Genomic DNA, 71,654 nt, shown 5'->3' on the forward strand with positions numbered 1-71,654 from the left:
TGAGAGTCTGTTGAGTGTTTGTTTTATCTAAAAGGACAACTCAAAATTAAGTATGATCAAATATATTTTCTACTATTTATTACATTATTTTCTACAGTAAAGTGTCTGAAGTTTGCTTCTTTAGTTTTGCACTAAAGCTACAAGGCTAATGTAGTTAAGTCGTAGAAATGTTTTTGGGTGACAGAGGCTTCTATTACTTGCATTATTGCTACTATTACTAAAGAACCAACTTTGCCCACCAAATATGTCTTGGCTGACTGACTACATTTGGGGTATATTTGGACAGGGGAGGGGCGATAATTAGGATAACAACACATCCACAAAGTGACTGGGCTTTTATCCTGAGGTCATTTTTAAATTCTTGGTGTTTTGATTTCAGGGGTTTATTTTGTTAGAGGGCAGAATTGCAAATGTTGAAAAAGTTCTGTTTGAGAATTTTTATTTTTCTGAGACAAACCAATCTGTTGCCGGGTGTCCATTCAAACAATTTGCAAATGATATGCACACTTATGAAATTTTGGCTGGAAGAAAAGCAAACTAAGTCACATTTACAGCTAAGAAACTTGTATTGTTTGCAGGTCAGAGATGCCGGGCAGGACAAGCAATGACCCACCTAATGAGGGCTGAAATCTCCATGCCACCCTGAAGACATCCACCTCGCATCTGGCAACACCCCAGACAATTCTGGGAACACGCTGTGCAGAGCAATTTTGGAAACAAGCTTTGGATTAGGAAATTTCAGAATGCCGAAGGCGACCTTCCAAAAGCTATGCACCACCATCGGACCATCTGGAGGAATCACGGAATCATGTTATGGAATCAGGACTTATAGCTTGATATGTCATCATTTATTCGAAAAACTTTTTTCCATCACTCTTTTTCGCATTCTGGCGTTGATGATATTCTAACTTTCTCACCTTGTCTTAGTGTAAAACTTTTTTGGAATATTTTTCGAATTTCATTTTTTCAAAATTCACAAAAAACTGGTAGATGGAAAACCTGCTTGTGTAGTACTGAATTAGAGCTCAACACAATCAAGACAGTATTAACACATCAAAAAATGAATCACGCTCTTAATTAAAAATCAGAAAATAAGAGTACTGTTACACCCCTACCAAGTACGCAAGGATTCAGACTGTGAAAGTATGTTTACATGATTGTTATCCTTTCATTTAACAGAATATTAAAAGTGTACACCAAATCTTTCCATCGGATAGAATTCCATTCTGATTAAGCTCAACTGGAAAACTATATCCTGATTTAGGTGAGTACATGAAAGCTTTTTATTCCGATCAACCGACTCGTCACATTATTGGATGTAAACATAGCCACTGAGGTATTGTTACGTGCTTACAGCGAACACTGTGGCTAATGCTACGTGCTGTATCTTCTCACAGTCTGTCATTAAAAACCATTGCTACACCAACTGCTGAGTCCACATCCTCCCCATAGACCACAGGCAGGGGGGACATTCGCTCTACTTCCTGCTTCAAGACCTGGTTACGAGACAAAGCACTCCCACTACCCATAATCCTTTTCACTCCTGCAGCCAACAGCATCTGAGGGGGCATCATGGTGGCAAGGTTAGCTAAAATCCCTTTGCAAATGCCGCGAGTCACATGACCCAGTGAGAGGTTGGTGGGGGAGATGTTTGAGACCAGGCTGAGGCTGGTGGGGTCGTGCCTCTCGCCCAGCAGGGTCGGGGTCACGCACAGGTCAGTGCTGGGTTGGGTCAGGGCACACTGGACCAGTGTGGAGTACACTTTGGACTCGCTCAGCTCCACTCCTGCAAAATGAAAGTAAGAGATGCCAAAAGACAAAAGAAGGTAAAGCAGTATATTTGGTAAGAACAATCTGATTAGCAAATTAAATGTGTGTTGTTAAAAATAAAGGTTCCCTAATGGCTCCTGGCTTGGATGTAAAGCCTGATATACAGTCAGGTCCATAAGTATTTGGACAGTGACCAATCAAGATGGGATTTAATGTAGACTTTCAGCTTTAAGTCAAGGGGTTTAACAAAAATATTGCATTAACCGTTTAAGAATTACACCCATTTATTTACATAGTTCTTCCATTTTCACAGGCTTAAAGGTAATTGTATAGTTGACGGATGAGCAGTTTCATGGCCAGCTGAAGACTGTTCCCTTATTTTGACAAATCAAGGGGATAAAAGGTCTGGAGTTGATTCCAAGTGTTGAATATGCATTTAGTAGCTGTTCATGGGAACTCTCAATATGTGGTTCATAGAGGTGTCGATGCAAGTGAAGGGGGCCGTCATTAGACTGAAAAAATAAAACAAACCTATCAGAGAGATAACAGAAACTTTGGGAGTGGCCCAATCAACATTTGGTACATTCTTAAAAAGAAAAAGGATTCCACTGTCAAACTCAGCAACACCAAAAGGCCTAGAAGACCACAAAAGACTAAAGTGGACGACTGCAGAATTCTTTCTGTGGTGAAGAAAAATAACTTCACAACATCAAGTGAAATCAAGGACATTCTAGAGGAGGTTGGCGTATCATTGTCATGGCCTACAATCAAGAGACGCCTTCATGAATGTAAATACAGAGGGTTTACCTCAAGATGGAAACCGCTGGTAACATTCAAGAACAGAAAGGCCAGATTAGACTGCTAGAAAACATCTAAAAAAAGTCTGTTCAGTTCTGGAACAACATTCTTTAGATAGATGAAACCAATATTAAGGTGTACCAGAATGATGTGAAGAGAAGAGTATGGAGACAGAAAGGAAGGGCTTCTGAGCTGAAGCATACCACATCATCTGTAAAACATGGTGGAGGTAGTGTTATGGCATGGGCATGCATGGCTGCCAATGTAACTGGGTCACTGGTGTTTACTGATGGTGTGACTGCTGACTGAAGTAGCAGGATGAACTGTGAAATGTATAGAGCTATACTTTCTGCTCAGATTCAGTCCAATGCTGCAAAACTGATAGGACAGCGCATCACAGTACAGATGGATAACGCCCCAAAACATATCACTTCTTAAGGCAAAGAAGTGGAATGTTCTGAAATGTCACCTGACCTTAATACATTTGAACACGCTTTTCACTTACTGAAGACAAAACTCAAGGCAAAAAGACCCACAAACAAGCTTCAACTGAAGACACCTAGAGTAAAGGCCTGGCAAAGCATCTCAAGGGAGGACACTCAGCATTTAGTGATGTCCATGAATGCCAGACTTCAGGCAGTCATTGACTGGAAAGGATTTGCATCCAAGTATTAAAATAATCCTTGCATTCATAAGTATGTTAGTTTGTCCAATAACTATTTAGCCTGTGAAAATGAAGGGACTATGTAAAAATGGCTATAATTCCTAAATGGTTAATGTAATTTTTTTGTTAAACCCAATTGAAGCAGAACATCTACTCTGATTGCTTCATTTCAGACCCATTGGTGGCGTACAGAAGCAAAATTACAAAAATGGTGTCACTGTCCAAATATTTATGGACCAGAATGTACTGTCTATACCACTATACTGTTATATTAACATAAAGTGATACTACATGCTATATAAGCTTGTCAGATATAACTGATTGTACACTGGACATAAATGCTAAGCAAAACCCCCAAATGACAGCAAAGGTCCAGCCGAATGGTTTAGCTGACACTAGTGTTGTAGGTCTCGAGTCGGTTCTCAAGACCACAAATTAGCGGTCTCGGTCTGGTCTTGTTCTTAATGTCGATCTTGTCTCAGGTTAAGATGGACTTGGAAATTGCTCGAGACCACCGACTGCAATGTCTCTGTCTCAGATAACTGGAAACAGAATTGTTTTGATCATTACTGAATATCAACAAAACCTTCAAACAAAATAAAAGTCATTTGTCCACATGAGGGGATGCTAAACTTTTGCAACTCACGGGTCACACAAACGACCACAAAAGCTTCCGCGGTCCACATAAACATTACATCGATTCAAACATTTTTTCTGACTCATCTCAAGACCTCTGAGCAAACAGCACAGAGCGGTAGTCGCCTGTTTTCAGTTCTCACGCACTGCTGTGTTTTTGTGGATGCTACTCACTGCTGTATTTTCTTCGTTTTGGTTTATGCTTGGTTTTCTCTGTTTTCTCAGTCTAAAATATGGTGGCTGCTACATTTGTGACCTCTTCACAAAGTTAGTTTATGAAGTATGCAAAACAACATCTAGACAAGCCGGAGGCATTTTGGAAACAAGTGCTGTGATCTGATGAAGTAAAGATTAAACTCTTTTTTGGGAAGCTTAAAAAGATCAATTTGATTTCCTGTTGACTCAAAATTAGAACATAAATTTACCAAATTCTTTCATCCAAGAAGTCAGCATTCCTACAAACGTTGCCATGACGTTGCCTCCGTTGAGTGAAGCAGCCACTGCCAGGTAGGTGTTGTGGAAGTAAGGGAAGTACGCGATGGGGGAAACAGGGTCTGGTGCTGTTGGAGGAGTGAAGTCAGCTGGCATGGCAAACGTCAGCTGAGCTGAAGTGCTCAGGTTTAGTACTGTAAATGACATATGAAGAGTTACAGTGATAAAAAAGCTCTTATAAAGAGTTTATTGCTACAGGAATTTCTCACAGAAAGACTGCTGATTTAGGGTCAATTTTGTTAAAGGAAAACTCAATTTTCCTCCTTTTTTGAAACACAGTTTGACCTAGTATGTAAATAAGTCAGTGGACAAAATTAGTTGCATGCATTATCTCTTTTCTATCTGCATCATGCCTTATGCAGTATCTCTTCCCATGGTTACACATCAAATTGCCTTAATGACTGCGCCAGTGTCAGGTAAGGATTACAGCAGTCTCCTCTTCCACTATGTATGAGCAGAATGTAACACTGGCTGTTTACATGCAAAGATTTTTGCCAATCCGATTGAATACATCACGATTACAGATTAAAACTGAGGTGTTTATATGTTCACTCTACTCAACAATCTGATGGAAAATCTCCACTTACATGTACACTACAAGTAATCTGATCCAAAATGATGCGCATGCGTAGAGTACCACTTAGAGTTACCATGACAGCGAGCATCACGTGAGTGACATGAGTTTTCAGCTGGCATGCTTGTGTTTTTAATTGCTTTAAAATTATGGCGAACGCACATGTGCAGAACATACTTAAACCTTCCGATTGGGAATATAATCGGATACAAGCATTTACATGGCTATTATTCTTCTATTTAACGGATTATTTACAGGATTACCCACCTCGTTCAATCAGATAGAAATTGTATTCCGAATGGCCTCAACCAGACTAGTCTATTCCGATTGCGTTGTGTTTACATGGACATATTCTATTCCGATTGAACTATAAATCGGATTATTAACGGATTACTAGGCTGCATGTAAACGTGGCTACTGACACTCCCACATTCCAGGATATCAACTGTAGGGTGTCTGTATGTGACTGGTTCAACGGACATGACTGAACACTAGCAGAAACAACAATCTGTAACATCAGATCAATTGCAGGACCTCTGAAATGTGCACTCTGTTTGTAGAAGAGTGGGCCAAACTCAAGAGAGGTATAATCCTTACCTCACAGGACTGACACTGTTATTAAAGGGGAATTCTACCAATTTTGAAAAATTCTGCATTATTAAACTGTTAAGATGTCATCAGGGTAGTTTAATGTGAAATACTCTGTTTTAGAGAAACTTACCAAGTCAGAATTGTTTACCATGGTAGTCATAGGAACCAGATGTCCAAAAAGTTTAACACCTCTAAAAGCTTCAGCACAGAACATTTTGTATGCAATGGATATGAATACAATGCCTGATGTCTGAGGTGTTGTTTTACTGTACATTTGAGATAAGATCTGTTCTTTATGGTGGAGAGGTACATCCAGGGCGTTGTGAGGTAAAGTAGTTCTCAAAGAATAGATTTAGATTCATCACTATTTCTCCCTTATCAACTTGGACATGTGTAGGGCTACTGGTTGCTTTGGATAGTAAATAAATTGGCTATTTTTACAGTGTAGACATTTTGGCCTCTGGTTCCCATCACCACCACTGTACAGATAATTTAAATCAGTCAGTTTTCTCTACAATTAACTATTTCACATCAAACCACTCTGAATGACTTTGTATACCTCTTAACAACTGAATTACGCAGAAAATGTGTAAAATCAGTGTAATTTTCCTTTAAGACAAGGAGACGTATAACCAAGTATTAGAAAAGGAATGATTCGTGCAACTAATTTTTGGTCTGGTGAGCTTATCAAAATGTGTCAGTCCATATATGGAAACTAAGCTCTGTTTTGAATGGATTGTTTTTGTGATGTCACAAAAACCAACGCTGTTACATATTATCTGCTTACTGCTTACAGGATTATTCAAACACATTACAGATGATCCTAGATCAGATACTGGCGCTTGATGCCCATGTTCTCAACTATACCTGCATCAGCCTTGTCCCTCATACAGGAGTAGACACTGCACTGGAAGTCTCCCAGGGCCGCTCCAACAGGAGTGTCAGCAGGGATTCCATGCCATTCTGAGCAGGTCCGTCCAGCTATAGATCCAGATTCCACAGGCACAGGCAACAAGTGCACAGGGAAGCCAGCACCTTTCAGTCTAATATTAAAAGATCAGACACAGATCAGAATCATCCTGCCTATAAAACATCTGTTCAGTATCAGTATGTACTTGAATGTTACACAAATTTAGCTATAATTAGTCAGGGTGTAACAATTTTAAGTAATTTCTTAAAAATCGAAGAAATTTGAAACGGAATCAGTATTGCACCAATTGAGTGTCTCATTTACTATCTTCCATGGAAGTCATGAAACATGAAAAAACAAAAAAACTCAAACAGCAACTAATATAGTTCATTCTCAGTGCACATATTTTGCTTTTGTCACATGTTTCATTTGATAGAAGAGCTGTATAAGGTTTTAGATGAAGCAGTTCAGGTTTCTGTATTTTTAAAAGCTCATTTGCACTGATTTAGAAGATTATGGGGCAAATCTACTAACATTTTGTGTCATCACAACCCTTTTTTAAATTAACAATGACTTTCCTGTATAGGTGCTATGGGCCTTCAGTGAACCATAGTAAGATCAAATTGGTGGTCGCTGCTGTTTTTCCTTTTTTTTTTTTTGCTTCACTGCATATCATAGCACAGAATACTCGTCGGAGATCATTGTACATATACACTATACATATATATTATTAGAGAAGATTATTACCAGCCACTCTTTTTTAACAGCCATGATTTTTGCTCAGAAATGGCCTTCGAACTACATGGAAACCCATCTCCACCAGGTGAAAAAGTTGCCTATTGTTTTTTCCCTCATTTCTGGCAACAGTAAGTCAAATTCTGGCTTATGTCTGAACCTTTGATATTTTGAATTATTATGACTCATTTTTTCAATATTTTGACCTAGTTTGTTGAAATAATGACCTATTTTAATCACGAAAGCAGACCAATTCAAACTACTGACAAAAACAAGGCATTATTTTGGGATGAAAAGACACACTGCTACTAGAAAGAGAGGAAAAAAATAAATTATAATAATTATAAATTATGATGAACGATTTTTTTCCTTTCTGGCAGAAACAGGCTTCCACATAAAAAGAACGAAAGCAAAACAGGATTTATACTGCGCTGGTCAAATGTTAATTACGAAGTTGAGCCTGTATTAAAAGTTATTATTAGATTAAACTGGCCACGCCCACCAGCACAAAAACTGTCAGTAGACCATTAGCAAGTACCATTTCTTTGTAAATTTGCCCCAGTATTAAAAAAGGATATGAGTTTGCAATTTTTTGCTTTGAAATAAAATTGTATTTTTCTGAGCCAAACCAGTCTGTGTAGTTTACATGTTCGCATGCAAGTTTGAACACCCCTGGTCAAATTATGTTCTCTTGATTTTCTAAGTGAAAAGATGTTAACACATTCTCCACAGTGAACACACCCCTGCACACTTTAATACACAATTACTGTTTATTTGCTGAATTTAACAAACTGAAACAAAGATAATACATAAAATCTGTCCTGTGCGAAAGTTATATTTTACATATTAAACTTGGCAGATTTTGCACAAACAGTGCTGTATAATTTGGAAGACGCCATATTTAAGTCTGTAGGGGATGTGTTAACTCATGTTCACTTTGACAATTCACCAAACTTTCACATACAATCATAATCAGAGCCCTGTAGAATCAAGACAGTCAAACATAAAATTGATTCAAAAATAGAATCTTATTTAAAACAAAATGTATCAAATGTATCACACCCCTAATAATCTGGTGAACAGCACAAGAGTGTAATGATGAGCACCATTTGATGACGCTGTACTTGTTTATCTCTACAGCATATGTGTCTCATATATAATAACAATGTTTATTGCAAAATAATGCAATTGCAGTCTTACATCTCCAAGTTCCATTGGTTGTTGGGGGTGTTGAAGTAGCCCCAGCTAGCAGCGTTCTGCCCAGTCATGATGCAGCCCTCGGAGCCGCACAGCATGGAGACCACATAATCCTGGATGGTCCCAGCCACGCTGAACTCTGAAAGGAACGCTGGCCTGTATTGAGAAGATGTAAATCATCCAGTCCAAAGACATGCAGTCAGGCCAATTGGAGATGCTAAATTGCCCCTAGGTGTGAATCTGTGTGAATGTCTGTGTGTCTGCCCTGTGATGGGCTGGCGACCTGTCCAGGGTGTTTCCTGCCTCCTGCCCAGTGACCGCTGGGATAGGCTCCAGCATCCTATTACTGCTTTCATAGTACTATTACTGCTTTCATCTGACTTCAAATCACTCCTGACAATGAGGCGAAACAGTACAGAGTATCTCACCTGTGCTTGGTGTACCAGAAGATGGAGGCGCAGCCAAATCCAGTGGCCACAATCAGGTGAGACTCCGGTTTGGGTAGTGACGAGAGGAAGTCACTGCTGCAGCGTCCATCCTGCCACGTGACCAGACGACTCACATCTTGAGGTATGAATGTGTGACTTGCATCACTGCTGGACCATTTGCAACCTAATGGAGCAACAGAAGACAATACAATGAACACCTGAGTAGATTTATCCATAGAAATGCTGTCTACGTGAAGTGTGTATAGACACTATGTCCAAAAGTATCCAGACGCCCCTTCTATTTAGTGAATTCCTCTACTTTAAGGTGCACCCATTGCTAACACAGGTGTTCAACTGCTCAAACACAGCTTATGTAATTTCTATAGAAAAGCATCAACCAATAGAATTGGATGCTTTGGTTCAGACACACATGAGCCATGAGCCAAAGGTCATCATGGCCAATGCCAAGTACTGGCTAGTGTAGGAATGGGAATTCTAGGCACCTCAAGATTGATACTGATTTGGGGATGAAGTTTTAAAATGATCCTCAATGCATCCTGATTTTTTTATTTTTATATTTATGAACAAGTAGTGTTTACTATGATTCAGACACAGCAGTGCTCCTGGGGTTTTTAAACACTGTGTCCACTCACAGTCCACTCTATTAGACACTCCTACCTTGTTGGTCCACCTTGTAGATGCAGAGTCAGAGACAGTAGCTCATCTGTTGCTGCACAGTTTGTGTTGGTCATCCTCTAGTGCTTCATCAGTGGTCACAGGACGCTGCCCACAGGATGCTGTTGACTGGATATTTTTGGTTGGTGGACTATTCTCAGTCCAGCAGTGACACTGAGGTGTTTAAAAATCCAGCAGCACTGCTGTGTCTGATCCACTCAGACCAGCGCAACACACACTAACACACCACCACCACGTCAGTGTTACTGCAGTGCTGAGAATGATCCACCACCTAAATAGTACCTGCTCTGTGAGGGTCCATGCGGGTCCTGAACACTGAAGAACAGGGTAAAAGGGGGCTAACAAAGTATGCAGAGAAACAGATGGACTACAGTCTGTAACTGTGGAACTACAAAGTGCACCTATATAGTAAGTGGAGCTGATAAAATGGACAATGAGTATAAATACAAGTAGATGCTTTTAATGTTATGGATGATCAGTGTTATACCCTTGATTTCATTTCAGAAGAAACCTTGTTTGAGCAGTGGCCTACAAACTTTTGGACATATAGTTTATACTGACTTAGCACCTGTTTTAGACTTCCAGAACACGACCCCATGCATCTGTCCCGACACCCCAATACATATGACCTTATTCAGCTTCTCCTTGGGAAGGGCAGCCACGCACCGGTCAAGAGTGGAGATTATTCGTGCAGGGTCCTGCTCCTTGGCCTGAGTGGGAGAGTTTGGGTCATTTTCAACACGAATTCGGAAAGAATAATAAAACCTTTGTCATAGCGGCAGCTGAAACGTACGTGTTCAACCTCTTCGTTGTTGACATCCGAGTTGGTGGGGAAAGCGCAGCTGTCCGTTACGCTCTTTGACTGCGAATCCAGCAGCACCACCTTGATGGAGGTGGTTCCCAGATCCATGCCCAAAACATACTGAGCAGCCATGGCTGTTTATGCTACTGAACTTATCTTTCAAAATACTCGAGTCAAAAATGATATAATGCCCGCATTGATATCATGTGTTATTATTTTTTTCCAGGCAGTGTTTTGCTAAAATATGACTGAGGACGTTAAAAACCTGGGTTAGCCACATCACTAACTAGCTTCCAAAGTCCGCGTTCTGCGTGAATTGAGCCTTTGAGGCTGCCGTAGTGACGTAATTAAAAACAACCGGCAAGTTAAATTTGTAGTTTTACCGGAGAACTGGTTTTACTTTTATTCGTGTTTAACTTATTTTAAAATGTCGTTTCACCTTTTATTGTCTTCTTTTTGCTATTGTTATTGTTATTGTTTTAACATATTGATTTCATGCTTTATCCGATTTTATTCATTTTACTCCCTCTCGTTTTAATTGTATTTTATTGCTGTGATCCAACTATATTTCATGTTTAAAAAATGTTTTATTATTATTATTATTATTATTATTATTATTATTATTGCTACTGTTTTCACATATTGATTTTATTCTTTATTCGATTTTATTAATTTTACCCCATCTCGTTTTAATTGCATTTTACTTCTGTGACGCAACTACAGCTTTAATAAAGCTGTATTACTACTAAAGCTTTATTATTATTATTATTATTATTATTATTATTATTATTATTATCATTGTTGTTTTGCCTATTATTTAAGTTATTTTAATATAAAATGCATAAGAAATTCTCAATAAATAAAAGTATGCTTTATAACCACATATTTTTAGTAGATAAAATAGACTATTTGGTTTTGAAGGAGACTTTTATTGATTAACCATTTCCCAGTAGGCACTGCGAGGGAGCATGGTTGCAGAAGAGTGACGTGCACGGCGTTTTGTGTGGGAAATATATTCCGCAAAAACACTAAATTCTTGAATTAATTACTGTTACCGACGACCAGAGGTGCGATGGAAATAATGGTGGTGTAGCTTTGTAGTTGGAACGATTATTTACGTGGCGTTTTCCCTGAAGCAGCGCTCAGTGTCGGTAAGTCCGAGCGAGCTAACCGACATTAGCCGAACTGCATGAAGCTGAGCTGAACGTCGGCAGTAGTTCGTATTGTTTGCGTTTAAAAGGCTGAAAGTCGCTATTAAAGTGTCTGATTCTGTGTCCTTTCCTCCTCGTAGCGGTAAAGCAGGGTCGTTCTCGCTGCTGGGGAAGGATGGCCACTCTGGCAGCTAAACGCGAGGGACCGCAGTTCATCAGCGAGGTGGCAGTGAGGGGCAACGCGGCGGTGCTGGAGTACTGCCGGACCTCGGTGTCCGCTCTGTCCGGGGCCACCGCGGGCATCCTCGGTCTCACTGGCTTGTACGGTTTCATCTTCTATTTCCTGGCTTCCTTCCTCTTGTCGGTGCTTCTCATCCTCAAAGCTGGTCGACGGTGGAACAAATGCTTCAAGTCGCGACGGCTGCTGTTCACCGGAGGCCTCGTCGGGGGCCTCTTCACCTACGTTTTGTTCTGGACTTTCCTGTACGGCATGGTGCACGTGTACTGAAAAAGGAGAGGACTCTGCAGTCCGCGGGCTATCGGGGTCGAGCAGCTATGTTGTAGTGCAGTGGTTTCCAAACCTGCCCTGCACATTTTAGTGTTTTCCTTATTTTTCTCACACCTAAACCAACTAATCAGCACATTCACAAGCCCTTCCCGAGAGTAAAAGGGTGTATTTGAACAAGAAAACACAAAAAATAGGCAGGCCAAGGCTGCGTCCAGAACCACATACTACAGGTTCCCTATCCCAGTCCTGGGGACCCCACACTATGCACATTTTTGTGCTTTCCCCCATCTAGCACACCTGATACAACTTTTTAATGAAATGACAATAGTTCCTTTTGTGATGGGTTAGGTGTGTTCCCAGGACTGACTTTGGGAACCCTTGGCATACTGTAATGTCTGAATAGTAGATCACTAGTACTAATGAATTCACTAGTATAATACACAGTGTAGTAGTATGTGGTTTTGGCTGCAGCCGAGGATCAGGGGTGGGAATCTGTAGGATAGCTTTAACAAAATATAGATTTGCATTTGTGCATAGATTGAGACCGTGCTAAACGTAAGAATGTGTTAGCTACTAAATGTATAGGCATAATTTAATCTAAAGTGTTTTTTTTCCCTGTTGATATCCAGAGGGTAGTCTACTCTGTGCTCCTCTGCTGGTATCTGATTGCACTGAACTTTTCTGAAATGCTGCCCAATCCTGAACTGCCTCAGTACCTGGGCTTGGAGGCCAAGGGGTGAAGCTCGCAGCCCTGAACCAAGTCCTTTCCCCAGTGGAAACTGCAAGAGCTGTGTAGGTCTGTTTGGAGTTTAGCATACTGGTTGAGGGAACTGACAAACTTTGTCAGTTTTGTGAGCGACAGATCTGTCATGTTCTCATTCCACCGAGGGGAAATAATGCACCATGTAAGACCTTCTGAATTATATAACTACAGATAGTGTGTCCGAGTATTTCTAAGGTTTCTTCTACAATAAATTAATCCCTCAACACGGTTGGTGTACATGTTTCCTTTTGCATTCTGGTGTTTTCTCTATCTATCTGTCTATCTATCTATTTATAATTATTTATATTCAAAGATATATGTTGCAAGTGCTGTTTTATATATTTTGCACAATACTTATTCTCCATCTGGCAAAATATGTAAGTTCACATTGCAAATGCAGTGACCTCCAACAACTGCTTATTGGAGCGGGCCCCAGTTTACGTGTTTTCAGATGGTTAGACTGTGAAGAGATGTACAATTCGTGAACACAGCTAAATGACATGGAATCTGATTCAACTATTCTGAGGAAAGCCAACTAAATGGATGTATTAATTTAGTTTGCAGACACAGTACATTTTAGCCTCAAGTGATGCACGTTGAACTTGAACAGCATGAGCTTTAATTTGCAACCTTGACCTTTAAATATTGCTCATGTACACTATGTCCAAAAGTATCCAGACACCCCTCCAACCACCAGTGCATTTATAGTTGAACTGTTGACACAGGCATTCAATTGGCAACGCCTTAATCCTCAAAGAAAAGCAAAGACCAATGAGATGCTATAGAGCACCTGCACATGAGGTCTCCACGCCCAATGCCAAGCTTCTGCTAGAGGGATATGAAGCCCCCCAGCATTGGGCTGGGGAGCAGTGGAACTGCGTTCTCTGGAGTGATGGAGCTCCATCTAATACCTTTGGGATGAGTTGGTGTGTCCAGAACATGAGTACCTGACCTCACTAATGCTCTTGTGGATGAATGCAATCAAATCCTTCAGCACTGTTCCAACAAAGGAAGAACGAACTCTGTTAAAAACTTTGACTTAAGAAGAAACACTAGATGAGCAGGTGTGTAGAAACCTTGGGACTTTTTTTTAGTGCATTTCACATCACATATTGCACAATCATGAACTGGTTTTTCAGTTTTCAGTCAGCACAATGTATGTGTAAAGCAACAGGTTTAAAGTTTGTCCCTTCAGTTGCTATTAATATTTCCTCTGAATTGTCCATCAACGTTGATGGTGCCTGTGGACACAAAGCCTTAAACAGACAGACTCTGGTACGAGTGCATCTTGGGCAAAGCTTCAAGTAATACATGATGTCCATGTAGAAATAACTTACTTCTGTCCACTCCCTCACTTTCCAGTCACAAATACAGAAAACTCTTGGTTCAGGGTGTCTGCAGGCCCTTAATAAGTCATTTGTGTCACATTACGTTTTATAAATTAAATATGATCAAATTTGAAAATATGATTTTAGGATGCATTTGACAACAATAATACTGGGTCACAGGGGTGTGCATTAAATAATGTTACCTGCTACTGAGCTAGCATACGCATATATCTGTTCATATAGGTGTGAATTACTTTGAAGACTGCTTTGATACTTCGTTTATGTCACTGCAAAATTTGGTCTTAAATGACGTGAAATGGCATTAAAAACAATCAAACAAAAAAAAGGCCCATATTCTACATTCTTGTATACATTTTTTTTAAACCCTCCTTATAACTTCAGTGCACATGGGCGGAGCTAAAATGCTGTAGGCTGAATAGGCACATCTGTGTAAATGGTTGGTTCACCACTTCACGAATAAACAATTCAAAATGGACTGTTTTTGTAGTTTAGTTTCCATATATGGACTGGATTGGGGGATGTTATGTTTTTTAAAATTAACAATATACATGTTTATGTCAATGTTTATATACTACATCAAACTATTTAAAAAAGTGAGGATTTTTCAGTTTTCCATAATATGGGCCCTTTAGAAAGTATCAAATTGAACTGCCTGCAGACAACCTGTTGGTTCCCAATGGTTCTGAAAGCTGACTGACAGGTGAGCTCAATCAAACGTCTTTCCTTCATTTCCTGCTATAAAGACAATCCTGAGGGTGGTGGCGACCGTCTCTTTGCTTTGTCCCTTCATTTCAAAGGGCTGCACGGTATTCTGGAAGACGAGACTGGAGACATGGCCTTTCTCTCAGGACTGCGGTGGAGTATGACCGTGGGCTGTGGTCTTCTTTCAAGACTATGAGGTTTCAGTGAAGAATCTGCGGCCACAGGCTGCTTTGCCGGACTGTGAGCCGATGGGGACGACGCCGGCGTGAGTGGTTGTTTCTCCGCAGCCGTCTTGTCTTCTTTCCTGTGGTGTCCATCCTGGGCGTGCCGGTGGTGTCTGCCATGCTTCATGTCTCTGGGCCTTCGCTCCCTCTTTCTACAGCAGGTGACATAAGAACATGTGACTGAACGGGTGGATGCCATTTACGCTTTACAGTCCCCCTCAAAAATACCTTTAAGTGAGTCTTACCCAATAGGCTCGAATTTCCTCTCTCTGTAGAAAGAGCTCGTGCTCATCATGTAGAGCAGGATCATGTCACAGACGAACACGCCCTAGTGAGAAATACAGAATTAACAGAACAGTATAGCACGTACAAGCTCTTCTGTCAAGCTGCCTCCATTCCTATTGTTGTTCTATACCACGTTTCACTAAAGGTGAGATATTCTAAAGCAACGGAAAGTAGTGAGACACTTTTAACACAGTTTCTGTTGTTTACAAAATAGTGTGAGGCAGGTGGGAAAACAGCAGGTGGCACTGGCTGCAATTCTCTTGCTGATGGTGAAGAATGATAAAATAGTGCCCTCTTGTGGTAAAAGCTTTAGTCAGCTTATTGACTTCTGTAACTGCTTGGGTACCAGTGGGTAACTAGGATCTTATGGATCTAGCGCTAAAACAATCACATGAAAACTACCTACACAAATTTTGCTAGTGTTAATAACTATATGAATTTCTAACATCAACATATGTTTATCCCATCAGATAAACAGTACTTAAAGCTTTAATCTCCAGCTCCATGTTTGCTTTAGATCTGAAAAACTCTACAGGTGATTCTGTCCACCCTTCCACTGTGTGAAGACAACTCAACACTATGAGTCTGAAAGGATGTGCAGCTGTCAAGAAGACATTACTGAGAAAATATACAGAAAAAATGACACTGAAAAATGAGTGACTTGTACTTCATGGCCATTTTAACTAGAAATTAAATAAATGAAGGGCGGCCTTTGATTAGTTACTGTATGTCTTCAGGTTTAGTGTCTGTCTCAATTGATCATGTATATGGTTTCATCAGTTACCAAGGGCATCTCTTTCAGAAATTATTAACTGCCTCTTTAGTTCATCATAATATGCCAGCTGTTCTGTCAGAAAATGACCAGAGAAATGGTTTCTGTAAAGTGCCAGACAAAAAAGTGAAAAGCAAATATTGTTATATTATAATGGAACAATTTACCAGTCAATGACATGAAGTCACACTTACAGCGCCCATTAAGGCAAGTCCAGATCCAATGTTCACCACCGTGGGAATAATATTAAACTTCCCTGCCTGGAAAGTAAACAAATAAGATAAGCAAGGACTGGAATAATATATTAATAGCATCATGGCTCATGAATAGCAGTAGCCTGCCTTACTTGCCCATTGACCATTATATCAAAACGAATGCCGTAGACTTTATACAGAGAGCGATACGTCTGTCCATCTGCATCTCTGTAATATCGAGCAAATCTGCAAGACAAACAGCTGTGATCAATCAAAGGTGAACTGTCAATGTATAGATATGAATATTTCAGGTATTCTGTACTTTTATTTGGAAGAGAAAACATCATTATTTAGACAAAAACCTGCTCGTCGTACCAAGTGTTTTGTGAAATATATCCAAAGTACTAATAAGTAGCTGTTTTGTGTTAAAGGGGAATTCCAGCCTAAAACTAAAGTTAAATATGTTATTTGTCATGTCATGCAGTGTTCTGTGTCTCTCAGCTTCAGCAGTTTCACAGAATTTACAATTTTATATTGTTTTCATGTTGTCTCACTACAAATCCCAGCATGCATTACGCAAATAAAGCATATAACTATTGTGAATTCGTATGGCGTCAATCATTCTTGACTTCCAGCCTCGCCACTGGCCTATAGGCTAATAAATACCACCAACCCAGCATTAGTGTAACTTATAACTCAGTCGTCGAACAAAATCATAAAGAAAACAATGATTCGATCTTTATTCAGCACAAAATGGACACCAGAGACGAGTTTTTACCTTTTCAGCAAGCCAAACTGAGGTGCAGTATCTAGATAGACAGGTTAGCTCCCTTGCTAATTTTATAATTTAGCTTGTTGTCCCCTCATCTGATGAGTTATTTCCACTGTTGGAGTAATATGTTCTTTGTAGTAATGATTTGAAGATGGTTACCACAGTTATACGTCTGCATTCACCAACTAATGAAAAAGCAAACTTTTAGAACAGCCCGTCCCCCAAAAATGCACCCTAAAGCAGTTTTCAAAAGGCCTTCCTACTGTCAAGATACATCATCGAAAAGTGGGTTTTCTAATCGTTAAACTTGAAAATGTCGCTTTAGAGACTTCTGCAGCACCACAGTAAGACACGAGTAGGCATGTTTACAACAGATGTAATAATGGTTACATTTTTCATTTGGCTGTTGTGTCCCTTGAACACAGCTAGGGTTGCAGTGATACGGGACTTGCGGGCCAATACCAACATACAACAAAGCTTTTCATGTCTATCTGCAAGTGCTGATGCTGATGCCGGTAGATAAACATTTCTAAAAAGTAAGAAATTGAGACTAGATCCACCTGGATTAGCATTACAGAGAAATGTAACATTTATTTTTATAGGGTTACAAATACAGTAAAATGAATCAATAACATTTTAGCGCAGTAACCAAGTGTCCCTGCTCTTCTGGAGTACAATACATATCAGTCATCAGCTTGGGGCTTAGGCTCCGGCTTCTCATGCTACACAGCGTTGGGTAACCTAAGGCTAGCTGTTGTGTTGCATGTCCCTGTGTGTCCTTGCTCGAAATATTATGCTGTGGGTTGACGAACAAATGAATTAAACTAAGCGACGGAGAAGTAAATGGGGTGAATAGCCACATCGTTTGCTATTTAAGTGAACTTGTAATGTGAACAAATGGTAGTTAATGCTGCATTCCCTGTTTCAACTTAAGTAGCTTTTTTTCCCACCCATCGGCCAGCTTACGGTGTTTTACTTTCACTTTCTCAAACTGGATGTAGCTTATGAGACAACTTTGAAATGAATTATGAATTATGATTAGTTTGGGGTTCAGAAAGTAACGTAGATGTAAAGTAATAAATTGTGAGACTACTTTTTCCAGGAAGTAATAAGTTAGAGTTTGAGATAAGTAGTCATTTGTAATGGAATATTTTTTGAATAACTGGTCAGTGATGGGTCAGCTTCTTGTATTGGTGCATAACCGTGGTTTTGTATTCTTGAAGCAGATCGTGTGTCTAGCTAAAAACTGTGAAAGGCTAATTTTGAACTATATATTTCTGAGCTTGTTAACTTCCCTGTGGGGTGTGTTTGTGTATTGCTTCCTGAAGCCCTCATACTGGCTTGACTGTATAAATGCACATACTGCTACAGGCTTTATACCAGTAATACTAAACCTAGAGGTGTGGGGTCTGGGGTTTCAGGGGTGTTAGGTACTGACAACTGTGGCCCCCTCACTTTTAAAATGGCTGCTACAACCCTGGCATTATTTACAAAAAGTTGCAGAGGAGACAGTGTGCAGCCTGGCGGTCCGGCAAACCTAGGCTTGCCCAGTCTTGTTTAGCGAATATCTGACAATATTGAAACGATTCCTATATCACTGTGCATCCATGACTACTAAGCTCTCACTTGAAATTGAAAAGTAACTACAAAAAACAAATATTACTTTTAAAAAGGACGGCAAAGTCAAACTTCTGATGTTTGTTATTCAATTCTCTAAACGAGACAAGCTTACACTGGCAAGTTAAGCACACCTGAAGTTGTATCCCGAGGTGATAGAATTGGTTGAGTGTTTGGAAGTGTCCAGGCGAGTGAAACTGTACTCAGGGTTGCATTTGGAGTAATCTTTGTCTAAATCACAGTTCCAGTCAATCACCACTCCAATAGACCCACCCTGTGCAAGTGTGAGACAAAGAAAGACAAGAAAAACAAAACAACTTAGCTTATGGCTCTACACATGAAGTTTCTGCTGATCTGCTTCATTATTTCTTTTTCTCCATACATTGTTAAAGAGCAAGACCACTTCATGGAAGTGGCATTAGAGTGAAACTAATGTAAATTGACTGTAATGGCCTGTATACTGCTCAAGAGTTCCTCTGTGGACATAACACAGGCCAAGTAATAAATGAGCAAGAGGAACTCATAATGAAATCAATTCCATACTAATCGAACCTCGTATCCTCCCTCAAAGCCTCTCCCATCCTCTGCTTTGGTGGGAAGTTCACTGCTGTGATGCTTTATCTCCATTTGTTCAAAGCTGTGGCACATTGACATCTAATGACATTTTAAACACATTAAAACTGTACAACGACATCAGGGATACTTGCCTTGACAGCCATTTCTTGGAAATTGTGACCAGTCCAGTGTACCATGTCTCCAACGCGGAAGATGGGACAGTAGGGGTGGTGGTCCTTGTCGTAGTAACACGTCTTTAGATATGATTTGTTGGCGGTGGATAGAACATTGGATCTTAAGGGGGAAAGAGGAAAAACAGTAAGTGTCACATTTCTGCTAGAGAAAGGATTCAAGACTATGTCCGAAACCATGCCCTAGTCTTTATACAGTAAAGTGCACTGATTTGGAAGTCTGCCATTATGTAATTGTGTCTGAAAGCATAAAGGTGTACTCTAGCAGATACAGAATACCCACAGTGCACTGTCTGGTTTAAAGATTCACCACCAAGATTCAACAGCATAATGTTAGCAAATGATACTGTTTTCCATGAATCATAAATTCTAACCATAATAGGGTTCTACACAATACGCCCAAAAGTATCCAGACACCCTGTCTAGTAAAGTGACTAGCAGACGCATCCATTGCTGACACAGGCACTTAATTGCACTCACACATTGAAAAGCATTTCCCAATAAAATGGGACGCTCTGGAGCAGCCACACCTGAGCCCATTCCATGCTAAGCATCGACTAGAGGGATGTAAACTGGAGTGGAGCATTCTGGGATGAGTTGGACTGATGTTTGTGATCCAGAACTAATCTTCCACACTCAGTACCTGACCTCACTAATGCTCTTGTGGCTGAATGCAATCAAATCCTCACAGCAATGTTCTGACATCTTCCCAGAAGAGTAGAGAGACTCTTAACAATGCCTTAAAATGCATTAAACAGTAACAGTAAACAGCACATTTTTAGATCATGAATTGATTATAAAAGAACAGGAATACCCTATAAAAGGCATATTTATATCATACACAGTGGTTGCACCAAATTAATTTTGGTCACGGTCACACCACATGCGGTTTTCAAATTCAATAAATTTAGTAGACACAACACTGACCACCTAAACAAAAGAGGTCTTCATCCCACCAACATTCATAATAAAAGATATAATCAAAACAGATGCAATTTCATTGGTTTTTGAGGTCACATTACATGACATCCATAACTGGCAACTCCACAGCCGTACTTAAGTAGATGTTTTTTTTCCTAATTGAGTCTTACAAACCTTTCAAATATTTCAAATATTTCTAAAGATGCTTGGCATTTTGGTGTATGATGTCATATCCTGACATTGAAGTCTCAAAATGGTCTTTTCTTGATGGTCGCACCAGATGATATTTAAAAAAGTTAACAACTATGGACAATTATGTTAGTATATCATGATAAAACTTCAAATACAAAATGCTTTGCTCAGAAAGGCAAAACACTTCTGAAGGCATGCCAAATAGGGCAAAATAAAAATATGAAAAAGTTTTCAGTAATTTCAAACAAGTTTTCAAAATTGCACTAATGGTTAGAGGGTCGCACCACATGATATTTTGACTCTTTCACTTAGTGAAAAATGAATAATACACAAAAAAGGTTTGGAAAAGATAAAGTGGTTATGTATGAGAGATGTAGTAGATGTGCTTGATGTCTGTTTTAACATATGATTTTATTAGTTTTTTAAAAAAGGCAAAAAAAGATCAAAAGATCCGTGTCATGCCATTGACCCATATTGTTCTCCTTTTTTCCAATTTAGGAAATAGTGATTAAGGTACCATTTCAAACACTTGTAGACTATTCCTCCCCAGGGGGCTGTATTAGCAGCTCCTGGCTAAGTGGTTAACTCAGCAGTAGTGGGACAAAATGTCAGCCCCGTTATCCCAGCTGTTCACGCTGACCTTCTTCTACATGAGTGCTGGGATTTGAAACAGCAGCACTTTGGACACTAGCAGAGCTCTCTGATCACTGCCTACTGCTGTCTTAATAAGCGCATACATCACAAGATTATTGTGATTATTACAGATTTGCAATATGCTAATTATTGCGATGTGACATACAGTGCAAAATTGTGATTTATTACTTTGACTCTATGGTAAAACTTTTTTTCTGTAAAATTTACCCTTCATCTCAATTTTTCTCTTTACTGTAGAAAAAAAGAAGTGTGAAAACAATGGAAATCTTTTAGTCCGCCAATAGGCTCTATAATCATTAAAAGTATTAATAATTGTTTATTAGATTGGTCCTAATGATGCCCCAGCCGTCCGCGAGTGGGACTCCAAGAGAGCATAATTGGGCTCTCTCTGGGTGGTTAAGCTGGTCCACACCCACCTAACTCAGCATGATGCTGGCTAACACGTGCGTCCATTATCAGATGTGACAAAACTGGCAGTTAGTGTTCTCCTCCAAGCGTGTTGAGCTGTACAGTGACACTGCATTTGCAGCATGTCTCAGAGGAAGCACATCCTAATCATCACCATCCCAGACCTAGCTAGTGAGTGGGAACTGGCCACAAGTAAATTGTGGTGTCAAATTGAATGCATTAATAACTAATAATAACTTCACCCTTCTTAATGCTAATGTTAACCCTACTTTGACCCTTTGAACCATCCATAGTTCCAGCCTGAAGCCCAGTTGCCATGACTAACTAAGACTGTAGGCCTCTTGTTCAAATCCATCTTTTAAATGGCATGTTTCATTGATGCTCTCTTGATAAAACCAAAGTTATTTCCAGCTACTGCGATGCTGTGAATTTATCACCAAAGTACTTTGAGTCTGATGTATTATTTACAAGCAAAACACAACTCTGATGTTGCCATACCAGTAATATCAGTAACGTCAGCACTTATCAATATTTTATCATTTTTTTCCACTGCTAGTCATTATGTAAAGTAATTCAAACTGAAAAATATGAACCTGACTGGAGGTGTCATGTAGGCTGCTATTTGAGAGGAGGCAAGGACAGCATTCAGAGAAGAACACAATTGTTTAAATGACAAGAAGAATGCAGGATTGACAGGACAAGAGGCCATGAAAGCTGAGTGTGAACAGTAAAGCAATCTTAGTCCTTGCTATGCTGGCTCTTGTAGGCCGTTCCACAGTGACACCTGTCCGGTAGTGCACCAAGAGTTGCTGTCATAGCGTCCCAAACAACAGAAGAGCAGCCTTGGTGATCCCATAACTGACGCTGTGTGTATAAATAGAGCGGGGTAAAGGCGAGACATACAGAGCGGTCTTATCTGCAGAGTCATCTGAGTCCAAACATAGCACTGTGTTTCCAGAAATCCCCTCTTTGACAAGAGCCCTTCATATACATACACACTTCACTGCTGTTGGAACAAAACTTTGTATCTCCAAAATGTTAATTTTACAGGAGAAGGAAAAAACATACTTTACTTTTAATGTAAGTCAATGGAACCAGAATTTTCTCAAAGTCATTTTAGGCCATTTCTTTTGGTCCATTTATCATAAACTTGACACACAATGTATAGAGCAACAGGCATTTTCAAATTATGTCAAAAACTGAAAAACGGCAAAAATGGACATACAAGGTTTTGTTCAGACAGCAGCGACTTCCTTACACTGAGAGGCTAAACCTGCGTTTCTTTTGAAACTGAGGGTACTGATAGGGAGTCGCACCACCCCCATACACCCCCTGTGCTGCAATAACTGCCTCTACTCTACTTTTTTGAAATAGTGCTACTGGGATTTGATTCCATTCGGCCACAAGAGCATTCAGGCACTGATGTAGGGCCGATTAGGTCTGGATTGCAAATGGTGCTCCAGTTAATCCCAGACCTCAACTGTTCCAAAGAATGTGATTCTGCTTCTCCAGGGCTCAGCGGCAGGGAGCTTGATGCAACTCCGGCTGATGCTTATCATTCGCACATATTGGTGCAGCCACTCCAGAACTCCATATTCTTTCATTTATTTCTTATATTTCAGGCTTTTCACCATATAAACAATCACATGTGACTAACTGTTAGCTTATAGTTGTAAGCAAATGTTTGGGTCCCTGGCCAAATCACATATTTTCTTACTTTGTGAAGTGAAAGGTAAACACAACCTTTTTAAAAAATAACTATAATATAATATTTTTCTCTGCAAATTCTGCAAGTTATTTTATTTGATGAATATAAAAACAGAAAAAGTTTGGACATCCAGTCAGTACCTTATTTGGCAGACACTTCTAGTTCTAGGCTTGAAGGCACAGCATGTTTAACCCCTGAAAATCCCAGGCTTATTATTCAGTAACTACAGGGTAACTACTCTTTCAGCGCAAACCTGCTGAGCTAATCTTAGGTTATAGACATGTGTGACAAAACTTTGGGCCTGCTGGTAGGCCCTGGCCATGTTAGGGGTTAAGATCTACTCACAAATTTTCAAAGATTAAGTCAGGGGATGGGGGGGGGGCATGCCGAAAGCTTCAACTTGCAATTTTCGAAGTAGTTAATAGTTGATTTTGAGGTGTGTTTTGGATCATTGTCCTGCTGTAGATGCCAGACACTTTGCAGCTCCAGTTTCCAGTTTGACTGACTGTCACAAATACTTCCAGAAATTGCTGATATTCAGTGAAATCCATTCTTCTATCTATCTGCAGTGTTCACTGTGCCACTGGAAATTCCAAGTTGGAAGCACTTTGGTATCTTTTTATAGCCTTCACTGCATTGTAGGCATCAATTATTGTTATTTTCAGATTCTCAGCCAGCTGCTAAGATAAACCCATAGTTGTTGAGTGTTAAGCCCATGGTTATTAGATGAGTCAAAGAATTTATTACACTTTGGAATTGTCGTCAGCTGAATATTCCCAATGACAGTTCATGACCTGCTTAACCAGTCCTGAGAAGTCAGTTGAGGCCTAACGAGTTAAGTTTTGAGACTTCACAACTGGACGGATGACCACATTTCCACTACTATCGCTACTTTACTAATTACTATATGTTCAAAACATGTTTACAAAAACCAGCTTACCCACATTTCTTTTGAAACTGAGGGTACTGATAGGGAGTTGCACCACCCCCATACACCCCCTGTAACTATAACTGCCTCTACTCTACTTTTTTTGAAATAGTGCTACTGGGATTTGATTCCATTCGGCCACAAGAGCATTCAGGCACTGATGTAGGGCCGATTAGATCTGGACTGCAAATGGTGCTCCAGTTAATCCCAGACCTCAACTGTTCCAAAGAATGTGATTCTGCTTCTCCAGGGCTCAGCGGCAGGGAGCTTGATGCAACTCCGGCTGATGCTTATCATTCGCACATATTGGTGCAGCCACTCCAGAACTCCATATTCTTTCATTTATTTCTTATATTTCAGGCTTTTCACCATATAAACAATCACGTGTGACTAACTGTTAGCTTATAGTTGTAAGCAAATGTTTGGGTCCCTGGCCAAATCACATATTTTCTTACTTTGTGAAGTGAAAGGTAAACACAACCTTTTTAAAAAATAACTATAATATAATATTTTTCTCTGCAAATTCTGCAAGTTATTTTATTTGATGAATATAAAAACAGAAAAAGTTTGGACATCCAGTCAGTACCTTATTTAGCAGACACTTCTAGTTCTAGTCTTGAAGGCATAGCATGTTTAACCCCTGAAAATCCCAGGCTTATTATTCAGTAACTACAGGGTAACTACTCTTTCAGCGCAAACCTGCTGAGCTAATCTTAGGTTATAGACATGTGTGACAAAACTTTGGGCCTGCTGGTAGGCCCTGGCCATGTTAGGGGTTAAGATCTACCCACAAATTTTCAAAGATTAAGTCAGGGGATAGGAGTGGCCATGCCGAAAGCTTCAACTTGCATTTTTTGAAGTAGTTAATGGTGGTTTTTGAGGTGTGTTTTGGATCATTGTCCTGCTGTAGATGCCAGACACTTTTCAGCTCCGGTTTCTTGACTGTCACAAATACTTCCAGAAAGTGCTGATATTCAGTGAAATCCATTCTTCCATCTATCTGTGCAGTGTTTTCTGTGCCACTGGAAATTCCAAGTTGGAAGCACTTTGGTATCTTTTTATAGCCTTCACTGCATTGTAGGCATCAATTAGCGTTATTTTCAGATTCTCAGCCAGCTGCTAGGATAAGCCCATAGTTGTTGAGTGTTGAGACCATGGCTATTTGATGAGTCAAAGAATTTATAACACTTTGGAATTGTCATCAGCTGAATATTCCCAATGACAGTTCATGACCTGCCTAACCAGTCCTGAGAAGTCAATTGAGGCCTAACGAGTTTTGAGACTTCACAACTGGACGGATGACCACATTTTTACTACTAGTACTACTTTACTAATTACTACTTTATTTATTTTTTAAGTTCAAATAGAAAGTAAACATACATTAATATCAATACTTTGTGTTTACATCTTTTTACTTCAAAAAAACAACTAAATATGTAATTATTAGAAATTCAAATTAATTTCTTACTGGTGAAAGCTGAATTATTACCACATAGAAATTTTACATTTCAAATATAATTCATACAAGTAAAACGTACATGATTCATTAAAATTACCTGTAAAAAAACATTAACTCTTGCTAGTAAGAACTGAACTCTAACATATTAAAATATATGTTAGAATTTAATTTTTTGCTTGTTAAACATATTTTGTTACTATTAATAACTTTTGTTCACTTGTTCAAATAGAAATTATAGGAAATTGTTGATTCAAAACAGCTTTTCTATAGGCATTGTTTCATCCTCCTAATATATAAATATATGGAATTTCTAATACTGAAATATATGGGATTTCTATGAGTATGTTGGTGCAAAACTAATGCTGGAGCACATGGACATATTTTCAAGTCTAATTACACTCAGATGTCATTCCATGTTTTACTTGAAATGTGTAACAAATATTAAAATATATATATTTACCTTGTATGTTTTACAGCTAATCTTTAAGTAAAGAGCCGTGACATAGAGCTGCAGCTATATTACATTTCTATCAGCTAACTGAAACCTGTTTTTGGTCCCACCCATTCTAAGTCAAACAGTGATTGGTTGATTCCTCTGTCACTTCCTAATGAATATGGTAATCTATCATGTACAGCCTTCAGTTCAGCTCCTGAAGTCCTAACCAATGGAAGAGCTAGCTTAGCTTGTATCTACCTATATACCACAGAGAAAAAATCTGATTGGACAATATCCCATTGGGCGTTTCGAGAATGTAACCCTTTTGAAATATGAGAATTACTACAAAACATGGGGGGTTTAGATACAACAAGCATGAATACTTTCTTAATTTTCTTATCGTACTGCTCAGATATGTGAAACATGGCTGCACAAGCTTTGTGTGATCTAAGAGCACAGGATATGTTCTGCCCACACACATTCACCCCTGCCTACTCAACACATGTGTCAGTGTGACTTACTTGGAGAATTCAAACTTTGGAAATCTTATGAAGTTCTTGATGTATATGGTGAAGTTTTTTGCTTCTCCCAGCAAGGGCTCCCTAAATGATGAAAACACAAGCTTCAGACACTTTTCAGAGGACTTTCCCGTATCAGGCTGTATGACGTCAGGTGCTGAGGGAATGTAAGCCGAGCTCCTTGCATAAATAATGAAGAAGGGCAGGTCATGTGACAGTTTAACGTGCTGATTGCTTACGAGGGTGTGTGACTGCGTTCGACAGGACACCAGCCGTGAATCTCACACGTAGCCGTCTCGTTCATACATCGCCCCGTCTTCACACCTGAGCCAGAACACAAGGGAAAAGATTGGTTTATTACTGAAATACACACAAATGTAGTGCCATTCAAAAGTTTGGAATCACTTGTTTTGTGAATAATTTTGTCAATTTATATACAACGCTCACTTGCATATACATTTAAATAGTACAACATAGGCAACAAAAGGTATTTTCAATAGTTGTATTCAATATTTCAAGAATCTTGAGAACAAGAAGGCTTAAAATGATTAACATTTTGTATTGATCTATTTACAGTCATCTTTATAACTTGCCTGGGGATTTGGAAATTTGATGCATTCTGGATGTAAATTTTATTATAACTTCATTTTCAATGTAGCACAACTTTCTCAGTTTTTCAACGATTGAAAAACAAATGAATTAACACATCTGAAAACCTTAATTAAGGCTTTTATCAAACAATATACAGTACTCAGAAAGCAACCATTCATTTATTTAATTTACAGTCAAAACAGCCATAAAGTACAAGTTATTCATTTTTCAGTGTCAGGAAAAAAGCAGCAAACAGGAAATTCAGCAGAACCTTCCTTTATTAATACTAACACTAATATTACTAATAATATTAATAAAAATTAAAATTATTATTACACTGCGATGGACTGGTGACCTGTCCAGGGTGTATCCTGCCTTCCGCCCAATGACAGCTGGGATAGGCTCCAGCACCCCACCGTGACCCAGAAGGATAAGCGGTTTAGAGGATGTGTATGTGTGTGTGTGTGTGTGTGTGTGTGTTATTATTACAGACTTTATTCTTTTCATAAGACCTGATTTGAGTTTTTTAAGATATCTAAAGAGATATTTTTCCACACCTCTAAAGTTCAGTCTTAGAACTGAGTTGCATTTCCTGCTTCTCATGAACCGAGAGTAATCCTCCCGATTCAACAGTCCTTAAAACTTTACTCTACATCTCAGAAGTCCAACTTCAGCATCCTAGTGTGAAGTTCCTTTTCTCAGTAACAGCTTCATGACAGCTACTGATCCTTTCATACTCATACCATGGAATTAAATTGGCAAAAAGTGGCAGTAAGGTGCTCAAAAGTAAATTAAATACTGATTTAAATTAAATAAATTAAAGGCTGGTCCCTAACGGTTGAACAGTACTATAATCATTTCCAGGTCTGGCCTTAGAAACATTCATCTTTTTAAAAATAGTAAAAATGGTAAATGATCAGATCCCTCAGATTGAATCTCCTACCACTGCAATTCACAGCATATACCAATAAACAGGTGTTGACAGGAGAGGACTGTATTAATGTTTGGTGCCATTTAGTGTTGTGAGAGTAAATCCAGAGGGCATTTTGCTCCATTGTACCTTACCAGTATCATATTACAATAATTCTATACATGTATCTGCAACGCAAATGGATTCATATTACAGAAAACATCTATGCTACACTTTTGAAGGATAAAATATTTCAATTTAAAACTTAACATTATAGACTTCCCAAAACATTTGGTTTCCCAGACATGGATTAGGCCTAGTCTGGGACTACATTTTCCTTTCAATGGAGAATCTCCATGTTGTGTAGTCTAGGACATGTGTCCGGCTCCAGTCCTCGAGGGCCGAAACACTGCAGACTTTTTAAACACACCTTATTTAGCTTATCAGCTATTTAGCAAGGCTTTCATGAACTGGATTCAGAGCGTTAGATGAGGGTAAACGCTAATCTCTGCAGTACTTTGGTCTGGAAGTTTCCCAGTTTGACATGCCCGGAGCTGTCCAGGAAATCAACCCATAAGATTTAAGGAGATTTAAGCCAAGACATGTTTGGTGTCCAAACATTGCTTCTTTAGTTTAGAACAGAAGCTGCTAGTCTAACAGCTGACAAACAGTGGATGTCAGTAGACATTTCCTGTAAATACATGCCCAAAACCTCTCGCAACTCGCTCAAACCACATCCAGGTCTTAATTCAGGACTTGCAGAGAACTCAATGTGATTTAGAACACAATGTGATTCTTTATGAACTGAAAAAACAAAAAACCTCTCCATGTCGAAGGGGTAAAGGGGCAGCCATTTAGGATAACCAGAGTCACTTCTTTCTCAAGCATAATTTGGTATCATTCCGTGCAGGATGACCAAAGACAGGCCAAAAGAATTCACAACACAGATGCTCTATAGAGTGGAGAAGCTGATCAGGTGTAATCAACACATTTTCTGCGCAAATGAGCCTCAACCGTGTATTTGAACATTAAAATACTCATGAAGAAAGGTGTCAGTTTGATGCTGGAGCCACCAGTGACTCACTGGACGCAGCTCTTAGGTACATATGGCATGACAGTAGGCGAGCACAATGGAGATGGACAAAAATAAACAACGCTTACCTCAAAATAACAGAATTGTATCGGAAAACTGGACGTTACACAGACGATAAAATAGTCCTAGAATGTATTTTTACTAAATCTTTTTTTTTCACAAGCTTATGTAACTTGTAATTTGAAGTATATGAGGATTCTGGCATGTATTTGTGGAGACAGTTTTGGTGACTATTTACTTCCAGTGTTTGTTAGCACTGTTAGCCTAGCAGTCCTAGTTCTAAACTAAAAAAAAGCAAAACTTGAAACTAAATATGTCTTAGCTGATTAAATGAATTTGGGGTAAGTGGAAAATCATGTAATTGTGATTTTTCACCTAACGATTCCATTAAAAACAGTGCCTTAAGCATTACAGAGGTGACATGAATCTGAGGCCGGTACGATGGGCCTGAAAGAGGTTAAGCCACATTCTGCTCACTGTTTCTGTGGGTGTGATTTCCAGCCATGATGCTCTACTGCAGGTTATGTGGGCTGTTAGGAGCCAATTTACTCTTGTCATTTCATGCATCTCATGTCCAGATATGATTTATCTACATTCTACACATACATTTCATTAACACATGCGTCTTGGTTACGCAGTTTAAATTCCAAAGAATCCTCTTCTGAAATTCTGGTTTAAAAAAGATGGTTCTTCAGGGGTTCTTTAGTAAAGGCAATGGGTCTATTTAGAACCATAACCATTTCATGTTTAAATGGTTCTTTGCATGGTGAAACGGCTCTTCGGATTGATGGAGAATGAATGGAAAATGTATTAGTTTCAATAGAGAACCTTTTTGAAAAGGGTTCTATATAGCACCAAAAAGGCTTTTTCTTTTACTGTTGCAAGCTTGACAAGGTAATGATAACACATGGGTCTTTAGTACGATCAAATTATTATAAAGTTCAGAAAGTTTTATTATTATTCATTTTAACAGTTGCAATCCTGAAATCAGGAGTGCTGCAGCACCCTCAGCCCCCCACGTCCCGCTGAGGGACATTAGGAGCATAGATATACATATCTAGATGCTGCGTTGGGTCCAGCCAGGCACGTCAACGGTGCCGCCATTCTGAGGCGGTCAACATCGCTGCTGGACTGCATTCAGTATCATTACAGAGCAGCATTATATAATGGAGGAAACACCTGAGAGCCACGCTCATGTTTGTGTGACGCGTGTTGTTTGTGTGATGTTTATGTGTAGATATGGCCGTGTGGTTGGTGATGCACAGAGAACCTGTTAGTGTGATTGTTTTTCCTCTGATTTTATACTAAGCTTATTTTATTTATTTGTCTGTTCAGGGGGTCTTAACTTGATGTAGTACTTATGTACAATGATGGTTAAAGCCTTGTAGCTCGGTAAATTATAGCATTCTTTAATCCGTGTAGATATTCATAACAGATTAACGTCTTACACAAACCTGAAGTTCTCAGGCACTATTTATGGTGGAACAGGACAATTTGAAGGAGAAGCTGGCGAATGAGAAGCGACTTCAGCCTCGTAAAAAGTCGAACATTGAAAGACTTTTTACAAGAAACTCACAGAAGAGTTTCCTGACTGTGGAGCGAGAAAAATGGCTATAGCTGAGCTAAAGGTTAAAGCAGAGCAAAGTGAGTCTGCATTTTCATTTATATTTTTAGCCTGTACTGGCACATCAGCACAAACTGAGACTTATTTACAGCCAAGATGGTAAAATGGACATAACATGTTGTGGCTCCCAAGGTGGTTTCATTTTCGTTGAAAGGACAAAATGGCTCTTCTTAACATTTCGGTTGCAACCCCTGAGCTAAGCCTACTAGTAAGGGGTGATCAGCGCTTGCCTGTTTGCTCGAACTATCTGGGGCTCAGTCAGGACTGCACGTTGTCACCAGCCCGGTTAACGGCCGCGTTCTGTGGTTCAGATTTTGCGCGGATTTACTGAAGTCTGTAGCAAAATTGTAGCAAAAATTATCACTATAGCTACACAAAAATTTGTAGGCGCTACAAAAAGTAGTGCGCTACTTAGCTACTCCCTCATCCCTGTGAGCAACCTAGATTAATCTGTGCCTTAGGATTATAATAAAACAAATTTGGTGAAAATCGGTTGAGTAATAAGGAAGTTATGGCCGATTTAATCCTGAGGCGATCATGTAGCAACTGTGACAGGGCTAAGATAACAGAACCATGTTTTCAGTTAACAGGCTTTCTGTTCTTTCCTAAGTAGCCTGCAGGATAAAGCACTGAAAGTATTGTACAGTTATTGCCAATTATTGCCAATGATCAGTTCTGGATCACTCCAATCCCAAAGGTACTGACTGAATGGAGCTCCATCACCACAGCCAAATTAAAATCCTGTGGTTCTCCTGTGCATTAGCGCTATAGTGCTGTATCCCTACAAAGCCACTGGTAATAACCTAAGATCATTTGAAAAGGTCTTGGTTTTGCTGAAGACTCGTTCTATCAATTCTTCACAAAGTGTCTAAACTGTACTAGAGTTAATTCCTCCGCTAAGGCTTTGTCGAAATTGGTCAGGCAGACCAATGACAGGGTGAGAAGATCACTTTAAGATGCCAAAATTATCTATGTTTTACTCACACAGACATCAGACTTACACAATGACCAAGCTTTGTGGATATTTATGGCTGGCTGTCAGGCTGACTGTTGTGGTATGCGAATTTATTTAATGCTAACTGAATCATTTAAAACTGAGCACTTTTTAGCAACCTTTTTTTCACTAGTACAGTAGATCGGCCATGTCCATCACTCCAGAGAAAGCAGTTTCACTGCTCCACAGCCCTAGGCTCGGGAGGCTTTATACCCCTATAGCCGACACTTGGCATTGGGCATAGTGAACTCAGGCTCATGAGTGGCTACTCCAGAGCATCCCATTCCTTTTCTCAATGCCGGCGTATTCACTTAAGCCAATCTTACCTAACGAACTGTCGGTGATCCATTCAGATCTGCCATGTACATGTCCATGTTGCTCATAGTAAATAGATCAGCAGGTGGAATTGAGCTTTCTGTGTGCTACTGTTTCCTATCACTGTATAAAAGAAGCTCCATGCTGCCTTTTTTGTTGGATGTACTGTTATACAGCAAGCAAGAAAGCAAGAAACAGAGCAAGAAGCTACAACATTCATTCAGAATGCAATTCACACTGCTGTGGGAATGGGTATTATTGATTTGCTTCATCAGAGTAGCAAAAAAAAGGCCACTAAAGTGTGAAGTATATTCCAAATTTATGGCTCTGTTAACTTATCGCCGCTGTCGGAGCAAAACCTTGTATCTCCATTTTTGTCGTTTTTTAGTTTTTGGCATAATTTGAAAATGCCCTTCACACTGTGTGTGAATTTCATGATGAATGGACCAAAACAAAATGACTTGGAAAGAAGTCTGGTTCCATTGACTTATACTGAAAGTACAGTATGTTTTTTCCTTCTCCTGTAAAGTTATCATTTTCAAGATACGAGGTTTTGTTCCGAGAGCAGCGTTGTGTTCTTTACATATGAAAATAAAGATGACAACAGCAGTGGGAATCATGTGAATACAGGAGAAGAGTATGTACAAATCAGAAATATGCTTTAAAGTGGTTAACGAACCATCTCTTGAAAGGTTCAACAGGAAACCAAAGGTGGTTCTTGTATAGCATCACTCCACAGAACGTCACCTGTCACCTTTACTTTTAAGGGTTAAGTTTCTTTAGTTTCTTTGTTTCACTTTTGGTCTGAGTAGGTCAAAAGCAAGCATCCATTTACTGTAAATCACATGATAAACAGAACTGTGTGTGGGTTTTCTCCAAACTTCCATTCAGACATTTTCCTTACCGTGACCTGCTGTGACTGTTTCTCCCTCCGTACAATCAGCACTGCTTGAACAAAGACCGTCTGGTACCTTTGGACTCTGAAATCATTCGGATGAACAAGACAATAACCACAAAGTAGATCATGTGCACTGCAATGGACCTCAAAATAGCTGAAATGTCATCAGCCAGAAATAAAATCGTCCTACAAATTTATAATGCTGGTGGTTAGTCTTCTTTTCTCTCCGACTACTTCATTCAGTACACCTGATCTCAGTGTCGCAGTGTTACTGCTGGACTGAGAATAGTCCACCAGCCAAAAATATCCAGCCAACAGTGTCCTGTGACCACTGATGAAGGACTAAAGGGTGACTAACACAAACTGTGCAGCAGCAGATGAGCTGCTGTCTCTGACTTTACATCTATAAGAAGGACCAACACAGTAGGAGTGTCTAATAGAGTGGACAGCGAGTGGACACAGTGTTTAAAAACTCCAGCAGCACTGCTGTGTCTGATCCACTCACACCAGCGTAACACACACTAACACACCACCACCGTCAGTGTTATTGCAGTGCTGAGAATGATCCACCACCCGAATAATACCTGCTCTGTGGTGGTCCCGTGGGGGTCCTGACGATTGAAGAACAGGATAAAAGGGGGCTAACAAAGTATGCAGAGGAACAGATGGACTACTATGGTAAGTGGAGCTGATAAAATGGACAGTGAGTGTAGATACAAGGAGGTGCACTTAATGAAGTGGCTGGTCAGTGTATACTTCACATTATACTTGGAGATTCTATAGTGAAAAAAGCTCACACAGCATCCATCTTTCCAAGTAATGAAAGTAATCCTTGCCTTTATACTTAAAGAGGAATCCACCTGATCTTTAAAAATCTCTGCATAATTAAATGATTAACATGTAAACAAAGTCATTCAGAGACAGACAGAGTCAGAATTGTTTACAGTGGTGCTGATAGGAACCAGACGTCTGAGGTGTTTAACGCTTCTAAAAGTTATCACTGTTTTATCTTTATTAACATACATATAACAACTCAGAAGATGTGTAGGTTCACTAGTGGTTTTGGAGAGTAAATACACACACACACAAACACACACACACACACACACATCTTCTAAACTGCTTATACTTCTGGGTTGCGGCGGGTGCTGGAGCCTATCCGAGCTGTCATTGGACAGAAGGCAGGATACACCCTGGACAGGTCGCCAGTCCATCACAGGGCAGACAGACGGAGTAAATAAATTGGCTATATTTGTGCTGTAGATATTGTGATCCCTGGTTCCTATCAGCACCAATGTAAAGAAATCAGACTATGTAAGTTTCTCTACAATTAACCATTTCACATCAAACCACTCTGAATGACTCTGTTTACATCTCAGTGACTGGATCGTGCAGAAATGTTTAAATATCTGTGAAATTCAGTTTTGAGCTTCTATTAAGCATGTGTCAGTATAAAGTAACTTTTTGCATTGTTAGTATATTTACCTCCGCGCAGAAGCCCAGCCTTTGGTTCGGAGTCTCGAGGTAATTGGTCACTATAAAGAAGACTCTATCCCCCTTGAAAAGCAAATGAATATGGAGATATAAGTTTAAAAAATGACCAAGCAATGCAAGGCTAACTATATAATGGGAAACTTGAAAATTACCATCATCTTTCACACGTATTAACCTCATGAAAAAAATATGACTTTACTCTGCTTAACGCCTTCACCAGTATTTATCCTGAATGATATTTTAGACTTTTAGTTTCAAACAAACATTAACCTTGTGGTCATGAAATATTCCCTTACACATTTAATTAAATAGTTATATTACTTTGGCAAACGCCTCTGAACCTGCAGTAGCCTGCAGCTTTAGATTCCTCAGCTTGTTCATTAGAGACTTTTAAAATAAATCTGATTGTCAGTGCCTGCCAGAAGTTAAGTGAATATTGTCCATTAAAAATAAAGCCTCAGCAACAGCGTGCGAGATACGTCCTGGCTTCCAATTCAAGGACGAATTTGCTAGTCGATTACAAAGACACTCCACATCATATCATCATATTGTAACACTTTCAATTATTACAGTTTCTCATCTCATTTACAAACCTCAATTTCAATAATAAAAAAAGCTGTGATTAGTAAACTCCGTTTGATCTGTATTAACTTAGAAACAGTTTAAAAAACAAGTTTTACCTTATGAACATTTTTTTGTAACTATATCTTTATTCCATATTTGAAGCTGGAGCATGTTTATTACTGTGTTCCATTGCCTTTTTTTTTCTTTTAACAATGCATAATAATCAAATAGGGACTGTAGACACCAACTGATCCAGTTTTGAAAGTGGATTTTTTGCCATTCTTCCACTGCACAACCATGTGGGTCCCTCTTAGTAATATTTTGTGCTTCATAATGCGGCACACGTTTTCATTTCATTATCAGCCCAGTCCAGTGTCTGCATTCTCTGATTATGCAGCCCTGCTGCTGTAACGAGTGCAGAATGTTTTTTCCTGTTGTCATGCTGAAATAAGCATAGATGTCCCTGAAAAAGACTATTTTATTGTGTTCTATTGTATTCTAGATATCATTATAATTATTAATTATAGATAATTCATCCACATGCCCTACTGTGGCCTAACATCTGGTGGATACGAATGTTGCTGAATGACATTAACAGCGTGTGTCAATGGTAAGGTTTACAAAACTTTGGAAACCTCAAAGCACCCAATGCTTTAGTGTGTGTTTTTAGAGACAACTGCCTGTGAAACGTGCACCCGAACACACACACACACACACACAGTGCTACCTTGTGGTTAGCACACTAGTACATGATGTATGTGTGAAAATACAAAATAAGACAAAAGCGCCATATGTATACTATCTTGACCAGATGTAATGAGTAATATTATTGCTGGTGGAATGTACATTTGGTGCCATCCTTAAAGAAATACTCCAGAGTTTTGCAACCTAGTCTGTATCTGTTGCATCTGTAGCATATGGTCTATTACCAATTACCATGCTTTTTTAATGCTATGCATGGATATTGACTGCTCCTGTATTCCTTTAATTATTCTATCATTATTCTCAAAATGTATAAAAGAGGCCCTATCTGGTTAAAATCCATCACCTTCAGTTGTTTTTAGACTTTTGTCTCAGTCTGAGTTTTCACACAAGCATCCTGTTATAGTGTGCTAACCACAAGGTTGTAGGGTGTGTGTGTTCACCTTGTACCAAGCGCAAAGAAAGTTCACCTAGTGCCTGTGGAAAGAAAGTCTGCAGTCATCTTTAAAATCACACACAGAAAAGACCAAACAATGTTTATGTGTATCCCAGTTAGCTTTATGCTAACATACTATGAGAATCCCATATGGACGCTAATTATTCCCTTATTTTTTTATAGTATTTTGACATTTATGGCCTGAAATGAAGGTCCAGCTCTTATAGTCAAGGTTCCTCAGTGTAAATTGGTGTTTGTCTGCTGAAATTTATTGGAAGGAACAATCTCTGTACATCTCCTCGGCTCAGGAATTGCACTCACCTGAGAAGGTATAACGTAGTCTTCTGCGCCCCATACCTGGAGGCCTAGATCTGTGCTGTTGGTGAGGGCAACACCTTTAAGCTTAGTGAACACAGAGCTCTGGATGGCCTCTTCTCTCTCTTGGTAACCTTTCTTCCATAAGAAGACCCACCTAAAGAAGAAACCCAACAATGCTGCAGATTAAAGGAAAAAGAAAGGTCTACACAAGAGGTTCTCAATCTTTTCTACCTCAAAGTCCACCTATTTGTCGCTAGAAAGCACAAAGGCCAAAAAACAAAAAAATATTTTTTTTTCAACACAGCAATTTTCTGGTGCCACAACATGCCATGTGTATCCCTAAGCATTAAATATCAACAGATTAGGCAAACATAGGCCTGTTTTATACCTGAAATCAGGCAGAAAGGTGGCAAATTAAGCTTAATTAAAGTAGATGATTGATACTTCGGGGAAGTTGCTTTGTGCACCACTGTTGCATGACCTGTATTAATATTGTTTACTGTTTGAGACCATTTTACATTTCTTTCTTATTGGTAAGTATCATTATTATTATTACCATTAGTACCATCACTGGCCCACTATGGACCAGACCACTTGCTCCACCTCAGTATTGGCCCCAGGACCACCAGAGTGTGGGTGGCCCAGTGAAACCCTGGTCTACACTGCTTATGTAATGCAACACTACTGCATATCATAAGAAAAGTATAGTGTGAATGGTTTTAGATGCAGAAGTTATTAGTAATGTAGCTTCAACGATTTTCTCTATTGTACAATATTTCCGCTTTCACTGTAGGATGGCATGAGAGATCAGAAATTCCCAGAAAATCATTTGCGCACATCTGAATGAATTTGAATGAAGTGATGTTTCAGCCAAAAAAATGAATTTACATAATTCCCCCCTCATCAAGGTACCTGATCAACACAAGCCTGGTGTGTGAAATGTGGTTCTTTCTTCACTGGATCTAGCTGAAGGCTAATGTTGCTAACAAGTAATGGAAGCTTATAGACGCCAGCTAGCTTTGTGAAAACTTCACAAAACTCATCACACACTTACCTCAAACCACACTGAGCTTTAAAATACTCTCAAACAGACTTGCTTATGTGGATTCCGACACTGTCACATCTATAAACATAGACAAAAGTGCAGCGCCTAGCTAACAACAGTACTTGAAGCCTGAACTTTGTCTGTAGTTTTGGAATTCTGAGAAAATAGTGTAAATTTGGCCGTAGCATCACTTTAAAAGTTTTCAATGTCGCTACGAAGTGTAAGGACACGGGAATGATGAGTGTGACTCAGCTGGCATCTGTACAGTGATGTAATGAGCACTAGTGTAATAAAGTAGAGAAAGGCTGGTGCCACATTCTAATAAATCTCTGCAGCAGTAAATGGACCACAAGGACACAAGTGTAAAAAGTGTGAATAACCACCAGCAGTTAGATTACTCCTTAGATTTGGTCAATGTGATGTGTCCTTTTATCCATCCATATACGTTTTGTAATTGAATACTAAAAATACAGTTCCATATAGAGTCTTATGCAACAGTTTGGGTGGCCTTGTTCATATTACATGTCTTGTTCAATTTCTAAGTGACAATAAGTAACAATTCCTCTATAGAGAATACACTGAAATATCACTCTTTTTTGCAAATATTAGTGTAGAATTTCTATTTATTTATTTAAAGTTTAATGTTTGCACAGGCAGGTAGCGAGCGATACAGCAAAGCACAGGCCATTTTACATGCTATGTGCTTCAGCACTCAGCAGCCCCATTCTGTGAGTTTTTGTGGTCTACCATTTTGTGACCACGCTGTTACTGCTTCTAGACGCTTCCATTTTACATTAATAGCACTTACAGTTGACCAGGGCAGATTTGTGGCAAAGGTGGCAATCTATGAAAGTGCTATGTTTAAAGTCACAGTACAACCCATTCCACTGCAAATGTTTGTCTATGGAGATTGCATGGTTATGTGCTTGATTTTATACACCCGTTAGTAATGGGTGTGGCTGAAACACCTGAACTTAATATGGGAGGCCCATATACTTTTGGCCATCTAGTTTGTACACATATATATATATATATATATATATATATAGTAATGTTGTATAGTACTTTTACTGGTAAAAACACACATATACATTTTCCTCTTGTTTCAGTGCTTGATTGTGAATCTTGCAGTTCTGAGTCGTTTGTCAAGTTCTTGCGTCTTCCTACTGTTTGACCCTGCCATCTGTGATAAAGACTTAAAGAAATGCCCTAAAAATGGTAAAGACTGCACAATGCTTATTACTCCTCCTGTGGACCAGCATTTGGGCCAGTCCACCTCAGAATGGCTCTCTCCAGTTTTGGCTTCACCCTAGAGCCTTGTGTAAGATGGGTCTTCAAGGGTTCTTCAGTAAAGAAAATGGTTCTACATAAAACCATGAACACTCCAAGAACAGTCTGTATGGTGAAATGGTTCTTCAGACTGATGGAGAATGTGCTATAGATGGTTTTATATAGAACCTTTTTGAAACGGGTTCTACATAGCACCAAAAAGGGTTCTTCTGTTGTTAGAATGTCAAGGTTGTAACAACAGAAAAACCCTTTTTGGTGCTATGCCGAGCCATTTTCTTTACAAAAGAACCCTTGAAGAACCATCTTTTTTAAATGTGTAGCCATGCGTACCTGTGGCGGACATCCTCATTTGTATGTATGTAATCCCTTGATTTCAGTGTACATTTTGTAAAATATCTGTTGTTTCTTGTTTCAGTCCTTGATATTTTTCTTTCTTCATCATATATTATAAGAATATCCGTATGCCAGAATGTTATTTAACCCTGGCCTCTGATGACTATGAGTTTGGGACTGCCTCTAATAAAGACCACTCTTCATTTGCATCCTGCCAATGCCTCACCCCGGTTACAGGCACGGAGAAAATAGGACTCCTAAGACCTGGTAGACACCAAAACTATCACTATCAGATAAACAGCACTTGAAGCTTTCATCTTAGAGACAGAGGAGAAAATCAAGCTCCACTCTTTCTTCAGATCAGAAAAAATCCACAGGTGTTTCTGTCCATCCTTCGACTGTGAGAAGAGAACTCAGCACTGTGAGTGTGAAAGGATGTGTAGCTGTTAACAAGCCCCCACTAAGAAAAGTAAAACTGTACTAGAACACTGAAACTGGACGCCTGAGATGTGGAATGAGGTTTTATGGACTGATGAGTCCCTACATTTGTTATTGGGATTACTTGGAAAAAAAAGAATGGAGGCTGTAATAAAGGCAAAGAGTGAAGACAAGAAATTTAGTATTGGTACATTTAGTGCATCCATCCAGTATTTAAAGTTTTTAATGTTTTCTGTTAAACTTTTTCTTGTTGCTGTCCAAAAAATCATAATTTCATAGATATAAACCCACACATTGCAGGTATGTCATTGTTATACATTTTGCCATGTGTAATGTTAGATATGTTGCAATGTAACACATTATACATAAAGACAGAGCAGGAGCGAGACCACCTTTTCATTCAGGTTTCTTGATTAAGTTACAAACTTATGTTGTGACATTTTTTCCTGCAAACTTTAGAGTGCAATGTCTATTTATTTGCTTGATCCTAACTTATACAGAAAAAAATAAAACATAAAATATGAAATGTGCCATACCTTTTGCAGTAGCCACATTTTAGCTTTATTTTTCTCAAGCATGTTCAGCTCAGCGTATAAACAGTAACTGTGTATTAAAATGTTCAGAAGGGTGTTCTCTGTAGAGGATGTGTTCACTTGCTTTCACTTAGAAAAGATCACAACATTTGAGCAGGGGTGCCCAAATTTTTGCATACAACTGTAACATCAAAATCTTCAGTGTTCAGTTTCAGTGTTTATTTTTACAGCTTACATTCGTTTGAGACTTGCTTTCCGTTTTTCAAAGGAATCTGCAGAAATATTTTTCCACAGCTTTGAAGTTCAGTCTTAGAAGTTGGTTGCATTTTCTCTTGATCTGTATATTACAAATGTATACCCTACATTACATATTATATTACCCTATATTACACTATATTATGCACTGAGTAAAGAGAAATATAAACGTTTTACATTTTTTTCTAAAGTTAATAGACAAATAGCCAAATCGAACGCAAATGTGCACAGTGCATCAAAGTGCTTTGGCTTGTATTTCCATGTTGTAGTCACAGCTTAATCTTAAAGGGGAACCCAGAATCATTCAGAGTAGTTTGTTGTGAAATGTTTCATTGTAGAGAAACTCTTTACAGTGGTGCTGATAGGAACCGGAGGTCGCCATGTCTACAACACAAATACAGCCATTTTATCCACTATCCAAAACCACCAGTGAACCTAGACGTCTTCTGAGTTTGTATCTGTAATGTTGATGATGATTTCTTTTTTTGCCTCACAACGTCCTACATGTATCCCTCCACCAAGAATGGATTGAAGTAGATTTTAAGCCCAGACTTTATCACAAAACTATCGTAAAACAAAGTGTCAGTCATCAGGTGGCATATCTCTAACCTTTAATGTAGTAACTTTCTATGAGGGAGCTTTAGAGGTGGTCGTCTGGTTCCTATCACCACCACTGTGAACAACTCGGACTCTGCAAGTTTCTCCAGAACAGAGCATTTTACACCAAACCGCTCTAAATGACTTTGTTGACATCTTAACCATTTAATTATGTAAGATTTTGGGGAAAATCGATGGAGTTCCCCTTTAACACCCAGTGCCTCAGGCAGACCCGCAGCCTGGGCTCCTTCAGGGGCTTCACGGAGCAGCTGCCTAACCCTGGTCTGCAAATAGCCGTACACGGTTATGGGCGGCAGGACGAGCAATGTAGAAGAAACTGGCCTATTAAAACAGCAGCAGGCATTACACCGTGTTTAGGGTCTACTTGTTGAGAAAGCAGCAGGAGGACTTACCCAATCAGGTATCCAATCACTCCCAGCTGGAAGAGCCTGAAAAGCACCCCTACTCTCTTGTTCTTGGCGATCACAAACTTCTCGGTCTTGTAATCGAGAAGGGAGTAGAAGAAGCTGCCCCAGCTCTGTGCCATTCCCGCGGCTGCACTGTGGCCGGTCACCTCTAGCGAGCATTGGATGTCATGAGCTCGCCTCAGTGCGCGTGCAGGCGGTGAAATAGGAAACACGTTTCTTTTTTCCGTCCCCCTCAGCTTTATATCTGCGGCTTTTTCAGAAAATGCTGTGTTTTTTTTATCTCAGTGACACGATCTGTTCTTGGAAATGCCGAGAAGAAGCGCGAAGATTAAATCAGCTTCTTATTCGCCAGCTTTTTTTTTTTCGAATTTACCGTTCCACCTTAAATGGTGCAGCAGTTACGTTGGTGCTACAGCATTTAAGGTGGAACGGAAAAATTCGAATTCGAAAAAGAAAGAAGCTAACTTTAAGGCTAATTATGAATAAGAAACTAACTTTAGCCTCGTTGGAGACGTTTAGATGATAACCCCCCCAGCCCACCCCAACTGAGTCGAGGGGCTATAGTTGAGTATGTACACCTGATCTGAGAGAAGAAAACAGAATGAAGGCAAAGATACAGCTTGGATTATATTGCTCTTATCAGATAACACGTCTGAGGAGAGTCAAGTGCATGAGATAAAAATACACACAGATATTTGACGCCTTCCTCCTCTGGATGACTATATAGCATAAAATGCTTTAATGTGGTGACACAGGCTTGCTATGTAAATCAGATTTTAATGCAAATTGCACCTGCAAATTGTAGATGTACATCTCTGTGCTTCTGTTTTAGCAGGGAAGTTTTGTGTGAGGGCCTAGAAACGGGGTGATCATGGTGTCATTATAAAAGACCTTGCCTTTGGGTGGAAAGATTTCATGCAACATGGTGAAGGTGAACATGAAGACATGAAGGTGAAGAAGCTTCCTAATGTTCCTAAAGCTACAGAACCATAGCAAAGACATTAGCATCTCTGTCAGCATAGTTGGTTCAATAATATGCAAGTAGAAAGTTCACAGAACCGCAGCTTATCGTCTCCGGACAGGTGAGCCATGCAAGATTTCATAACACGCTCTTAGAATAATGATAAGGAAGGTGAGAAGCCAGTGGTCACTCCAAAAGAGTTGCAGGATGATCTGAAAAGCAGGAACAAGTTACACTGAGAACAATAAGCAATGAGCTGCACCACGATCATCATTTCTGTTTCTACACCCCATGCAAAACTCCTCTGCTGAAAAAGAAGCACACAAGCATTTAGACAAATCAGAACTCTTTTAGAAGAATGTACTCTGGTCAGACGAAATAAAAGGAGAACCCTTTGGCAATAATTCAGCTCATCATGTTAGAAGAAAGAAGAACTGCGCATAATTTCTCAAGTACAAACCATACCAACAGTGAAGTATGAAGGTGGGAGCATCATGATATGCCCAAGGCCCAATCCTATTTCATCCCTTGCACCTACCACTTGGCCTTACCCCTCCGTATTGCAGGTTAACGCCTATGGGTAGGATGTTCCGATTTTTGTTGGGATAGAGAGGTAGGGCGAAGTGTTAGGGCTACATGGCCCTCCAAATGGACGTTTTTTAGAAGCACACTCCTGTGTTATGAGAAAAAAAAGAAAAACCAGCAAGATGGCTGTGAAAGCGACCAAAGAAATGCACAAATGTGAGTATTTTCTCTGTTAAGAAAATACGAAAACTATTGTATTATCTCAGTTTAATGTCATTTCAAGCTATTATGGTCCTTTTCTTCATAACAAGCATAAAAAATCGCTCGTAGCATGTCGATGTCTCTGTAGCCAGATAGCTAAATTTCCTGTTCCACCTTAAATAGTCCAGCAGTTCTGACACCTGAAGTGCCAGAATGCTCCATTTAAGGTAGAACAGGAAAATTCGAACAAGAAGCTGGCGAATAGCTGACTTCAGCTTTATATCACTGAAAAATTAGGGGTGGGCGATAATAAATAATTTTGCATCCCCCCTCTTTAAAAGCATATGATTCCCATAATTTAACTAAAGCCCAGCAGTGAGGAGCTGAACTTTACCCTCCTCTGCTGTCACTGCAGACTGGCAGGGTCGCCTACAGAGCAGCGCTAGTAGCTGTTAATGAAGTAATGTTCTTTTTATTTGAGGGTTGTTCCATTTCGTAGGGGAAGAGTTCAACCACTACCCTTTGTAACTCAGTTCCAAGGGGCAAGGTGACACTCGAAAATAAGGGGTAGGGGTAAAAATAAGAAATGGGATTGGGCCCAAGACTGGTAAGACTGCCAAGAGGAAAGTGCCTGAACTGAACCACAGTGGTGCAAAGAGCTAATTACTTCTTACTGTAGACTTCTCGAAGCTGTGACTGCCAACAACAGCTTTTCAACAAAGTGATCATTTTATTAATTTGTGGTGTTGATGACTTTTTTAATCTATCAGTGATTTTTTATACACGTCTTTGTTCATGCTTCTGAATATATACGGAAGTATGAAAGTATATTAAATAACAAAAACAAGAGTGTCTGAATACTTCTTTCCCCTCACTGTAGCTACCGTTAGACATTGCCTCAAATTCTCAACTTGTTTCATTATAGATGCAGTGCTGTTGTGATAATATTTATTTTTCAGTGAATATTAATTAAAAATGTTTTGTGTTCTGTCAAGGTAGGGGGAAATTATCAATGTTGAATAAAAATGAAAATTTAACCACCTTTTGAACACAGCTCCCTTTAAACAACATCACTTCCCATGTCATTTATACACACACATTACGTAAGCTGCTTGTCCTTCTCGGTTGTGGGGACTGCTGGAGCCTATCCTAGCGGGTCATTGGGCAGAAAGCAGGAATCACCCTGGACAGGTTGTCAGGCCATCACAGGACAGACACACTGACATATACATTCACTCACACATTCACACCTAGGAGCAATTTAGCGTCTCCAGTTGGCCTGACTGCATGTCGTTGGACTGTGGGAGGAAACCGACGCAGACACGGAGAACATGCAAACTCCACACAGAAAGGATCCTGGTTGCATCGAAACTAGGTCCTTTTTGCTGTGAGGCAATATAACGTCATATAAAATGACATTATTTTTATCAGTGAGTAAGGTATGATGGGGGAAAGCTGAAATCAAGAACACAGACAAATTTTTATATGGGTGTTACAGGAACGCAGGAAGTGGGGGTGCTGAGGGAACTGCAGCACCTCCTGATTTCAAGACTGAAACTGTTAAAAATAGTAATAATAATAATAATAATAATAATAATAATAGTTATGATAATAACACGGTTCTTACATATTTTTTAACAATTTGATCGTAGTAAAGACCCACATGTGCTTGTTTTAGAGTGGAGTTTGTATTTTTATATTTTAAATAAAATACAAACTGCTGCAGTCGTACACTGTTTAAGTGAATGCTGTATTTTCATTACAGTGAACTGACAGCTGTTAGCTGCTTTAGGGCTGCGTCGCTAGAACACACACTGCTTGAGGTGCAAAAAGAAAAGCTATGCAGAGTTATAGGCCAGTTCTAAGCCCCAACCCAGCCTAATATTGCTTTTTAAACTTAAAAAATAAATTAGAAAAAAAACAACCACGTAAATCAATTTGCATGACACCATTGGTTACGTCACATATATGCTACTTAAAATTTCAGCACACCCATCTTCAAACACCTTACCACAACCCTGGGGTGTTACATGAGCAGTGGGCAGCGCTGTTATATGGGCGTGGGCAGGCCTGGTTTCGATTTCCCAGTCAGGTCGAACAGGGTGCCTTCTGTGTGGAGTTTCCATGTTCTCCCTGTGTCTGCGTCACTTTCCTTCCACAGTCCAACGACGTGCAGTCAGGCCAATTAGACACGCTAAACTGCCCCTTGGTATGAATGTGTATGTCTGTCTGTCTGCCCTGTGATGGAATGGCCTTCCACCAATGAGCCTGGGATAGACTCCAGCAGCCCCCTCACCTCAACAGGATAAGTGGCTTAGATGGGTGAGTGGGTTAATGTGGAAACAGTTATATACTTGAGCTTGTTATTATTATTTTTTTTTTTTTCACAATGTTTGGGATGGAAAAGTGCCTGCATCCCTAAAAATGTATAAAATCTGTCAGAGACTGAAGCACTGATTTTGTTAATTACACTTTCCCTCCTTTTTAAACTGGCTTTAGGAATTTTCTGATCTTAGACATATAGTTTTAATTTTTTAAAAATGGTGGTGGTGGGTTGCGGTGGATTTTGGGAAAATGATGTAACCTTTAACAACTGCAGTGTTGTTACATTTTAACAATGCATTAATTCATACCAGAAACAGGGAAGGGATGCCTGCTTCTACTTAGCAAAGGACTCGAGCATTCTCACTGGAGCATATACATATATATATATATAAATATATATATACATATACACCGACTGGCCACTTCAGCAGATCAAGTTTTTAAACACTGTGTCTACTTACTGTCCACTCTATTACACAGAACTACCTTGTTGGTCCTGCAATGACACTGAGCTGTCTTGAGTTTCAGTTGAGATCTCAATACAGTCACACATTGTATTCAGATTTGCTGAGATAATCAAAGAGAAAAATTGAGCCATAAAAATGTTCTCTGGGCTGACAATTACCTGATGAGCTGAATCAGGTGTTTGGGGGTGAACATAGTTAAAAATGTGCGTGGCAGGGGGTCCGGAAGACTGGAGTTGGGCCCATTCATTATAATGCAAGAAAAGGGGGCATCAGTAATGTGAATAATAGTGCTAAAGTACTGTGGACATTGACACCCGTTGTTTACAACAAACAACAATATTTACTTGGAAGAGTTTGCTTCAAAACAAAGAGTAAGGCTGTCAATAGGAGAAATAGGAAGCGTATACTACCACCACGTCAGTGTCACTGCAGTGCTGAGAATGATCCACCACCCAAATAGTACCTGCTCTGTGAGGGTCCATGGGGGTCCTGACCACTGAAGAACAGGGTAAAAGGGGGCTAACAAAGTACACAGAGAAACAGATGTACTACAGTCTGTAATTGTAAGCGAAGCTGATAAAATGGACAAAAAGTGTAGATACAAGGAGGTGAACTGAATGAAGTGGCTGGTCAGTGTATATACATATGTTATTTTATAAAAGGTTTTCATGTGGTATGTATAATAAATAATATGTTTAAGCTATATTTAAGAAAAACACTTACTAGCAGGTTTTTGCCTCTTATCCACAGCAACGAATGTGGCACTCTTATGAATAAATGCTTTAGACTGATGTGACCATCATTGCTGCATTTTTAAAAAAATTTTTTTTTTTAAAAAGTAAAAATGTAATAGCATATTTCTACTGTAAAAAGCTGTGTTATTTGTAAATACAAAAAGCTAAATGTCATCCCTAGGAGACAAGGTTAGTGTTATTAGCAACAGATGTAGCACATAATAACATATTATGAAAGTATTTTAGCACAGATATATTCCAACTTCGAAAAATCGAGTTGTTTCCACCCTAAAATACAACAACCAGCCAGGATTCAATACACAGAACACAGTTTAAGGGGAATTCCACCCAATTTTTCAAAATGTCTACATAACCTTGTGGCTTAGATGTAAGCAATTTAAGTAAGTCATTCAGAGCAGTTTCATGTGAAACTGTTCAGTATAGAGAAATTTACAGACTCTGATTTCTTTACAGTAGTGCTGATGGAATTAGGGGTCACAATGTCTATAACACAAATATAGCCATTTTACTTACTATCCAGTGAGCCTAGTCTTCTGAGTTTTCTTTGGGGACTATTTTGCAGTAGAACAACGTGCATGTACCTCCACCATGAATAGATCAAAATAAATGTATTACGTTTTAAACCAAAACTTTATTACAAAACTACTGTAAAACAATGTCTCTGACATCAGACTGAGTATTCATACCCATTTCATCTAATAACTTAATAAGTATAATAATAAGTGAGGGAGCTTTTAGAGGTGGACGTCTGGTTCCTATCACCACCACTGTGAACAATTCTGGCCCGGTTTCTCTAGACCGAAGCATTTCACACCAAAACCACTCTGAATGACTTTGCTTACATCTTAACAATTCAGTTATGTATGAATTCTGAAAAAATCGGTGGAGGACCCCTTTTAAGTTTTCCATGAATGCTTGACTGAACAAAGGAATAATGCTCATGAAACGTCACACTGTGAGGAGGCATTAAAGAGGATAATGTCAGCTGACAGGACCCAAAATCTCGAGTTCGTACAGTTATCTAGAACATGTTGAGCTGTTTAACAGGAATTCTGCTGTACATTTGGCACCTTCTGAAAGACGTGAAGTCAGCGACGCTTTCCACAGCGAAGTGTTGAAGCGTTGATTTCAAAATAAAAGTTTATGTTCCACTTTACTTGAACAGCTCCCTGCAGATCTTCAGATGTTAAAATTATTACTGACTATTAACAGCATTACTGTCAATTAGGACCAGATTTAGACTTAAATAAAAATTCAAGTTGAATTTAATAGATATTTATTTGCATGCAAGTCAAATACTAAAATTACATAAACAGGCAATCTAAATAAAGTTACTAAAATCTAAACTGAGAAACTACAGAAAGCAAAATTCTAAGGTGTAATTGTATTGAATAAAAATACTGGAACTCCAGTTAATACAGTATTTTATATATTCACTTAAATAATGCATTCAGGTTAAGTAAAATCAACACTGTTGTAGCTGTTAGTCCACAAGTGCAAATTAAAAAGCAATCCACAGACCTTCCTCTATTAAAGTCTCAAAAACATTTGCATCACAAATTAAAATATCTGACATTCAATATGGATTTGTGTACATTACCTACCTTGTCGCCAGGCTCTGAAACATCTCACCATTTCCAGTTCATGGTGATCATGTTTGATGCTACCGAAGACTTGCACAGATAAAGAATATGGAAAACATTCTTTTTTAATGGAGAACTAAGGAACATTTAATTTTATTACACCATACACAATAATCACATTTCATTATGAGGGATGGGTTTGTGCTCTGAAGTAATAATGCTCAAAATCCATAAAATCTGTTCTCCAACACTGAACTGTCCCACATGGTTATAGGTGTTTGAATTTCAATATATGCTCTAGTTTTAGTAGCAATTGTAGTATGTGGGCTTTTAACCCCCAAACGTTCAGAACCTCCTACATGCTTACTTCTCATCTCCACATTAGGATTAGCAAGACTGAGTACTTCATGTTTATCAGTTTAGTATGTTTTTGAGCTACTGGTGTCAATCAGTAATACCTCTTTTTGGTCATTACTAAAAACATTTAGGTTTCTATTTTTAACTCTTATGCATCACCACTATGAGCAGTACAGAGAAAGCCTGTAATTATCTAAATTCACTGTCACAATGTGATCACATGATTATAATTAGAACCATCCCTGCTGATGTAATAAAAACACATGAGATTCAATTAATGCTTCTGTATGCTTTATTATGCCATTATGGTTGAACATAAAAAAAGTGGAAAAAGGTTTGGAAACTTAAAAAAGAGGGGTATAGGGAAAGTCAAAGAATTGGTAATGGGGTTGGCTAAAGCAAGGGCAACAGGACATTTACTGTCCGCCCCTGAGACGCAGCACAAGGTGGAGGGTGGACTCCTTCTGAATGTTGTAGTCGGACAGGGTGCGGCCATCTTCCAGCTGCTTGCCGGCAAAGATCAGCCTCTGCTGGTCAGGGGGAATGCCTTCTTTGTCCTGGATCTTGGCCTTCACGTTCTCAATGGTGTCGCTTGGCTCAACCTCAAGGGTGATGGTCTTGCCAGTGAGGGTCTTCACGAAGATCTGCATGCCGCCCCTCAGACGCAGCACCAGGTGGAGGGTGGACTCCTTCTGGATGTTGTAGTCGGACAGAGTGCGGCCATCTTCCAGCTGCTTGCCGGCAAAGATCAGCCTCTGCTGGTCAGGGGGAATGCCTTCTTTGTCCTGGATCTTGGCCTTCACGTTCTCAATGGTGTCGCTTGGCTCAACCTCAAGGGTGATGGTCTTGCCAGTGAGGGTCTTCACGAAGATCTGCATGCCGCCCCTCAGACGCAGCACCAGGTGGAGGGTGGACTCCTTCTGGATGTTGTAGTCGGACAGAGTGCGGCCATCTTCCAGCTGCTTGCCGGCAAAGATCAGCCTCTGCTGGTCAGGGGGAATGCCTTCTTTGTCCTGGATCTTGGCCTTCACGTTCTCAATGGTGTCGCTTGGCTCAACCTCAAGGGTGATGGTCTTGCCAGTGAGGGTCTTCACGAAGATCTGCATGCCGCCTCTGAGACGCAGCACCAAGTGGAGGGTGGACTCCTTCTGGATGTTGTAGTCGGACAGAGTGCGGCCATCTTCCAGCTGCTTGCCGGCGAAGATCAGCCTCTGCTGGTCAGGGGGAATACCTTCTTTGTCCTGGATCTTGGCCTTCACGTTCTCAATGGTGTCGCTTGGCTCAACCTCAAGGGTGATGGTCTTGCCAGTGAGGGTCTTCACGAAGATCTGCATGCCGCCCCTGAGACGCAGCACCAAGTGGAGGGTGGACTCCTTCTGGATGTTGTAGTCGGACAGAGTGCGGCCATCTTCCAGCTGCTTGCCGGCGAAGATCAGCCTCTGCTGGTCAGGGGGAATGCCTTCTTTGTCCTGGATCTTGGCCTTCACGTTCTCAATGGTGTCGCTTGGCTCAACCTCAAGGGTGATGGTCTTGCCAGTGAGGGTCTTCACGAAGATCTGCATGCCGCCCCTGAGACGCAGCACCAAGTGGAGGGTGGACTCCTTCTGGATGTTGTAGTCGGACAGAGTGCGGCCATCTTCCAGCTGCTTGCCGGCGAAGATCAGCCTCTGCTGGTCAGGGGGAATGCCTTCTTTGTCCTGGATCTTGGCCTTCACGTTCTCAATGGTGTCGCTTGGCTCAACCTCAAGGGTGATGGTCTTGCCAGTGAGGGTCTTCACGAAGATCTGCATGCCGCCCCTGAGACGCAGCACCAGGTGGAGGGTGGACTCCTTCTGAATGTTGTAGTCGGACAGAGTGCGGCCATCTTCCAGCTGCTTGCCGGCAAAGATCAGCCTCTGCTGGTCAGGGGGAATGCCTTCTTTGTCCTGGATCTTGGCCTTCACGTTCTCAATGGTGTCGCTTGGCTCAACCTCAAGGGTGATGGTCTTGCCAGTGAGGGTCTTCACGAAGATCTGCATGCCGCCCCTGAGACGCAGCACCAGGTGGAGGGTGGACTCCTTCTGAATGTTGTAGTCGGACAGAGTGCGGCCATCTTCCAGCTGCTTGCCGGCAAAGATCAGCCTCTGCTGGTCAGGGGGAATGCCTTCTTTGTCCTGGATCTTGGCCTTCACGTTCTCAATGGTGTCGCTTGGCTCAACCTCAAGGGTGATGGTCTTGCCAGTGAGGGTCTTCACAAAGATCTGCATGCCGCCCCTCAGACGCAGCACCAGGTGGAGGGTGGACTCCTTCTGGATGTTGTAGTCGGACAGAGTACGGCCATCTTCTAGCTGCTTGCCGGCAAAGATCAGCCTCTGCTGGTCAGGAGGAATGCCTTCTTTGTCCTGGATCTTGGCCTTCACGTTCTCAATGGTGTCGCTTGGCTCAACCTCAAGGGTGATGGTCTTGCCAGTGAGGGTCTTCACGAAGATCTGCATCTTTTAATCTGCATAAAAAAAATAATTGAACAAAATGAGCTTTTATTTAATAAAATGTGGTAATATCTAAATGTACATAAACACTTCTACTACTACTACTACTAAAAAACTAAATGACATTCTAGTTTAATGAGTACTCTCTAAAGGTACTAATTTGAAATAGTACCACAAGTTAGAATAAAAGCATCCTGAAATATCCTAAACATATGTGAAGTAACGTTAATCCAAAGCTAAATGTCAGCAAAACCGAAATAACCTTTAGAAATCCACGAGACAAATAAAAAATTAAGTCGTTATGGATTCATAATCTGAAATGACGCATTTGCGAACCTTTCAAATGGTTCCTCTCGCTCGCTCAGACGCCATTTCAGAACATCCGGGTTCTTTGTTCGAGAAGCGAAAATGATTCAGCAAAATGACTAACAAAGGGGGAACTAACGTCACCGTTCCAACGAACAAAAAACGGGGGTGTACTTCAAAAATTTCCCGAAATATGAGAAGCTGTTTGCGATTCTAAAACAAAATCACCATTTCTATCATTTTTGTAAGATAGTAGCAAGTCACAACGTAATTACAATATGTTTGTCAAACGTTAGCCAGCGAGCTAACGATAACCTAGTCAGCTACATTAGCTCAGAGAGAACCGCGGTTTGTACAACACGTTACAAAACAAAACCCGAGTTACAAAACGACACGCTTTTATATTAGTTTGCGTCGAAATTATCCGGAAAAAATGACTTACCTTTCAACCAGCGATTTCTCGGTAAACTTCCTCTCGCACAGCCCCTATGCCTTCGCTGAGTGCCTACTGTAATGCGGCAAAATGGTGCGGCAACTATATATATAGAAACCCTGCACTGTGACGTATCTCAGCGTCATAAGCCAAGTCCCTTCCGCGCTTGAAACTAGTCCGTATTCGTGTTCGGCCAAAATGGACGTATACAAAGAAAAAAGAGTTTTATTAGCGATTAAAGCGACATTTTTCAAAGCGACACTGAGTTAAAAGCGACAATTAAAATGTATTTTCTGACAGTGCGGAGTAACACAGTCGTTATGAAAACAGAAGTCTCTAGAACATGCGAGATATGCCGGGTCTATGCCGGACACATCGCGAATGGTGATTGGACGGTTGGGTTGTTTTTCTGCAATGCCATTGGTGGATCACATCTGCGGCAAGAGCCTGGGGCGGAAGCAACAGCACACAGGCAGCGGACCGGTATCGTTGCCTATGGGGAAATATGACAAAGAAATAACGAGAACTGACTGGAATCGGTTTATAGATCGTTAAATGTTTAACGGTATTCGTTTTTGACACCCCAAAACGGTTAAGCAGCTAGCGGATTGGCATTTAATCGAAGTGTTGTCAATTCGATGTGTTTATTTTTTTTATTTGTGTGTTTATTTTTGACGTTACTGATATGAGTCACCGGATTCTCGTGACACTGTGTAACAGTGCCTCTCCACACAGAAGTTAACTTTCAAATCCTTTGTATTTTTAAGTTATATGTCGTTCTGTGGGGCTGTGCACTCAAAATAGGGCGCAGTGTGACACCAATAGCCTGAAATTGTGTCGACCCTCCCCCCCTCAAAACTGTGCTGTAATGTAGGTCACTGCAGCAGGCAGCCCGACGGCCATATCATCAGTTAGCCTAACAGACAGCCCAGTTACCCTTCAGAAATCCAGTGCTTAGCCACAAAATATGTTCAAAGTAATACTCGCTTGTACAATTTACAGTAACATCTGTAGAAAAGCTTTTTTGGAAATTACGCAGTTTCACAGTAATTCCCCTAATCTGCTGCAGGGTGTATCCTACAAGGCGAGCAAGGACATGCTGTGTTGGGTCTAAAATGTTATTTCCCTCTTCCTCCTGAGAACAGCTGCTGTAAAGAAAATGGTTCATTGTATTGCCAGCCAAGACCAGGGTTGGGAAAAATACGTTTAAAAAGTAGTGATGGCTGAATACTGAATACACTGTCCTAAATGTTTTCAGTAGTGTATGTTCAGTGAACAATTCATTTATTAAATTTGAACCTGAAGTTACAAAATTCTCAACACTTTTATTCTCACCTTATGCTCATTAGCAGAGCTCAGTAAGACTGAAATTAATAACTGATCGTTACATTGATTTATCGGTCTACTCAGCCTTAGAGCTCAGTAACACTGAGATTAATAACTGATAATTACATTGATTTATCAGTCTACTCAGGCTTTAGCATGGAGCTCAGTAACACAAATATTAGTAACTGATCATCACATTGATTTATCAGTCTACTCAGGCTTTAGCAGGAATTTCTGTGTTTGTAAAGAAGCTGTTAATTTAATCTTTGTTAGAATTTGTCTAATAAGCATGCTACATGCCATCCACTGATTTTAATAGTTAATAAACAAGCATCGATGCTGTTTCCTTTGAAAATTGTATGTTTTTTAATTTAGTGGGTAAGTATTCTAAAAGTGTTCACTTAAAAATGTAAAAAGTAACTCTATTCTGAAAACTGCCTTTACAAAATTTAACCTGGAACTGAGTGTAACTGAATACAGATGCTTAATTTCTGTATTCTGAATACATATTCCCAATACTTGTATTCTGTTACATCCCAACTCTGGCCATAACATACTGTCATTCACCTAACGTTGTGAATATTACCAAACCAAAGTTTTGTAAACATTTACAGTTCTTTGGAGACCTACATTGTTTCCATGGTACCAACCAACACCAACATAAAACTGGTTAAACCTGCTCTAAGGTTTCTTCATTGCTGCCTGGCCTATGAATTATTCATTAGTTCAGACTGTATTCCCGGTCTTCACGTGTAAAGCTCTGAACATTTATATGAACGAAAGCGCTTAATAGGGAGTTGTCTTGAGGAAATGTGGCTGTACCCTTTTCCACTGATTGGATTACTGTAATCAAGTGTTCAAACTGCTGTTCCATTCCTCAGCAGTAACAGCTGCTAGATCATCCTAATCACCTGCTGGAACCTTTATGGCTAAGGGTTGTGGGGGAAGTGTGCCATTTTAACAAAGAGTTTCAGTCTCTCCCTCTCTAAACACACACACACAAAGTCTATGTATCCAATTCATACCTACTTTTTAATGCTCTGTTAAACTGATTTCAATCTGGTCAATGTTGCGTTCTAGTTCACAGAGCTAAGTAGGAGCTGCGGGGTTTGGTCTGAATTAGGCCTGGTCACATTTTTCTATTTTTAGGGTTACGGATAAGGCTTGAGATGGTTGGAAGATAAATTTCAGTCTTCATAATGACCTCGGGAGACTCAGCATTCAGGACTGGAAGCGTTCTAATAATAATACAGTCACTCAGTTTATTTTGTGCCCGCCTGATATATTTTGTAATCTGTCATGTGCTCACTGCGTGTAAAGAAGTAATGGTGTACTAGAAAATGAATGAGTCATGGGGGTCAAAATCAACATGGGGGTTTGCAGCACCTTACTCAGTTATACTTTGTTTGCCATGAATCTTTAGACATTATATATGACCAAAATCATTATGTCAGTTTGCTTATATTAGGATAATCATGCTGGTATAATTCAATGGAAGAAATCTTGAAACGTATATATCTTTCTTTCTAGCATTAATTGGATGATTCTATAATTGGGGTGCCATTTAGCCCTTGTAACTATTGAATATAAACTTGATTTTTTATGATTTTTCAACACTGAATCTAAGAAAACATGCATTTAACCATTCAAAATATGCATTAACCTTGGAACCTCTCAGGATTAACGTCTCAAGTCATAGCAATGGCTCAAATAAGTAACAGATTTGAGTTATTTTTAGCATAAAAGTAGCAAATGTGGCTAACTAGCATTCATGCTGATTGTGTAAGGACATTAAGGACATTTTAATGATTTACTTAAAATGATTTTTTAAAATTAATTATTTACTTTCAGTCTATAATTTAGGTTTAACTTTCAAAGTGACCTTGCCAATCAATTGTACAATAAAGACAAACAAGAAAGAAAATCTACTTTCCTTCTTCCAAAGATCTTCTGGAGATCAGGATGAGACGAATTCCTGCTGAATATGCGTCTTGTGGAATATTCTAGATATTTCATCGGGGGTGAATGTGTTCAGGTAACAGCGCTGAGGGAATGTTGTGAGACAAAACTAAATTTTTTATGACCTATAATGGATGGCTCTTGAAAAAGGGACAAAAAAGTATGATATGCTAAATGGATTCACACATGAACGCAATAATAATAAGATTTTTGAAGTATTTTATTGATTATATTTCAAGATAAGTTTAGTTATAATGGGACAGGCTGTACATAGGTTTCATTAATATTTTAAGTTATTTATCAGAAACATGCATATAGGTTGTTGTGAAGGGCAATTTTGATGGTACCCGAATTGTGAAATCACCTTTTTTAATGTGAAAAACTCTATCCAGTTCAGTAACTGAACCACTGATCAGTCACTTTGTCACGCTTAGAGCTGCAATTTTATTCAGGTCGTTTAGGCCTTAAGTTCCTCATATGACTAGTATTACAAGACCTGCCACGTTATTCTCCCTTTAGAAAGCTGTTTGTTCAGCATTAGATGTCCTGTACCTTGAACTGGGTGTTTACCCTTGTGACTGACTTCGTGTATGTATGTGTTTGTTCCAGGAACCACTGCACTGCCTGTTTGTCAACATCCTTCTGTAATGGAATACTGGACCCTAAAAACAGAACATGGAAACATTACATTAAGGGCTTACAATGATTCTTTTTATCTAAGAAAATCACTGTGTGACTTAGAATAGGTTTTTTTTTAGCTGAGTCATTTAACTGACCTTTCACCAACATTCAGTGACCTAGTATGAAGCCATGTTGCATAAACTGTACTCATTCTTGACTGTCACTTCTCACAACTTAAGTCTAAAACTGTAGCCTAAGCTTGAGACTGTAGTTCCTTTTTAACCTGAATTAAAATCTCTCTAACTGCTTTCTTTCCACCTACAGGCAAAATGGCTTGATAATTCCCATGTAAAAATTATAGAATATTCCTGCCCTATTTGAAAACAAAAACTGAAGCATTATGGCAAAAATATAGGCCAGCCTTTTTCTAAGCCTACCAGATTACTAACATTTTAGTTGAAAGTAGCGCTGGTATGTCCGGATTTGTTTTAACAGCCTGAGCTCAGCTTCAGCCCCGTGACGTTCAATTACGTGATGGGAAATTCAAACCAGTTCTTTCAAACGTATGATTCATTTTGTACTACTATTAGTGAAGTCAAGACAGCGTTCTTAACAGGGCTTTCTTCTGGACAATTTGGGGGCCTTAAAGGATAACTTCAACGATTTTAAAAAAAAAACTCTACACAATTAAATGGCTACGATGTAAACAAAGTCATCCAGAGTGGTTCGATGTGAAATGCTCCATTCTAGAGAAACTTGTTGAGTCAGAATTGTTCACAATGGTGGCGATAGGAACCAGATATCAAAGAGTTTAATGCTTCTGAAAGCTCCCTCACAGAAAGTGATTCAATGAAATGGTTAGATATATGCTGTCTGATGTCTGACACGTTGTTTTATGATAGTTTGTGATAAAGTTTAGGCTTAAAATGTAGTTCTCGCAGTGTGTTGTTAAACAAAGTAGTTCCCAAAGAAAACTTATTTTTTCAGGTTTATAACTATTTTACCATTATCGACATCACAGATATTACCTCTGAATACATGTGTAAGTTCACTGGTGGTTTTGGATAGTAAATAAAATAGCTAGATTTGTGTTGTAGACATTGTGACCCCGGTTTCTATCACCACCACTGAAATCTGAGTCTGTAGGTAAAATTAACTTTCACATTAAACCACTCTGAATGACTTTCTTGTCATCTGAAGGACTGAATTATCCAGAAATTTTGAACATTTTGTTGGAATTCCCCTTTAAGCAACACTGCCACTCCAGCTGTATTACTTTATGTGAGAATGAAAAATAATGAATACTTAATTTATTCATGCTAAAGTAAATACAACAAAACAATAATGAATTATATACACGGGAAACAAAATTAGACAACTAAATGATAAAAAAGAAATCAACAGCCTGTCACAATTACATAATAACCTGATCACAAGTTGTTTTCTACGCAAGCGCAGTAGCCAGAACAACTAAAAAACAGTGTTTTTGTGCGTTATTGAACCAAACGCTACAAACTGTCTTTTTTTTGTCGGATTTTACCAGTTATGTAAATTGTAAACAGTAAATTGGCATTAACTTTCGAGTTTGTAGGTCTCTCCCCATTAAAAAAAAAAGAGTATAGTTTTGCTCTGAAAAATATTAATCAAAACACTACATACATGCTAGCCTTAGCGACCGCTTACACCACTAGCTCTGTTGACGTTTTAGAAAGTATTTGGACGAGTTTCTAACGCAAACTATTATATAAAGGATTTAAAACAGCCCACACGTTCAAAAAGTGGTGAAGACAATAAGACAGCGAAAAGTACTGCTATTATTCAGCCAATAACTCTGAGCTAAACAGCGAGCAACTTCCACTAAAACGTCGATTCAGTTGGGCTTGTGAATCGGTTCAGAGTTATGGAAAAGATTCGGTTGAAATGAATGATTCGTTCACGAGTGGGTCAGAGCTACACGTGAGTCAGCTGTTCTAGACAACGCTCACTTCGTCCTTTCGCAACTACAGTCTGTAGATGTTTCTGGATGGTACGTCTTATCTGTCTAACCTGCCCTGCTGTTAATAAACCCAGACTCCGACCTTTACGCCTTTACTTTTCTGTCCTTCTCCCTTGTTTGTAACAAAAGCAGTCATGGCGGGCGCTGGTGAAGAGCTAAGGTAGGGAGTGTGACTCACAGACGACGATTCACAAGTTTTAACTCGCCTACAGCGTATAAGATTAAGCAGAAATGTGCCCTTCTGAAATACTTTGATTTGAAAAAATACCTCAGTGATTAAATGAACGCATCTAAAATCCACATGACGTGAACCTTTAGTGTACATAGCGCCATATTAACTTACGAAGAAGACATTTTAAATCACACTTAAACATGACTGTAGGCCTAAATAAGAAAATCAAATTGTTCCTCTATGATTATTATTCATTCCCAAACTCCAACTCTAAGAATCAAGCAATGAATATGTCAACATGTATAGTAAACAGTGTACATGGCTCACTCTCAGTCATTGCAATGGACATGAATGGGCATGAATCAGTTATCATTAAAGGGAAATTCCACTGATTTTGCAACACGTCTGTATAATTAAATGGTTAAGATGTAAACAAAGTCATACAGTGTGGTCGGATGTGAAATGCAGTGTTGGAGAAACTCACCAAGTCAGAATTGTTCACAATGGTGGTGACAGGAACCTAAAAGCTCCCTCACTTAAAGTTATTACATTCAGTGATTAGAGATATGCTGCTTGATGACCGATACTTTGAATAATTGAAATTTTAAGATTTTGACTAATTCATTCAGAGTGGATTGATGTGGTGATAGGAACCAAGCGTCGACAGCATTTAATGGCTGTAAAAGCTCCCTCACAGAAAGCTGTCACACAAAATAGTTGTGATTACATTACCTGATCCCTAATACATGGGTTTACGTTAGATTTTACGCAAGGTTTTGGCCTAAAACATATTTCTTGAAATCCATTCATGGCACAGAAGTACATGCAGGGTGTTGTAAGGCAAAATAGTACTTACTTCTTTACTACCATCAACATTACATATAAAACCACAGTAGGTTTAGGTCACTGGTGGTTTTGGATGGTAAATAAAATGGCTGTATTCGCATTGTAGACATCTCAACCCCTGGTTCCTATAACCTCCACTGTGAAGAAATCTGAGTTGGTAAGTTTCTCTATAATGCACTATTTCACGTCAAACCACTCTGAATGACTTTGTTTACATCTTGGAGATTGATTTATGCAGAAATTTTAGAATTTTCCCTAAATAATTAGAAACAGCACTATGATTAGACAGCCGTTAAGACTTCTGTTAAAGGTGCATTGTGTGAGATTTAGGGGGATCTATTAGTAGAAATGGAATATTGTATACAAAACCATATTTTCATTAGCGTATAATCACCTGTAACTATGAATCACTGTGTTTTTGTTAGCTTAGGATGAGCCTTTCAAATGTACATAGAGAGGAGTTCCTCTTCCAACTGAGGCTGCCACGTTGTGCTGCCACATACTTATTATTCAGCACAAGAAAAAGCAAGGACGGGTCAATCTTCATCATCAAAGAAGCGAAAACGTGAAGGCCTAATGGCCTCCTTAGACTGTACTATGCTAGGAAAGGGAGGTATGAGGGAGAGGTACTCAGGTATTCACTCACTGCCAGATGCCACTAAATCTTGCACACTGCACCTTTAAGACACTTTATTTATACATCTGTTTGTTTACTGTGGGGCAATGAGGAACAAACAGTCTGAGGAGTGCTTGTGTTGCAATCTGTTGCTGCATTTGTCTGCCTTGTGGTGACCTCAGGATCTTCTCTCTCTCAGGAAGCAGGGGGGTCTAGTGAGACACAGAGGTGGCTGCCACTGTGGTGCCGTTCGCTTCGAGGTGTGGAGTGCCCCGGATTTACACGTATTCAATTGCAAGTATGGGCCTTTTGTCAAGAGGCGCAACCTTTAACACGTTCCCACAAAGGCTGGAAAGAGGATGCAGGTCTCTCTGACCTTATTCAAGCCGTTCTCACATCATATGTATTGTGGAAAAAGTTGGACATTAGGAAACACTTAATGCGATAAAAGCTTAATGTAACTTAAAGTCTTAGGCCAACTACCACAGTTCTTTTTCACATTACTGGGCATAAGCACTGCTGCTAAAAGGATGGGACTGTGATACAGAGAGATTTAGTGCCACATTAAGCTTTTCCATATTATTGATTTCAATGGTTTGAAATGGAAAAGCTTAATACAGAAAATGTTGCTTTGTCTTTGTGGATTAGTTATTTCTGTATTGGGAAAGTGTTCATAATCAGAAAGTTGTGAGAGAAGTTTGGTGTTGCTGCGTTTTAGTACACGAAGACATATGAAGTGTTTCTGAATGTCACTATTAAAGGATGACTTTCCATCAATTTTTTAATAAATTCTACATAATTAAATCATTGAGATTTATTATCCAGAGTTGTTTGATGTGAAATGGTGCTTTGTAGAGAATCTTACTGAGATTTTCTTTACAACAGTGGTGGAATGCGTACAACACATATCGTTGCTGTCCAAATAAAAACAAGTATCTCCAACAATAGTAACTTTACAGGAGAAGGCAAAAACACTCTTATCTTTCAATGTAAGTTAATGTAAAGTGATTTTTTTCCAAGTGATTTTTGAGCATTTCTGTTTGCCCATTCATCATGAAGTTTTCACACGACATAAAGAACAGCTGGTGTGTTGAAATAATGTAGAAATAAAAAAAAAAAACAGTTTTCTTTGGACAGTGACGAAATATAGCTTTTATTTGCTTTTATTTGCTATTCAGAATGGCCAGTGCATTTTTATATACAATGATAACAATGGTAAAATTGGGTTAAATCCAAAATAATACACCTTTTTTGGGGTACATTTTTCTTTGTACTATTTTGGGTACAGTGTCTCAGGCATCAGACAGTGTATTCATAACCATTTCATATTTAACCTTCTGTGAAGGAGCTTTTAGAGGCATTTAACTCCTCAGACCTCTGGTTCCTATCACCACCACTGTGAAGAATTCTGACATATTAAGCTTCTCTCGAAAAGACCACTTCACACCAAACCACTCTGAGGGACCTCCTTTTACATCTTAACCATTTAATTATGTATAAAGTTTGAAAAAAGTGTGGAATTGCCTTTCAATGCCTCTTTCCTCAGTTGCAGCATCTGTATCAAGAAGCAAAACCGCCACTTCATTGTCCCAAAGTCCCAGTTCACCTTGCTTCAGGTATGTTTCCCTCTTAAAATTCATAGACAGATGCTAAAACATATTATCATTAAAGCTAAAGTAGAATGTTTTGAGGATAAATTGCTTATGATGGATAGTTGAACTAAATGCATTCTGAAGATACACTATATGTCCAAAAATATCCAGGCACCAATTCTAATGAGTGAATTGAGCTACTTTAAGGTGCACTCATTGTTGATGTTCAATTGTGCACACACACTTTGTAAAATCTCCATAGAAAAGCATTGACCAGTTGCATGGGGCACTTTGGAGCAGCTACACATGAGCCTCAAGTCACCATACTCAATGCCAAACATTGACTAGAGGGGTACAAAGCCCCCAGTATTGGCCTGTGGAGCAGTGTAACTGTGTTCTGTGGAGTGATTAAGCTCCTTCCAATACCTTTAGTATGAGTTGGAGTGATCCAGAACTAATCATCCAACATCAGTACCTGACCTCACTAATGCTCTTGTGTCTGAATACAATCAAATCCTCACAGCAATGTTCCAACATCTAGTGTAAAGCCTTCCTAGAAGAGTAGAAGCTGTTACTGCAGCAAACTCCTTATTACTACCATTGAATTTAGAAGAAAAGCTTGATAAGCAGGATGAGTAAAGCTTTGGACGTATAGTGTAGTTACTGATGAAAACACCTTTGGGGAAAAACACACTGTGGCAAGTCCGCTTTTAATCTGAACAAGCTTGAGCAGAGACCTTTATCTGCCTTTCCAGAGAAGGCAGTAGGTGGAGATTTCTAGAACATTCTGAAGGAAGTTGAGCTGAGTTCAGATTGTTTCTGGTTCAGGAGTTCACTTGACTGTTGTACATGTATTAATGAGAAACTTTATTGACATGACTGACTCATGTCTTTCAGGGGTCAGAGAACATCACCACGTATACGTTCAATACACATACAGCCAAGCACACGTTTTGCAAGACATGTGGGGTCCAAAGTTTCTACACACCGAGATCTAATCCTGACGGATTCGGTAGGTCAGCCTTCGGCACAGATGGCTTCTAACTAGGAAAATCACATGGTTGTCAGCAAATCTGCTGTTTACACAGAACGCCTTTGTTTGTAGACAAACATGAAGTACAGCACTGTGAAAAAGTCAGAGAACACCCTTTGTTTATTTAATTTCCAGTTAAAATGATGATTAAGTACAAGGTATCATTTTTCAGGAGGCATTTCTGATTTATCCACTTATTTAAGGAAGGGTAAAGTCATAGGAATAAACAGTACTTAAAGTTTTCAATCTTTGGGAGATAGGAAAACATCAAGCTTCACTTTTGCTTCAGATCTGAAAAAAAAAAATCAGGTGTTTCTGTCCATCCTTCCACACTGAGAAGACAACTCAGTGTTAAGGGTCTGAAAGAATGGGTAGCTGTCAAGCAAGAAAAAAAAAACAAAGAAGCTGCTGGTGTTCTCAGAATAATGGACTGACCACTCCAGAGTCCAGACCTTAACGTCACTGAATGCGTTTTTGGTAACACTTCATTTGGAGTGGTCCTTTGTAGATGATGAATAAGCTCTTAACAGATTATCAGTAACACATCAACAGCATATCAGTGAAGTAGCAGTAGTGAAGCGTCTGAATACATTGAAGTAAATATCTTGATGTACTTTTGATACATTACTGATATTAAGTAGATGTATTGTTAATATGTTACTTCCATTATGTGAAACCTAACCTTACCCAACCTTACCCACAACCTAATCCTCACCCTGGCCTTAATCCTAACCATAACCTTAAACTCAACCCAAAACCTAATCCTAACCCACATATGTTTTTGACATGTTACTGAGAGTCTGTTGAGTGTTTGTTTCATCTGAAAGGACCACTCAAAATAAAGTGTCACTGCATTTTCTTGTGTGAGATTATTTGGATCTTAAGAAGCTAAAAAGTCTTAGAAACCAACTTCTGAGACTGAACTTTAAAGGTGGGGAAAAACATCCCTTCAGATTTCTTTGCAAAACTGAAGTCAAGTCTCTTAAAAAGAATGGCAGCTGTGATAAAGGCGGTCAGAGTGGACAAAATACTAAAAATATATATTTAGCTGTTGAGGCTTCTGTGTAAATTTCTGTTAAATATATGTTTTCTATTTTTTCCTGATGCTCAAAAAAGAATAACTTGTACTTGATGGCTGTTATGACTCAAAATTAAATAAACAAAGGGAGACCTCTGACTTTGGCACAGTACTGTAATTGTGAGCGCTGGGTGATTGAACCACTTATTTAACCGCTAATTATGTGAGATATATAACAGATACTGTTATTTCTGATATTTCAGTTAAAGTCACATTGTTCATTTCCATATTGAGCTGTACAGCATGGCTGACGTCTAATGATCACTGTATGCACCTTCTCACGTGTTTATCCCAGGTGTGGCTCCACATTGCCTGGACCCTGGAACCATTAAGAGTGTACAGGTTGAGGACTTTTGTGGGGAGAACTGGGAGGAGAGCATGCAGAAACACAAGACTATCAGGAGTATGTCCAAACAGACATCGGAGAACAACTGACCCACCATAGACCTCTGAGGTGTTTCGTCATTTTGTAGTAGGCGACATGTCCAAATAAGGACTACGGCTAGGCTTTGCAGCATTAATCACAGAGCATGACGGGGCGATAGCATTAGCTGGATGCTAATGCTACTGCTAACTGATCGTTAAGCATCTTTAAGGGGAATGTGTGCATAATTGAAATTTTAAGATTTAAACAGTCATTTAGACTGGTTTGATATGAAATGTAGAGAAACTTAATTGTCATAATTGTTCACAGTGGTGGTGATTTTTTTGTCATTTTGATATACATTTTACAGCTATACGTCCAAGTATGTTCTTCGCCAAATACGTGTTATTTTGCCATTTACAAAGTGTGTCATGCAACTTGTGAGCAAATAGCTCAGAACCGGTGGTGCTGGGATGGCCTGCTTGGCCACAAGATTGCAAAAAATGAGTAAAAAGTTACTCAAATGTTCTAGCCATTCTGTGTAATGTATGTATAAAAATCGATCAAATAAAAAAACAAACCATACATATGTTGAATCAGTGTACAACTTATTTCTTCTTTAATCTCTGTACTTCAAAGAAAGAGCATAAACCACAAACCATTTACAGAGAACATTCAGATTTCCATTCAAGGCATCAGTTTGGTACAGTATGTGAAAACCTAACCTAATCATCATAATTAGGTCACAGCAGATTAAACGGGAATTCTGACGATTTTGCTAAATTTCTGCATGATTAAATCAGTAAGATGTAAACAAAGAGAGTGCTTTGATGTGAAATGCTCAGTTTTAGATAAACCGAGTCAGAATTGTTCACAGTGGTGATGATAGGAACCAGACGTCCACCTCTAAAAGCTGCCTCACAGAAAGTTATTACATGAAAATGCTGCTTTAGACGCTATTTGAAGGAAGTTTTAAGACAAGTTTTTTGCCTAAAACTTTTTTTTTTACATCTATTCATGGCGGAGGGGTACATGCAGGGTGTTGTAAGGCAGAATAGTCCTTAAAGAAAAGTTATTTATTTTCTGATTTACTACTATTTTACCTTTATCAACAACATTACATATAAAAATCAGAAGACATTTGTAGATCAATTTAGATATTAAATAAAATATCTGTGTTGAGGACATTGTGATCCCTGGTCCCAATCACCTCCACTGTAAATACATTTTTGGTACGTTTCTCTACAATGAACAATTTCACATCAAATCACTCTGAATGAATTTGTTTACATCTCCATGACAGAATTATGCAGAAATTTTGAATAAGCAGTGGAATTCCCCTTTAAAGAACAGTTCAGAACAAAGAAGGCCCTTATTTGTATGGCTTCTTCTTCTTCTTTGGCTTCTTCTTCTATCCAGCTATTTTGGAAGATCAGTTGAACAGAAATAGAGGGAAATGTCTGAACAACAAGAAAGCCTTGCATTGTCATTGAAGCGCACTTATGTAGTGTGAAAGTTATGCAAGTTCATGGCTGGGAATATAAACTGGGACAAAGGAATGGAGCATTTAAAGGATTAGAGTAACAGGAACTGTAAACACTCATATATATATATAAAAAAATAAAGCTTAGCTTCATCCATTTTACAGAATTTCAGGATGTGGTCCATGTGTGGGTGTAGAGCTGTATTCTCCTAAATTCAGTATGGCAGTGTTACAGTGGGGCTGATCAGTAACATTTTACTTAAACCCTGCTACATTGAAGTGACATAACATTGATATAAACATGTCATGGCAGATGTCATACGCTGTTATAGATTGTCATGACAGATCATATCCATTTGTGTAACCTTGTGTTGTTATCATTACCAATAATTGTCATGACATATACCACATAACATTATGGTATGTGTCATGACAATTACTGGAAATAATACATGGTTACTTAACTGGATATGACAACCTATGATGGCATATGACATCTGTCATGACATGTTTATGTCAAAGTTATGTAGCAGGGTTCAAGTAAAGTCTTACCCGCTAATCATTTATACCCCCTTACAAAGTCTTACTCAGTTCTCCACCTGTAGAAAAATATTGAATGAAATTCTGGAAAATGTGTGAAGCTTTTCTTTAGGAGTTCAGTGCTTTTAATTCAGTCCTACATGACAAGGCACAGTGCATAACAGTGAACCAACACTCGTCTACTAATAGATCTTCACGTGCTTGGTCTCCACGGCGACGGCTCGGAAGGTGTTGATAAACATGTAGCGTGAGAAGAGAATGTACAGCCGTCGAAACCAGAGGAGCTGGGAGCGGTGGCGCAGCATGGCTTCCTGATTCCAGAAGAGACAAGAAAAGACAAAGAAGAATGAAGGTGAACAGAGACAGAATCTATATTTTAGCAGAGACAATTAGATATTTAAAAACAATATTAAGGCCTGTTGCCACCTTTTTCATCGAGATCTACAGCAGAGCTTCGATTAGTCACTACAGCCAACACATCCCTTTAAGACAATATTAAAATACTTTAAAAATGGTATTACTTTTTGCCTTCATGTGTGAATCCATTTAACATCTCATGCTCGAAACACACTTTTCCATGAGTCATCCATTGTGGGTTATGATAACATTACACAACATTCACTCAGCCTAAACACATCCACACCTATGAAATATCTGGAATACGTTCAAAGGGTCACGTTCAATACGACATGAGAGAAGTATGAAATGTAAGTAAGGGAGGTAAGAAAAGTATGTTTTTTTTCATTCTTTGTTCTTTATTATCATGTTTTTTTCATATTCATATTTACTGACAAGCTCACTCTGACAAACTGAAAGCAAATTATTAGTTTATGAAGTTAATTCGAAAGGACCCATATCCTACATTGTTCAAACATTTCCACATTTGATGTTTGTGTGGGTTTATTTACCAAATACAGTCATAATTAATCTTTACATGACCAATTTCCAGCCTCTATATCTCTTAGAACTAAACTGGCTGTTTTTGTTTGTGACTTTAAGAATGATGTACGTAAACAGCCTCCATTCTGATTGGTTGCCCCGTACCGTGCCTCATTCAAAAAGCAGTCCGGGATGAAACACTCCTTATAACTTCAGATGAGTGGGCGGAGCTAAACTGCTATAGTGGGTTGACGGAAGCTTTTGGGCAGATTTTATTTGGGCTATCTGGGTGACTGTTGAGCACTGGGTTTTGCTAGCAACATTAGCTTCTAAAGACGCAAAATAAGTGGATAACTGGGGTAAGTGGGGAAAACTGGGTAAGAACTGGGAAGAAGGATACATTAATGTAGCCTGCTTTCAGTTTGTATGCTGCAAGCCCCACACAATGGATCAAGATATAGAGATGTTGAGGTAGATAAGTTGAGATAGGTGGTTATAACCCACAACCGCAGTCATTGCACTGCATTGATTACTGCAGGCCTGAATCTCTGTTAGTGTTGCACACAAGTTCAATGGTTGAAAAACACACAAAGTCATTCAGAATGGTTTGATGTGAAGTGGTTCACTGTAGAGAAACATACAGACTGACTTCTTTACAGTGGTGGTGATAGTGATAGTGGTGAATGTCTATGACACAAATGTAGCCATTTCATTTACTACCCAAGACCACCATTAAACCTAGACATGCCTTCTGAGTTTCTGAGGAAACTGGTAGGTTTTCCTGTTGAATGAGGAACTCTACTAATAGGTTTGTTTCTACAAGTAAGCTGAGCTAAAGCTACAGCTAACCAATGCAACACTGGATGGCAACATGCTAGTTTGTTATGCTTCATTGTTTTAGACATAACATCAGCTGCGCTGCCTCTGCCTTCTCAGTCATGTCCTTAGCAACATGCTCACATTAAGACACTCATGTTTCATAGTATAGTCCCAGATAGCAAGCATATGTCAGTCCACCGGCTTGATAAGGTTGACACCCCACTGACTGTTTACCACTGCTGGTCCACCCTCGGACCACCCAGATTACTGAACTGCATACAAGCTCTAACTAGCTTTTAATCTCCTCAAACAGATTTTAAATGCACACAGCCTTTTATTTTATAAAATAGACTTAGACAAATATTACAAACAACTGAGAGAAAAAAAATAATGACTAGGCCTACTGTAAAATGATTTTATAGAAAATGTTCTTGCTGACATTGTGCTAGATTAAAAATATTTACTAAACTAATTTACAAAGTACAACTAAAGAAAGGAAGAAAGGTAAAATAAGTGAACTGGACTGTGAGTGGAAAATGAACGATGATGAGTGGAACTATTGAGTGTCTATTGCTCACAACTTAACCAACGGTGGGCCGCCTGGAAAACGCTAAGCAAAACGCCAGTGGACCAACCGGCTTTGCCATCAGCGGGCCGGCGGTGGTGTTGCTATCAGGGGTATAACACATGGAACATAACAAATACCCAAATAGTGATTTTAGTAATCAGATTCTAGCACTTGAGCACCTGTGTACTTCCCTGGTTCCTATCACCACTATTATCGACAATCCGGATTCAGCAAGTGTCTCTAGAACAGAGCATTTCACACCAAACCACTCTGGACGATGTACATCTTAACAGCTGAATTATGCGCACATTTTGAAAAATTAGTATAAAGTCCTGTCTGAAAGAAAAGCATACACAATAGATGTGACATGACTCTGCCACATGATAGATTCTGTGAAATGCCATTACTGGAAGAATCTCCTCCAGACATCAGGACCAACAGGTTATTCATTAGCAAAAGCAGCCTGACATAGACAGACTGGTATTCACAATGTACAAAACATATCAGTCATACAGATGGCTGCGTGCTCCAGCAGGTTGTGTTGAGGATCTGGCTCAAGGGCGCAGAACGCACAACTACACACACACACACAGGCTAAACATACGACCATCTGTAATGATCTCTGTCTCTGCCAGACTCTCTTCAGCAGGGCCAGATCAGGCTTTAGCAGCCTCAGCAGGTTACAGACGTCACTCACACGTGGCTGGACAGAACCTACAGCAGGAGACGCTGCCTAGCATTAACTGTATTAAAAGCATTGTAGACACAGCAGTCTTACACTGTATACACATAGTATACCGTCACAAGGCTTTCAGGCCATTTGCAGTGAAACTGAGCTGTATGAGTTTTAAGGGCCTACATCATCCTTCCTTACTTTTGTGGAAACGTAAGTATTTGATAATGTATGCAACCACTGTTATGTTTTCAAAACACACCCAGCCTCTATAATCCATATATGTGGAAATGAAGCTACGAAAACAGTCCATTTGGAATTCATTACTTTTGTGATGTGACCAAAACCAACAAATGTACATTAAAGCAAGGGAATTTTATCACAGGGAAGGGAGTTTTAGGCACTCTGCTAAAATAAATCGCAGTAACGTATGGCCTCTTGTGGCTTATTGCTTTTATAAAAAGGCGACCAACATAAAACATAATGAAATGCACAATTTTTTCAAGAAAGAAATAAGTTATTATTAATAATAATCAAAATAAACAAGTATTCCCCCCAAAAATGTCGTTCCTTTACACTATGGTATCGCTGCCAGGCAACCATGGACCACTCAATGAGGAGAACATTCAGTCGCCAATTGCTGTATGTTGAACATATAATACAGCACTGTTTAATGCAAAAACCTTCTCTTTAAAAGTACTTTTTAGTTACCAAATTACCATTGTGAGTCTTATTTAGCACCAATCCAGTGGCCCTCTCTTCTCTCGCGGGGCTGAATCTCAAATGGCTCCCTGCTCCCTACATAGTACAATACATAGGAATTTAAATACTTCAAAATATAGTAAAAAAATAGTCATTTGGGACATTTCCAAACTTCCATAGCTGGCACACTATTTAGGGAATACGGAGCCGTTTGGGATTCAGCCTGGGTTTGACGCTACTTATGACTGAAACACAAACATTTGCAGCGCGTAATCCATTTAAGTGACATTTTTAGACTTTTATACTGCTGTTTTACAGTTAATCATACTGTAAGTACTTTAATTCAAGCCTGTGATTTTAATGATGGAGTTAGCTGTTAGTAAGCTGACCAGCCTAGTTCTAGTTAAGAACCTAAGTTATCATCCTTTCAGTTTAAATAAAAAACAGGTTCCTACAACACAGGGCAGCCAATCAGAACAGAGCTGAATTACATTTAGTAGTCTTAAAGGCACAGTAACAAAAGCAGCCTGTTTAAGGTATAAAGAGAGGCCATGTAAAAAGCAATTAGGACTGGTTTTTGTATATAAAACTACATAAATGTCACAAGTGGACACCAAGGGAAAAAAATACAAGAAAAATGTAGGATATGGTCCTTATAAATGCAACACCAATTCACACATGTAATCCTCTAAAGTGCAAAGCCTTTACATATAATTCCATAATGTATATTTTAGTTTGACAGTACTGAATAATTGATAGTAGCTTTAAAATTCAAGGCACAGTTTGGAGCTATGCTGGTTAATAGAAATACAGTCTGAACATGTTTGTCCCCTATCACAGAGGTCAGGTCCCTTTTAGCAAGGCATTAGACGAACTACTTAAAAGCTTGCTTTACTGACCTTGGCTCTCTTGTATTCCTCTCGTCCTATGACACAGCAGAACGATGACGGTAACAACCAGCTGATTGGCAGCTCTAAGATGGAGAGGTACTTTCTTAAGATGCTGATGGTGTGGAGAGTGAGGACACAGCAACCTGTGAGGTAGACAGGGCAAAGGTCATGGTACGGACAGACAGATGAACAGATGGAGATCAGAGTGAGATACCTGTATGAATGGGAAACGATATATAATTCTGACGGTGACCCAGAGTGTAAAACTCAGCCTCAGCATAATGAATACTAGAAATGCTGTAATAGACAGAGTGGGTCACCAAGAGTGGTGCAGGCACAGTGTTTAAGGTCAGACTGTTACATAAGTCAAGAGTTTGATACGGTCAACAGGAAAGAGCAAGATTACCCTGGAACTGACCTGCCCACTGTGAAAGAACGAAAGAGATAGAGAGAAATGGAAGATCTGATAAAAGAAGCCTGGTTTTAGTGCTGGTTCTTTCCAACAAGGGACTCAACGCCCACATTCCCAATCATTGGGCACTAGGGGTGTAAATCTCTCACAATCTGACGAGGATTCTTTAGGAAACAACCCAGTGTATCATGGGAGTCTCAAATTTCAACATGACTCAATTTAATTCAGCTATTTTGGTTTAATTCTGAATTATTTAAAAAAATACACTAAATGCACAAGGGATGTAATAATATGTACACTTTCAGGTTCAACATGACTTTATTCTGAGGTTCAGATTTGATTTTTTGATTTCTTATAAACCCCAAAAATGACAGCTTCTAGGCTTTATTACTTCGACTGGATGCATGCAAATACCTAGTCTTCACAGTGCTTTCCACAGTGGTTTCCACAAAAGATGGTAAATGAGAGACACTTGGAAAGGACCAAGGTTGTAGTGGGCGCTATGGCCGAACATTTATATCATAGTATAAATAAAATTTCAGATGGTTTTAGTGTACATCTTGGGGTGTGTGTACATATGCAGTGGGGTCCAAAGGTCAAATGCTTCTATTTTCTAATTTAATACAAAAGTTTGTCATTACAAATTATATTATCAGCATAATAATAAGAGTGGAAAGTAGAATCTTTGAAACATTGCCATTCATTTCAGAACTTCGTAGTATTTGGGGGTAAGGAGGTATGTCCCCCTTTTGCTTTAATGACAGCGTGCACTCAAGCTGCACAAACGTCACAAGTTTGTACAAAAGGCCTCTGATGAGCAGATCAGATCCACCTGAACATCAGCTTCAATAGAAAGAACAACATTAAAAAACAATCTTACTTTTTTGTACAAAGATCTTAACATGATCAGTCTCACAAATCTGCTTAAATTACACTAAATGAAATTTAACTGTGCTGAATCTTGAATATTTCTTACTTCAAAACTTTCAAAACTTTGTTTATTTCCAGGTTTAAATACAAAATTCCCACATTTTCCCTGAAGTGGTCTCAGACAAATGCCTTTATTGTCACAGGAAATTAGAAAAAGCTGTTCGTATTTGGCAGCTGTTAGTTCTTATTTTCCATTCCACCTTAAATGAAGCAGCAGTACAGGGACTTCAATGTAACTGCTACACCATTTAAGGTGGAACGGGAAATTCCAGTAAGAAGCCAACCTCAGCTTTGTCAGCTTTGTCGAATTTCTCAA

General features: G+C 39.3%; 6 protein-coding genes across 6 annotated transcripts in view; 2 read left to right on the plus strand and 4 right to left on the minus strand.

The window, feature by feature from the left end:
* Window positions 1-826: 826 nt before the first annotated feature.
* Window positions 827-10,629, minus strand: shpk (sedoheptulokinase). The gene is made up of 7 exons (XM_036580551.1): window positions 10,285-10,629; window positions 10,060-10,201; window positions 8,796-8,979; window positions 8,371-8,523; window positions 6,393-6,568; window positions 4,294-4,494; window positions 827-1,786 (listed from the first exon to the last, which is right to left on the minus strand). Exons 1-7 carry the CDS (start codon window positions 10,423-10,425, stop codon window positions 1,392-1,394), a joined length of 1,392 nt encoding a protein of 463 aa, XP_036436444.1. The 5' UTR covers window positions 10,426-10,629; the 3' UTR covers window positions 827-1,391.
* A 621-nt stretch (window positions 10,630-11,250) lies between these two features.
* On the plus strand, window positions 11,251-12,950 carry emc6 (ER membrane protein complex subunit 6). The gene is made up of 2 exons (XM_036580552.1): window positions 11,251-11,444; window positions 11,585-12,950. Exon 2 carries the CDS (start codon window positions 11,620-11,622, stop codon window positions 11,950-11,952), a length of 333 nt encoding a protein of 110 aa, XP_036436445.1. The 5' UTR covers window positions 11,251-11,444; window positions 11,585-11,619; the 3' UTR covers window positions 11,953-12,950.
* Window positions 12,951-13,782: 832 nt separating this feature from the next.
* On the minus strand, window positions 13,783-41,981 carry p2rx5 (purinergic receptor P2X, ligand-gated ion channel, 5). Its single transcript, XM_036580548.1, has 12 exons — window positions 41,444-41,981; window positions 36,543-36,693; window positions 34,511-34,582; window positions 33,032-33,107; window positions 26,840-26,924; window positions 26,604-26,684; window positions 19,338-19,479; window positions 18,765-18,904; window positions 16,394-16,487; window positions 16,242-16,307; window positions 15,236-15,318; window positions 13,783-15,142 (listed from the first exon to the last, which is right to left on the minus strand). The coding sequence occupies exons 1-12, from the start codon at window positions 41,575-41,577 to the stop codon at window positions 14,851-14,853; spliced, it is 1,416 nt and encodes a 471-aa protein (XP_036436441.1). The 5' UTR covers window positions 41,578-41,981; the 3' UTR covers window positions 13,783-14,850.
* Window positions 41,982-48,909: 6,928 nt separating this feature from the next.
* Window positions 48,910-51,981, minus strand: ubb (ubiquitin B). Its single transcript, XM_036580553.1, has 2 exons — window positions 51,849-51,981; window positions 48,910-51,114 (listed from the first exon to the last, which is right to left on the minus strand). Exon 2 carries the CDS (start codon window positions 51,104-51,106, stop codon window positions 49,049-49,051), a length of 2,058 nt encoding a protein of 685 aa, XP_036436446.1. The 5' UTR covers window positions 51,107-51,114; window positions 51,849-51,981; the 3' UTR covers window positions 48,910-49,048.
* A 5,728-nt stretch (window positions 51,982-57,709) lies between these two features.
* On the plus strand, window positions 57,710-64,038 carry cenpv (centromere protein V). Its single transcript, XM_036580555.1, has 6 exons — window positions 57,710-57,771; window positions 57,871-57,901; window positions 59,575-59,673; window positions 60,922-60,991; window positions 61,865-61,979; window positions 63,374-64,038. The coding sequence occupies exons 1-6, from the start codon at window positions 57,759-57,761 to the stop codon at window positions 63,511-63,513; spliced, it is 468 nt and encodes a 155-aa protein (XP_036436448.1). The 5' UTR covers window positions 57,710-57,758; the 3' UTR covers window positions 63,514-64,038.
* A 645-nt stretch (window positions 64,039-64,683) lies between these two features.
* The window catches only part of pigl (phosphatidylinositol glycan anchor biosynthesis, class L), a 53,947-nt gene continuing 46,976 nt past the window's right edge, over window positions 64,684-71,654 (minus strand). Inside the window, exons 6-7 of the mRNA XM_036580554.1 lie at window positions 70,006-70,139; window positions 64,684-65,776 (exon numbers count right to left, since the gene is read on the minus strand). Of these exons, the coding sequence (XP_036436447.1) occupies window positions 65,648-65,776; window positions 70,006-70,139 (263 nt within the window). The 3' untranslated portion in view covers window positions 64,684-65,647. The remainder of the gene's footprint in view (window positions 65,777-70,005; window positions 70,140-71,654) is intronic.

This window comes from Colossoma macropomum, unplaced genomic scaffold (genome assembly GCF_904425465.1).
Source record: "Colossoma macropomum unplaced genomic scaffold, Colossoma_macropomum, whole genome shotgun sequence".
Classification (NCBI taxonomy): Eukaryota; Metazoa; Chordata; class Actinopteri; order Characiformes; family Serrasalmidae; genus Colossoma; species Colossoma macropomum.

What these genes read in the sequence shown, in the direction of transcription:
- shpk (XM_036580551.1), bottom strand. Translation starts at nt 10,425, where the DNA reads ATGGCTGCTCAGTATGTTTTGGGCATGGATCTGGGAACCACCTCCATC. An exon ending in GTTCTGGAAGTCTAAAACAG is followed by an intron (nt 8,980 to 10,059) that starts GTGCTAAGTCAG and finishes TTGCTCCATTAG; the next exon opens with GTTGCAAATGGTCCAGCAGT. An exon ending in TTCTGGTACACCAAGCACAG is followed by an intron (nt 8,524 to 8,795) that starts GTGAGATACTCT and finishes TTCTCAATACAG; the next exon opens with GCCAGCGTTCCTTTCAGAGT.
- emc6 (XM_036580552.1), top strand. Translation starts at nt 11,620, where the DNA reads ATGGCCACTCTGGCAGCTAAACGCGAGGGACCGCAGTTCATCAGCGAG.
- p2rx5 (XM_036580548.1), bottom strand. Translation starts at nt 41,577, where the DNA reads ATGGCACAGAGCTGGGGCAGCTTCTTCTACTCCCTTCTCGATTACAAG. An exon ending in GACTTGCCTTAATGGGCGCT is followed by an intron (nt 15,319 to 16,241) that starts GTAAGTGTGACT and finishes ATTTCTCACTAG; the next exon opens with GGCGTGTTCGTCTGTGACAT. An exon ending in AGGAAATTCGAGCCTATTGG is followed by an intron (nt 15,143 to 15,235) that starts GTAAGACTCACT and finishes CACCTGCTGTAG; the next exon opens with AAAGAGGGAGCGAAGGCCCA.
- ubb (XM_036580553.1), bottom strand. Translation starts at nt 51,106, where the DNA reads ATGCAGATCTTCGTGAAGACCCTCACTGGCAAGACCATCACCCTTGAG.
- cenpv (XM_036580555.1), top strand. An exon ending in GGCGCTGGTGAAGAGCTAAG is followed by an intron (nt 57,902 to 59,574) that starts GTAGGGAGTGTG and finishes TCTCTCTCTCAG; the next exon opens with GAAGCAGGGGGGTCTAGTGA. An exon ending in CCCAGTTCACCTTGCTTCAG is followed by an intron (nt 60,992 to 61,864) that starts GTATGTTTCCCT and finishes CATGTCTTTCAG; the next exon opens with GGGTCAGAGAACATCACCAC.